At 35.2% G+C, this 72,089-nt stretch overlaps 1 protein-coding gene across 49 annotated transcripts; it reads right to left on the bottom strand.

Moving 5' to 3' along the window:
• Positions 1-19,295: 19,295 nt before the first annotated feature.
• On the bottom strand, positions 19,296-58,123 carry LOC18424275 (protein DETOXIFICATION 46, chloroplastic). 49 transcript variants are annotated; one of them, XR_016040661.1, is made up of 16 exons: positions 57,293-58,121; positions 57,027-57,121; positions 53,166-53,274; positions 51,001-51,056; positions 48,457-48,512; positions 43,056-43,194; positions 42,789-42,926; positions 42,633-42,701; positions 42,430-42,551; positions 42,088-42,179; positions 40,354-40,482; positions 38,555-38,632; positions 26,618-26,689; positions 21,126-21,188; positions 20,780-20,929; positions 19,296-19,640 (listed from the first exon to the last, which is right to left on the bottom strand). XR_016040661.1 is itself a non-coding variant. In XM_088846623.1 (15 exons), exons 1-14 carry the CDS (start codon positions 57,798-57,800, stop codon positions 20,828-20,830), a joined length of 1,725 nt encoding a protein of 574 aa, XP_088702749.1. In that variant the 5' UTR covers positions 57,801-58,121; the 3' UTR covers positions 19,296-19,640; positions 20,780-20,827. The 49 variants fall into 49 exon arrangements, 15 of the variants coding, with proteins under 15 accessions (XP_088702749.1, XP_088702750.1, XP_088702762.1 ...); XR_016040647.1 differs by having other exon boundaries at positions 42,430-42,540; XR_016040663.1 differs by lacking the exons at positions 20,780-20,929; positions 42,088-42,179 and adding an exon at positions 25,295-25,534.
• Positions 58,124-72,089: the final 13,966 nt, after the last annotated feature.

The raw sequence follows: 72,089 nt of genomic DNA, 5'->3' as shown, positions 1-72,089 counted from the left end.
AATCCGATATGCCAACACACTAGATACATGTATCGACACATAGGATACACGTATAGACACAGGAAAGCCATGTCAACACACATACATGGTTTTGCTATATGGACACATTGTAGATTGAACAAACAAGACACGTGTGTCTGTGATATATTGCACTTGTTTCCACATTGTAAGAGACATCTCCATGTTGGGAGACATGTGGGCACAAGAGTCCCCTATGATTTGGATACGCGTGTCTTTGATTTGGAGCCACATGTTTTATTGGGAAAAATATATATACCCCCTATCTATAGTTATAATCCCCAATAAATCCTCATGTCTATAGAGAGCCCTTGGATCCCCTCCAAGTTAAAAGAAAAGGACACATAGCCCCCAATGTACCTTTTTTATTGTTTACTATTTTTATTTTCTCCAATCACCTTGTCAACCAAACTATGCCGCATCTACCTAGAGTAGTACCAGTTAGAAATGGTGATTTGGTTCAAGTGGAAGATCCAAAAGGACATGGATGGAAATAGTGAGAAGAGCCATGGTGACTTATAATCTGATTGTGGGTATGGCCCTTGATAGAGCGAAATGGTGGAATAAAATTCATGCAGCCAACCCCAAATAGCTAAGATAAAGCTTAGATGATGATGACGATGACGTTGTCAACCAATCTTAAAAAAACTCCCTCTCTCTCTCACTCACACTTGTGAACATCTCTCTTTCTCTCATCTCGTGAACCTTCAAGTAAGTTAGACATAGCATCCCAAATTTCATTTGTATATTGGGATTAGTAGACCTAAGATAATGGGTACATGTTGTAATTTTGATATTAATAAGGATAAGCATTATTTTATTTTATTTTATTTTATTTTGTTTTTGGGGGTGGGGGGTGATGGTTTAAATGTCTCTTTCTTTTATCTTGGAGGAATTCTATGGGCTTTTCATATACTCCAGGGTTTATTTTGGGATTGTAATTATAAAAGGGGTAATATATATTCTTTCTTTTATTTTTTTAGTTAATTTTATTACTAAATGTCACATAAATTTTATAGGCAAATATATACAGACACATAGGCCTTATAAACTTGATGTTGTGCTGGAATTGGCAAAATATAGGTTCGTGATTCAGATTCTTCAAAACTGATCGAGACATGGATTCTTGGAACATAGGGTACACCTAACTATTTACTACATGTGGAATGCAATGAGTGTGTGCAGGCTTTATGTGCCTGTGGTTGGCGTGTGTGGTATAATATAAGATGATATGTTCAGGTAGTGTATCATAAATGTATTTTTCATGTTTACATCTACATCACGTACATGATATGTGAGTGGCCTGTTTGGATGAAAATTAATCTCATCAGGAGTAGAGTCTTATCTGAAATAAATATACCCTGCATAATAATGTTTTGTTAGCTGTTTGATATATACCTTGTATGACATATAATAGTATTTAATTATTTAACCTTTTTGTTGATTTTCAAGTATATTAAGTTATTTATGGCTAAAAACAAATCATTTTCAGCAAATTATTTTGAATAAAATAAAAACTGTTTTTCAAGAGGATAAAACTTATATGTAAAACTTCCTATACATTTTATCAGATAATTTTATGAAGGACATTGCAAAATAGTAGATAATTCATTACTAGGATTTATTTTATTAAATAGCGAATTATTAGTGATAACGAGTACATCCAAAGATGCCCATGGTGTTTTTATTTGTACAAACTTTAAAAAATGTTTACAATATAACACAATGTATAAAGTTTTGATTTATATGCTACTTTATTTTTTCCTCCCTAAGAAATCATGGTCTTGGATTTCTAAGCAAGGCAAATCTCTCTTGCTTTGGGTTTTCTGCACAACTTTGGCTATATTGGTGTTTATAATTGCCTCAAAGTCTTTGATTATCTATTAGTTTACACTTGCTTCCTCCCTGCTTTCATTTTGTACTCATTTTTCTTCCCATCATGATAATTGGTGCTTGTGTAATTTTCCATGTCTAGAAAACCAATTAATGGATGATTTATCAGAAGAAAAAGAAGACCAATTAATGGATGTATCTGTTTCCAAAGCCATCAATTTTTTGTGCCTCATTAACAAAATCACATCTCAATTGATATTTCTTGGGAATGACTCTTTATGAAATATGGATTTGTGGAATCATTTCTTAATTTAGAGATATTCTATTTAATCATTTAGATGCAGGTAAAGCTATGGAACCATGGCATAAAGCTCCATGCTGTCTGTGTTACATTAGGACAATTTGGGTTTTCTTGACTGTCCTGTATAGGTCACCTCATTCTGCAGTGAGGTGGTGCTTGGTTTTGTCTGCCCTTTGTAGTTTATTCTTAGTTATATCGTTTTTACATGGCTATGATTTAATGATGTTTTTATGGTTAATTTGGACTATTGGGGCATGTAGGAGAACCATTTTTCTTTGCTTCAGCATGAAACAGAAAAACTCCGAAGTGATATAGAAAAAATGGGCAGTGTGCTAAGGTCAAGATCTACACCCTTCTATTCAAATGTACTCATATAAAAATGCATTTGCTTGTTTGTATCGCCTTCGTTATTGTGATTAATGTTTTTCTGGACACAGATATGAAATTGACAAGATGGGCAGTGAGCTAAGGTCATGATCTACACCCTTCTATTTAATATAAAAATGCATTTGCTTGTTCGTATCGCCTTTGTTATTGTGATTAATGTTTTTTTTGAACCTGGAAAGGGGGTGAACTCTTTCTTTCCCCTTAATCTTGTTTCTTTTGGTGATGTCTTTGTAGGGCTCAGTTTGAACAGCCAAATACGACGTGATCAATTACTGCATCAGCACTGTGGTCTCCCTTTCAGCTGTTGGAACAGCCAAATAAGACGTGATCAATTACTGAATCGGCACTGTTGTCTCCCTTTTAGCTGTTGGGACATTCTTATGTGATGAATAACTTGATATTTCCACATTCTTATGTGATGAACAACTTATACTTTCCTAAAGATTCTTTATTTCTTTCTGTGAATATAAACCCCCCCTTATTTGAAAGGGTGAGCAGCAATGTGTTTCTATAAGTATACGTATTTGCAAATGCTTAACATCCTAAACATTTTCATATAAAAAAAAAACTTTGTTCTTATGTTAACTGTATATCGTGAAAGATATATTGGATCCTTGTCAAATGAAAGAAAAATTTGCAACTAATATTTGGGGGAAGTTTATTGAGAAGGCAACATCTATATTTTGCTGGAAAAATGACTGTGGCACTTTGTTGCCTATTATTTGGTGAAATTTCACCTATTAGGAGGTGCAAGTTGGTTCAAGTAGAGCGTATGCGTAAAAGATAACATAATTAAAAATATTACGGAAAGATATGGAAACTTATGGCCTGAGAGGCTATATTCCTTGATAGAGTAGAATGATGAATCAAAATTCATAAAACCAATCTTAAATAGTTGGGAAAAGACTATGATGATGATGGTGATGTTGGAAAAATGAAATCTATACTTGAAGTTTAGCTTACTAGTCGGTTAGATTTTTCAATCAAACTGATATACTTTCATAAATTTTATTTTCTTCTCTCTCAAGTAAGCTAATAATGGTATTGAACCATGCAGTGCGTGTGATGAAAGAATATCTCTCTACAAGAAACTGGTTTTTTGATGTACACAGTTTGGGACACATCTTTTATGTTTGTTTACAACACTATTAAAGCCTAAAAGCCAGGATATGAAATTTTAGGTCCAGTTTGGATTAGATCATTAAACATGACTTCTAGTAGCTTTCATAAATACTACTGCAGGATATGAAATTTTAAGTCCAGTTTGGATTAGATCATTAAACATGACTTCTAGTAGCTTTAATAAATACTAGTGCGGAACGCTTTAGTGATATTATGTTTGTTACATTCCTGTTTTTTAATTGCATTTGTGTGAGAAATGCCACAAACTGCTATAGAACCCTGCCGCCAACCACCGGAAAGTAAAAAAAAATAGAGACAGAAAATTACTCATATATTATTTACTGTAATTACTAAAATCTCCCTTAAATTTTAGATATTTTGGGCACATCTCTTTTCTAATCCAATTTTTTTTTTAATTCTATTTTGCAGATATCGTTTTTGTGGTCCAATTTTTTTTATTTCTATTTTGCTATCCCTTCGGATGTTGAAAATCTAAAGACACAAAGTTCTGTCCAAAGTCATAAGATAGTCCTAAGGCAATCCAATGTCTTATTAAGGTAACCTAGTGAATTCAGATATTGAAATAACATCCGAAGTTAAGGGCAAAATGAGAATAAAAAATTGGACTAGATAAGGGATATGTACATAATATTTAAAATTTGAGGGGGATTTTGATAATTACAATGATTAAATGGGATACATAGAATATTTTTTAAAACAAAAAGGGTTTTGGTCTGGTTTGTGATTAGTGGTAGACTAGACTACAAGGAGACTAGTTGGTCCGCCTGGCCTTAAGGAGCACAAGTACTTATGTTTCGTGCTGTTTAGAAAATGTGTACACCAGAATGGATTAGGCCTTGGTCCATGTATAATTTTCTAATTTTCTTTTCTATATATTAGATTGAGCTCAAATTCTCCTTCAATCTCACTCGCCTTTCACGCTGCTGGTCTTGGCTTCTCACAGCATTCCAAGTGTCGTATAAGATTTTTTAGGAATAACTGTACTTAATGTACTGTAATGTGATGCATAGGACCGTAAAGGTTATTTTTGTCAAAAAAAAAAAGGCAAAATTGAAGGAAAAGGTTATGGATGTGCTTCATGAAATTTTGTTTTTTTGTTTTTTCTAATTAGGCCAAAACTTAAGCATATTTCTGATAATTTCCTTATTTTTTATGCAAATTATGTCATTTTTCTTTAATCGGATAATATGCTAGTGTTTTTTATTATCTTTTCGTTAATCACATTTTTTTATGCAATATTGTTGTATGCTCAATTTTGGACTTGTTTTTATATCTTAGATTATTATAAGCTCTTTTTTCAGTGATATAAATGAATAGTTAACGGATATCAATAGTTACTTATTTTTTATTTGAATATTCGACTACATCCTTTTAAAGAAAGTTAAACGAAAAGTTTAATAGTCACGTATAAACATCCATTTTCCTTCCTTCTCTTTCTTTTTTTCTTTCTTCTTTTTCTTTTCTTTTCTTTTCTTTTCTTTTATTTATTTATTTTTTTGAGTAGTTCAGTGGTAGGTATCATTGAGATATAGCTTTGCTAAAGTAAACTGCTAACCACTTAAAAGCAAGCCTGGTTCCTATATTAGTTTTTACTTATACCAATATCCATTATCCTATAAAAGCGGTGTTAGAAGGTGCAACTTGGACCAAGTAATTGGTCTTGACCTGAGCCGATTATTCGGGCCAAATCGAAGTAACTTGGTCTAATTAGTGCCAAGTTATGTAGCAAACAAAAAAAGGACAAAAATTATAAAAGAAATAAAAAAAGGAAAATATATGTTTAAAGTAAGATTAAACAAACACTCATGAAGTTAAAAATAGTAAAAAAAAAAAAAAAAGATTTTCGAATTTTCAAAATAATCCAAAAAATGTAAAAATAAGTATTTATGGCCAAAACACTTTCTCATCTTCGCCAAAATGATAGAAAACATATAAAAAAAACATCTCAAATAAATTACTTATTTGTTTTCAGATTTTTTATTATTTTTTTGAATTTTTTTAATATGCCCGAGTTGGGTGTCCAACTCGGGGCATCTTGGGCTCAAAAATAGCCCGAGCCCAAGTAACTCAGCCGAGTAAATATAATCTACTCAGCCGATTTGTCAACTACTCGGCGATTTATAAAGAGGTTTTAGGGTGACAGAAGGGATACTAACAAAGGGGTGTGGGTGATCTCCAAGCCACGTCCCTTGTTCTCTGTCCTCTCCAATGGTGGGTTGCAAGTTTGCAACCCCATATCTTTCTCCCTCTAAAAGCGGGCTGAAACCCACTCATTTTCTCTTTCTAACAATGGGTTGCAACGTATTCTCTCTCTAGGATTTGAGGGGGACTACACTGCCTATGTATATTGATGTACAATGCAGTTTGTTCTGGGTACAGGCTGCTATTATGCTCTGCCTACAATTGCCGCCCGCAAGTTGTTTGAAAGCAAAAAGTTTATAGGGAGGCGAGGCTCTAATCAATCAAATTAGAGTGCACCTAAAAAATTTTCACTAAAAAAGGTTGTTTTGATGCCCAAGTATCTTCATTGATCATCTCCACATCAAGATGCATGGACATGAGAAAAAATGAATTTCAAGTTTTGGAAATAGTGCATCATGTAATGCATTTTTGAACCATCAACTTTCAAGATTTTCAAGTTTTCATAAATCTATTCGATCTACACTATTTTTGAAGCTTTAAATTCTATAATTAGAGAAAAAAATATATTTTAAGGCTATCACAAAGATTTTCAATATTGAAACCACATTTCTTGACACTATTTGAAGGTTTGAAGTTATTGTTGGATTTATGTCGCCTTTAAAGGCTTCATGAGAGCTTGCGTGAGCGTTTTATATAGTGCAATATAAACTCAGTGGGAGTGTGGTCCTCTTGTGGACCATACTAGGCAAATACGATTTGCCGATATTCGAACTAGGTTCGACGCGTTAGGCCAGCCGAGTTTGAAAAAACCCAAGGTACCTGGGAATTGGGATCTACCAATAAGGGTTTAGTGGGTTAGCCCTTGATAAGGTCGGAGTATGCCCAGATGAGAGCCAAGGGACTGTGGCTCTTGCGTGTGATGAATAGCCTTTAGAGATAGGGCTAAAACCTCATCGTTATATCAACACATGACATGTACATAGATAGCCGTTTTAATATTCGTCAATGAGGGTAAAGCGTGTACATGTGCGAGAGATTACCCCTATGCATCATAGAGTCACAGTAGCATCATGATCAGTAGGAGAGAACCTGAAATCCATAAACTGGGATTGGGTCCCCTAGTCTATTGACTGACTTTGGAGGTCCAATCATGAGCCCCTGCAATAGACTGTGGGTCATGAGAACTTTTGGGTCAGTTTGAGAAAACTAGATGAATCGTGGTCCGCAGTTGAAAGTGGAGTGCTCCCGTATATTGATAAATTCATAGATCTAACTGATCCGATTCCCATAAAAAATTAATTAGTTTTAGTTAATTTTATGATATATGATTTTTTAGAACATCTATTTGAATTTTTGTGAATCTTATGATACTTCATTTTTGTCATTTGGATTTATAAATTAATTTTTCAATGTTTTAAATAAAATATAAGATTTAAAATTCTAAATATGAAATAAAATATTTTCTAAAAACGTATGGGACCACCATAAAATATGAGGTCCAAAATTTAAAAACATGTGGATTAGGTGGGGTGGCCACCAAAAGGGTGGCACGCCTCACCTAATCACATATTCTTCTTGGGAAGAATGTTTATCCCTTGCTTGTTGACTTATCTTTTAGGGATAGCCAACTTCCATGATAATGTTGAATATTTGAAATAATTTAATAAATCTTTGAATTAAGATTGCTTGATCCAATAAATAAAGATTTGATATATTAAAATAGAAAATAAGATATATACTTTTTTTATTTAAAGATTTGATGGGAATAGATCTAGAAAATAGAAGATAAGGCTCTAACTCATATCTTTGAATCTTGATGGTGGATCAAACAGATGAATGACTTAAATCTCTCACCCCACAAGTCTCTTTACATCGATAGTCAAGATTTAACCCTACGAATTGAGGCAAACCTCAAGGCATTAGAAAATCTCTCCCTTCATAAAATGACATACTTATTCTCTCCTCTCTCTTTAAGAATCCTCTCTCTCTCTCTCTCTACCCAAATTTAGTTATCTCTCTTGATTGCCAAAGGGGAGGCACGCCCCAATTTTTTGGCACACCCCAAGTTTTATCTTTTATCTCTCTCACTCAATTTTGAGGCACGTCTCAAGTTTTATCTTCTATCTCTCTAAAGTTTTTCTAAGAGGGTACACCCAAATTATCTTTCTCTCGTTGTTTCTAGATGGCACACTTGTGGTGGTTTGATTTTTTGGTAGCAAAGGGAATGATCCCCGGGCTAATAGATCTATCCATCTCTCTTTGATCTATCTCTCATCTCTCAAAAGATCAAGCTAATGGAGCTTGAGCAAGACTAAGACGTTGAGGCTTTAGGAAGTTGGTTCTAGATCGAGATCCATATGTCATTGAGAGGGTTTTACCATATGTACGAGAATCAAGTAACCGATCATAGATCTTGAACACCATCGAAAGGAGGAGATTTAGTGTGGGTTGTACTAAGCCCGATTGAGGTAATTTCCGACACTCTCTTTTTGTTTCTTACCACATTTAATTATATTGTAGTTATATTCTCAAGCATAAGAATTGTGGATATTTTTTTTGTTAAAAAAAATTGGTTTAGTGACATTAAGGCTTTTAAAGATCTTAGATTTGTGAGTTTTATTTTTTTTGAATCAAGAGTTATTGTAATAAGACTACTTGTGAGTGATCTTTGCCAAAAGAAAAAAAAAGAAAGAAAATAAAATGGATGAAAAGAAGAAAAATAAAAAAAATATTCACCGGCAAGATCACCTTAGTCTTTATTTCATTGGTATCAGAACTATTGATACTTGATGCCATTAGTTATCTTTTCTCTTTATTGAGTCTAGATCAAGCTTGGGAATAAGATATAAGAAAGCAAATGACCTTTGTCATCACATAATACACCCACAGTTAAATATTATTGAAATTTTCAAACACCGAAAATGGCACTTTGTAGAATGGGTATTCTAGGCTATATTGGAGTAGTGATATGAAGAAGATAATGATGTATTTTTTTGTTACATACTTCAATGATATTATGTGCCTTTGAAAGTAGAATCTACCTACAAAATTTCAGTAGGAGATCCTAAGGGAATGTTGAAATGGATTAATCAATGAAGGGTGTTAGTTCTAACTCTACAAAATACAGGAACTGTCCATTGGGATCTGTGATTTTTCCTATCAATCATATGATTTTATTTCTAGCTGAAATTTGATTGTAACTAATCAAATTGAGTCTACTTTCAAACAAAAATAATTTCATCAAGCAATTCCTTGTGGTTTGAATGATATGAACTATTTATTGAAGGGTGTGCAAGTGCTGTTTTTTGCAATGAAAACTATTTCAATGACTTGGAAGTCATGATTTTATTTCCATCATTAAAAGAATGTTTTATGACCCACACCTGGTTTGTAGACTTTCATTTTGAGTCTATTTCTAGTAAAATCTATTTGAGAAATAAATATCTATGGGAAAGGAGGAATAAAAATTTTGGATTGAAGAGATATCATCCTGAATTTTCTACAATTTGGTATGTTCTTCATTGAGACATGAATAGTTATATTTATCAAGCCTACTTAATAGAATGATATGAGCCTTATGGAAATATATGTGTTACCATTATGTGTCTACTTTCAAACAAAATTGGTTTGAAAAGGAAACTTCATGATGGTAGAGAGAAAAAACAATTTTATTAGATATTATTCATCTTAGAATTCTGCAGTATGATTTATTTTGTGACATGAATGTCACTTATTTCTCTGAAGAAAAGTATTATTTGGTATTCACACTATGACGTTATGATTTGATTTTGAGTTCAGTTTTCAACACAAAGGATTTCAGGAAGAAATTATTTGAGGATTGAGAGAAACAATTTTTTATTGAGAGGTGTTCAACCGGATTTTCTGCTGAAAAAATTGCATTGTGACATAAATGTTACTAAAATAAAGACTCACTAAATGGTATGATTTAGGGATGGACTTGATCACTATTGTATATTTTTGAGTTTATTTTCGGTTCGATTCGGGAATCGGCACTGGCCGTGCCGGTTCTAACACAAAATCGAGAAACCGCACGATTCAAAAGCAGAACCGTCGATTCCCTCCCAGTTCTAGCGGTTCCCGATTCCCTTCTGGTTCTAGCGGTTCCCTCCACTCCCAGTTCTAACGGTTACCTCCCAGTTCTAGCGGTTCCCTCCTGGTTTTAAACGGTTCCCTCCGGGTTATAGCCTTCACACATGTGTACGCGTCACGCGTGCCACACACACCACTCACACACCTATGTACGAGTGACACGAGCCGTACACACTCCCACACGTGCCACATGCACATGCACGCACGTGTGTGCATCACGCGTGCCACACGCACCACTCCCACATGTGCCACACGTGCGACACGTCCATACACGTATATGTCACACTTGCGACACACACCACTCCCACATGTGACACACGTGCGACACACACATAGACGTATGCGTCACACGTGACCACTCCCACATGTGACACGTGCGACACGAACATACACATACACTTCACACATGCGACGCACACCACTCCCACAAGTGCCACGAGTGCGACATGCATGTGCACGTGTGCATGTGCATTGATGCCCTAGTGTTTTCACACTTGCATTAATCTTCCAATTACATAGTTATTTATATAACAAATTTGAATACTCATCCTTCGATGTGGGATGATTCCCAAACATCATTAAATGAAAACATAATGTAAATATATGCTATTAATAGGCAACTTTAAACGCATATGTTAAGGAGGCATGATGGTTATCACTAATGTTATTTCTTTTGACATCTCAAGTTCGAATCCCCTCTTGGGCCATGTAATAGTTATCCCTTCTTTGAGCTAATTTGTGTTCGCCCTTGGGCATATAATAAATTAAAGTGTTTTTTCCAAATTTGTACGTATTTTATTAATTTTTACATTGATAACCAAATCTTTTATTTTATTTATTAATTTTTACATTATAAATCATGTAATGTACTATTTGTATTGCAATTGTCAATAATACATTTTAAAATAGATAATATTATAAAATATTTTTAATTTGTTATTATTTACCTAAGAAAATAATTATAAAATATAAACTAATAATTATAATTTTAGTATATAATATTATAATTAGTTAGGTTGTAATAATTTTGGATTACAATTAGTTAGGTTGTAATAATTTGGGTTTTTTTAGCGGATTAGGGTTTTTGCCAAAACGAGATTTTAATGGCCATTCTTTATTGATTTAGTCTATTCTTTATTATAGTCCATGTATAATTATATATTTTATCCATGATAATGCTATGATTTTTTTTTATGTGATGCAAAGTTAATATTTAAGTTTATACAAAGAAAGAGCATCTCAATATTCACAAATTGATGAAAAACTGAAAGTTAATAATGTAGTACCCTCATTTCTTATTGGATTCCTAAAAAAAGATATTTATAATGAATTTTAATAATTTTTTCGGATTTTTTTGAAGCTTTAATCCTACCAATTGAGCCGATTCCCAATCCGGATTACCCATTCGCCGATCCGGATCGGTTTTTGAGGTGCCCGATCTGGGTCACCGATCCGCTTTTTAAATCATTGCTCAAAAGGATTTGGAGATAAACTCTTTATGAGTTGAGAGATATCATATTTTATCATGGAATGCTTATTTTGATTCTACAGTAAATTAAAAGATATGGCATGTTAAGGCATATCTTTGGATTCTTCATAATGAAGACCTTTTTAAGGTTCATTTAAAAAGTTTTATAATATGGTATGAGTATGGTTTATTATAATAAAAACTTTATAGAGAGGTAATACATAGTTGGCAAGATTGAAGAGTATTCGATATGGGAATAACAGAAAGAAAAAGAAACACAATAACAAAAAGAAAAGAAACACAATAACAGAAAGAAAAAGAAACACAATACCAAGAAAAAACATCTTGGTTTCTTTGAAATGAATAGATATATAGAGAGACTTGGTAGTAGCATAGAAACGCTAATGATTAGTGGGAGAATCGAAATTGTAATATTCGAAATAATGGGATGAAGAAGATTATTTCTTCACGGTGTAAGACAGAGAAAATCCAAGTGTCAAAAGGACGGACACTTCATGAGATGTGAAACCAATGACCAATATATTCATCATCAGTTGAGTGATCTTCTAAGATCACAAAAGCTTGTCAAACAAATAAAGCAATGAATCAAGAAAGCCTAGGTACCACACTACATGGTTTTAAGGTATGAAATCTATCCCACATTAAATGGCAAGATCATATTGGGAAAGAGGATTCGGTAACCCTTTAATTTTTAAGTTTCATATACTTATTTGATTTTTTGGTTATTTGTTTTATGAATATGTATGAAGTGTATGGACATTTGGTGATATGTGCTAACAAATTTGAAAGGGCTGATTTTGAATACCCTGTATTTTTGTGCCTCATTGTGCTTGAGTATGAATTACTTGAGGGAGTGATACACATGGAGATGTGGTTTGATCGAGGGCTTTGGGCCTAAGTATGCAACACGAGAGATGGGTGTGGCTCATTCAATTATGTAAGCATGAAATGAGTGTTCTGATTGACCTCGGTCTTAGAGACTATCCTCCCAGTAATGTCTATAATATGATGTGTTGCATATGATGTTGAACTCTTGATAAAGTCTCTATATTTGCCAAAAATGAAGTATTTTGTCAAGGCTTTAATAATCATTCTTTAGTCTGTTTAATTTTTTATAAAATTATAAGATGGTATTTATGATTTGTTTTTTTTGTAGCCATGAACTTGACTTGGTAGGAAATTAAAGGTAAATGCGATAAAATGATTTGTGAAGGCTAAACATGTATTTTAAAATTAAATTGGATGATTTGAGAAAAACCTAAGTTTATGAATATGGTTTTTAGAAAACTACATAGTCTTGTAAGGTCAACTAAGTCTTTATGAAAAATCATTTTAAAGCGTCATACTATTATCTAACTATTACTTGTGAATGTATATATATATATATATATATATATATATATATATATATATACAAAGTCAAATGGTTTTTTTTAAAAAAAAGAGAAAAACATTGTGTCATGAAGGTATTTATAAATATGGGGAAAAAATTGTCATGCACTGATTTTTAAATACCCATATGCCTTGACCCATGTTTCTAATTATTTAGAATCCTCGATTACATAAAACCTTGAACCATAAAAAATATTGTAGGAAGGCCATCTTGCAAGGTCTCCTTAACACGTGCTTTATGGATTAGACAACTTGATTTGTATGGGTTTACAACTAAGAGACTAGTGTGGTTGAAACCTTTGTGGTTCGAAAAATGGTTTTACAAAACCAAACGGGCATTGAGTTATTGTTTAATATGAGACTTGCTATACTATCTCATGACACATGCATGATAATGCTGAAATAATATTTTTAATATGTTATGTATGAGTGAGAACTATTAATAATCCCACGATTAGTTTTAGCTGCTTGGATATTCAGTTTTATAGGTATCCAATTATGAAGAAGATCCAAATAAATTCAATATTCCAGTGGGAATTCCAACTTATGTTTGATGAGCCAGTTGGAATGACTTACCATTGTTCACCCATGGAACCCGGACGCATGGTGCTAGTTGTATGGCTACAGAAAGGAGCAGCTTGATTGAAGAACTGCTTTAAGCCAATGAAGATATGACCCCATGCGATGAGGATACGTGATGCCTTTCTGCGACAACAGGTCCATGATTCGCGATACAACATAAAAGATGTACTACGATCACTTTCATAATGAGATCCAAGCATAAAAAAAACAAAAAAAGAGGCGCTGCCTCCATAAATCCTTTATGAAAATATTGATGATAAACTCCATGATTAATGTAATTAGAGAGAATAAGTGAAAAATGCTTGAGAGAGAGATTGTAATTGGGGGGATGAGAATGTGAGAAAGAGATATTGTAAGACCTCCAAAGGCCAAGTAGGAGATGTTGGGTTTATGTGGCTTTTAAAAGCCTTATGATAGCTTGTATGTGCATTTGATATAGTGAAACATAAACTCAGTGGGAGTGTGGTCCTTTTGTGGACCATACTAAACAAATGTGATTTGTCGATACTCGGACTAGGCTCGACGTGCTAGGTCAGCCGAATTTGAAAAACTCAAAGTACTTGGGCATAGGGATCTACCGATAAAGGTTCAGTGTGTTAGCCTTTGATGAGGTTGAAGTATGCCCAGATGAGACCCAAGGGACTGTGTGACCCTTGCGTGTGATGAATAACTTTTAGAGACAGGGCTAAAACCTCATCGTTATATCATCATATGACATGTACATAGATATCCGTTTTAGGATTCGCTAATGAGGGTGAAGCGTGTACATGTGTGAGAGATTACCACTATGGATCATAGAGTCATAATTTCATCATGGTCTGGAGGACCATGATTTTTTGTCTCTAAGAGAGAACTTGAAATCCATAAACTGGGATTGCGTCTTTTAGTCTATTGGCTGACTTTGGTGGTCCAATCATGAGCCCCTGCAATGGACTGTGGGTCATGGGAACTGCTTGGTCAGTTTGAGAAAGCTAGGTGGATCGTAGTCTGCAGTTGAAGGTGGAGTGCTCCCGTATATTAATAAATTCATAGATCTAACGGATCTGATTCCCATAAAAATTTAATTAGTTTTAATTAATTTTATGATATATGATTTTTTAGAATATTTATTTGAATTTTTGTGAATCTTATGATATTTTATTTTTGTCATTTGGATTTATAAATTAAGATAAATTAATTTTTCAATGTTTTAAATAAAATATAAGATTTAAAATTCTAAATTTAAAATAAAATATTTTCTAAAAACATATGGGACCTCTATAAAATATGGGGTCCAAAATTTAAAAAAATGTGAATTAGGTGGGGTGGCCACCAAAAGGGTGGCACGTCCCTCCCATTCAGATATATTGGGAAGAATGTTTATCCCTTGTTTGTTGACTTGCCTTTTGGGGATAGCCAACTTACATGATAATGTTGAATATTTGAAATATTTAATAAATCTTTGATCAAGATTGCTTGATGGAATAAATAAAGATTGGATATACTAAAATAGAAAATAAGATATATATATATATATTTTATTTAAAAATTTGATGGGAATAGATCTAGGAAATAGAGGATAAGGCTCTAACTCATCTCTTTGAATCTTGATGGTGGATCAAAAAGATGTATGACTCAAATCTCTCACTCCACAAGTCTCTTTAGATCGACGGTCAAAATTTAACCCTACGAATTGAGGCAAACCTTAAAGCATTAGAAAATCTATAAAAGGAAGTCTCTCCCTTCATAAAATGACGTATATATTCTCTCCTCTCTCTTTAAGAATTCTCTCTCTCTTCTCTCCCTACCCAAATTTAGTTCTCTCTCTTGATTACCAAAGGGGAGGCACGCCCCAAGTTTTATCTTCTATATCTCACACCCAATTTTGAGGCATGCCCCACGCTTTATCTTCTATCTCTCTTAAGTTTTTCTAAGAGGGTACGCCCAAATTATCTTTCGCTCGTTGTTTTTAGATGGCACGCCCAAGCTAAGGTTAGCTTGTGGTGGTTTAATTTTTGGTAGCAAAGGGGAGGATCTCCATGTTAATAGATCTCTCCCTCTCTCTTTGATCCATCTCTCATCTCTCAAAAGATCAAGCTAATGGGGCTTGAGCAAGACTAAGGCGTTGAGGCTTTACGTAGTTGGTTCTAGATCGAGATTCATATGTCATTGAGAGGATTTTTCCATATGTAGGAGAATCAAGTCACCGATCATAGATCCCGATCACCATCGGAAGAAGGAGACTCTGTGTGGGGTGTACTAAGCCCGATTGAGGTAATCTCCGATACTCTCTTTTTGTTTCTTATCATAATTAATTATGTATTATGTTTATATTCTTAAGCATAAGAATTGAGGATATTTTCTTTGTTTAAAGAAAATTAGTTTAATGGCATCAAAGGTTTTAAAGATCCTAGATTTGTTAGTTTTATTTCTTTGAAGCATGAGTTATTGTAATATGACTACTTATAAGTGATCGTTGCCAAAAGAAAAAAAGAAAAAGGAAGAAAATGGATGAAAAGAAGAAAAATAAAAAATATATTCGCCGGCAAGATCACCTTAGTCTTTCTTTCAAGTATGCTCTACATTGATTGTTTAGAGCCTCGGCATTATGCCAACCACACCCTATTTGAAGATCTAGATTACTTTATTGTACTTTTTTTTTTTTTTTTCAGGGAACAAATTACGAGTTTCACATCATCTGAAGCTACATGATTTTGTTTTAAAAATGGAAATGCATACAATGAGACCACTTATTTTTGGTAAATGGAAATGTAAATGTATACAGTCAGAGTACTTATTTTTGGTACATAAATGTCACAATCATCATTGATTTGTTAGATTTGAAATCAAGTGGTTGCAGATGAGTCATTGTTTGGGCACAAAGATCAAAATAAAATTTCTCGAAAGTTGTGACATATTTTGCATCTAATAACTAGGATTGATTCTAACATCCTTGTTCCAAAAATAAATGGTCTTGTAATATACAATTCCATTAAAATATATTAGGTTTAATGTTGCAACTCTTCCTTTGGCATAATTTGGTAAGTACTTACATTGTTCATGAGTACTTATACTAAGCTCCTTCGGGAGCATAGTTTACTTCTACTCTCTTTGCTAGATGACCTACTTAGTAGGAATTTTTTAATCTGAAATTTTGGAAACCAATTAAGAATCACTAGATGATTATTCTCAAAAGAACAAAAATTTAAAATTTGAGTTTTCTAACACTTGGATCCCTCTAAAAATTAGACGGTTTCTATTCAATCTTTTTTAGGTGCTTTTAGGGTGCAATTAGGATTTTTTTTTTATTGAGGTCAATCTATGCGTTAAAGAGGTTATATTCCCAAAATTTAGGGTCCTAAACTTAATTCTACGTGGGATTTTAGTCAAAAACAGTATGCTACCGAGAGAGTAGAATATCTTTTGACTTTGTTTACAACTAATTGCATATAAGCTAGAATATTGTTATCTTATAAGTGGTAAGAGAGCCACAAAAAAATAATCATCTAGTGATTCTAACATATAGATTTAACCTCAACAGACAAAAATCCCCAAGTGCACCCTCTGAGTACTTGAAGAAAAAAATTGTCTCTAGATTAAATAGAAACCGTTTAATTCTTAGAAGGTGAGATCCAAGTGTTAGAAAACTCAAATTTCAAAATTCTTTTTTAAAGAATAATCATCTAGTGATTCTAACTTGGGTACCAAACTTTCAAGTTGAAAAAATCCTCCAAAATAGGTGATCTAACGGAGGGATTAAAAGTAAATTATGTTCGTGTTCATAAGTAATAGGAAAGCATCACATCTAAGTCATGTGACAATAGAAGGGAGCATTTTGATCATGCCATATGCAATAGCTAAAAATGAATTTTATTTTCTATTTTTTATTTTAAAAATATATACAATGAGACCATTTATCTTTAATATAAGAAGGTATTGACTGTTAGATTTGAAATTAGGTAGTTAAGGATGTGTCATTGTTTGGGCACAAAGTTCAAAATAAAAATTTTCGAGTATTGTGATACACTTTTATCTATTGAATTTCACATTCATTGGCTAAAAATTATTGTGACCTCTTTGTATAAAAAACAAATAGTCTCATAGTATACAATCCCTTTTATTTTTTTAAAAAATTTTATTATCTAAAATTTGAGGCATATATTCATTTTTACAATGGGCCCAAAATGAAACTACTAATAAAAAATATTTTGAACAAAAAAATGGCCAAAATACCTTTGGGGTATTTTGGTCAATATTTTTATCCAAAATATTGTTTGATTATTTTATTGGGTACCCATGTATTGAGTTATTTAATACCCTTTTTACGTCGATGAGATTTATAAAAATAAAATTATACCCTTGGATAGGCCTGGTTTAATTTGAACAATCAAAAAGTGCTTTTGCACCCTGCAAGCATCCACATCATGTGTGACGCAACGCCATTCCATGAATAAACAACGCCATTCCACTCCAAACCCCATGCTACAAATCCTAAAGCCTAACCCAAGTAACAAATAAAAACTTAGCCTACTGAAAAAACAAATTAAAAAAAAAAAACTAAACATTTGAATGGTCTGATTTGTATTAGAGAGTATATATTCAAAAATATTATAAGAAAATTGTTTCACATGGGGTGGACCGCATTGCTACAATATGCGGTCCAAAAGTATTAAGCATTCATATTAAAGACGAACACAAATAACTGGTCCATTTAAAAGCAATTGATACTAACGGTCCAAATGTTTTCTTAATAGGATTATTATTTTTAATTTTCAAAATTTATTTATTTATTCGTATTCATGATCTCCATATTGGAGATTACATAACCTTAAAACTTAAGTACAAAAATCCATCTCAACAAAAAAATTTAAGAGGTGATTCATTTGAACATGAACTCATAGAAACCGTGTCCAAAATTAAATTAAGGTTCATATGCCTCAATGGGATCGAAAACGTCGACATATTCACGAATTTTTTTTTTTTTTTTTTTTTGGTAATTCAGTGGGGACGACAGTTCACAGTTTTAATTCAGTGGGGAAGACAGATCACAGTTTTAATTCAACGAGGAAGATATTTCATAGGTTTTTTTTTTTTGGGTAATTCAATGAGGAAGACATGTCCCCCGTCAAATAGTTTTTTTTTGATAATTCAGTGGGGAAGACATGCCCCTATCAAATAGGTTAGGAGTCAGTGGGGAAGACAATTCACAGTTTTAATTCAGTGGGGTTTTTTAGTGGGGAAGACTGGCCCCTATCAAATAGATTAGAAGTATGTGGGGAAGACGGTTCACAATTTTAATTCAATGGGAAAGACAATTTACCATTTTTTTTTTGTTAATACAGTGAGAAAGAAAATCACAACATGGTGACTTGAATGTGGGGTACTACCACCACGACCTCAAACCCATTAACTTCGTCCCACACAAGCAGCCCATATTACGAGGCCTTGATCTTCGAAAAGGGATGCTCACACTTTGCCACAGCCCTGCCCCGATGTCACTCCCTTCTGGCTCTAACTGCAACCTCCTCTCTCTCTCTCTCTCTAAAGGAGGTTCTTAACTCACTCTCTCTAACAGTGGGTTGTGACCACTCTCGCTAATAGAGGATGTGACTTGTGACCCATTCATTTTTCGGGAAAAGGTTTTATAAGGTCGCAACACCTTAAGGCACCTCTAAAAAATTATAAAAGAATGTTGTTTTGATGGTAGAAAACCTTCTAATTGATATCTCAATATCAAGAAGCATGGATGTGAAAAAAAAAAATTTATAAAGCACCAAAAATGATGTATCTGGTAATATGCTATCTAGACGATTCATTTTCAAGATTAAATTTACTCAATCTATACCATTTCTTGAGTTTTAAATTTTAGAATTGAATGTTAAATAGTTTTTTAGGTCATTAAAATTTTCGACACAAAAATTTGATGAACTTTGAAGGTGTGCCTTAATTGGATTATTTAAAGTTGACCCCTTATACAAACCACACCCTTATTTTTCTCAGACTAACAGTATGTTGCAAGGGGCATGCGCGCACACGCTCTCTCTACATCAATGCACAACACAGTTTTCTAGTCTTGATTGGGCGCTTGCGTTACATGCGGACTGATATTTCAATCTCGTGGATTTCTTCCTTGAAATGTTACTCGTGGGAAAAGTTTATATGCTACCTAGGCCTTGAGGAAAAACGTAGAACCGCACTGCAAAAACCGCTGAGATGGGTTATTCCTTCAATGGAAAACTCTCAAATAGCTTGACAACTATAGATCTGCAACAAAAAAAAAAAAAAATACAAATTTCAAACCTCAAAAATAGTACATTTTGTAATATATTATCTAGACTATTCATTTTCAAGTGTCCAAATATGTCATGATTTGCACCATTTTACTGCTTCAAAATTAATGAATAGGGATGGGAATGAATTTTTAAGACACAATTAGAGCTTTTAGAGCCAAAACTGCATTTTCCTACGAGGTATTGAAGATCCATCCCTACTTTTTCTGCCTAGACCTCATGCCTTTCCTACCTAATGTTCGTGCACCATATTATTGAAATTCTTAAATATTTGTACTGAAATAAAGGAAATTTCTAGATAAATGCCGTTACAAGATGTATATTTGGAAAAAAGGAGAGCATACTTCCACAAAGTATTCAAGAATTTCATTAAAAAACCTCAATCAATTAGGTGTGAAAACTATTCTGAATTGAATCAGTTACTTTCAAGGCTCGAGTAAGTTGAAGGGTGGTGGTTTCAGAGCCTATGTGAGATATGTTAGCAGCCATCAGGAGTTCTAAAAAGGGAATTTACCAAACCAACTTCCCCCCCCCCCCCCCCTCCCCCCCTTTTTAATCCGTTAATCATCGGAATCGAGGTTGGGATGTTGAGTCGAGGCATCCACCCCCCAACCACCAATGGCCTAACCTGACCAACCACCTTTGCATTGTCTTCACCTTCCAAGATATGCATGAGCATGCTCACATGCTTCATGTATGGGCATGTGTGCACAATTTGATGTTTTGAATTGCCTCCATTTCTTGGCTAGTTCTTGTGGCCACGAATCTGTGCAGGGAGGAATCGATAACGGCCACGGCCGATCTTGAAGCTTTGATGCTAACAGCACATATGCATGATCAATATGCATCATCAATAAGTCCTAACTACTTGTTGGAATCCACTCAAAAGGGAAGTTACGCTATATTCAACTATAAAATGGAAGTAATCAATGTATGCATTGCAGTTTACATTAGTTGAAAGGTTGGAAAAGCCAAAGAATGAGATATCGATCAAATCCAACTTTTGAGCTTTCAATCAGTCTTGATATCGGGCTTCTCAAATATGGTACAGTATACAAAGAAATGTTGGAGTGTTGAGGAGAGTCGATTGCATGGCTATAAGCAGGTCATTACCATCAAAAAAGCTATTTAGTGCAGCTTTCACTGGTAAAATGCAAATCTCTAGGTGGCCTTCAGATGGCTAAACAGCCTGTTACTTGACTCCTCATAATACAATATGCCCTGAGGCAAAGTAAGCCGCTGTAGTGCAAGTAAAAACCGGCTCTGAAAAATGTGGATTATTAGAAACGAGTCATGATCAAAATCACATCACATGCAGAAGCGATGTATAGCCTATACGCAATAGCGCACACATACACAAAGCACACACAAACAAACCTCTCTCTCTCTCTCTCTCATGTGAGTGCTGCTAACAAAGTACATTAGTAGAATACATAAGAAGTTTGAGGCTTAGTTATACCCATTGAAATGCTGCTAAAATCCACCAGCACCCAGGCAAGCCACAACCTCTACCAGTAGCAATCTGCACAAAGCAACCAAAAAAGTGGTAGGGTACACAAATTTTGAAAGACAACCTCCATGCATATGAACCCCAGACAAGAATTAATCTCTCTACTATAGTCACTTGCTTCTTATGAAAATAATGCAGGGGATGACATAATTAAAGACAAATGGACTAACGAGATGTCTTTTTGGAGGTAAGACAACAATTGACTCATTTCATTTCCTGAGAAAGTTTATTCCTCAATAGCAACTCAAAGACAGAGACAAGGAGTCAAGGACACATGGAACTTTCTTCTCTTTTGGGCTTTTCTTTTTCTTGTTCTTCCTTTCTTTTTCTTTTTTTTTTATTTCACTACGGAAGTTCCTTGAAAGTGTTATAAGTTGACAGGAAGGAAAGTTCATGAAGGGTGGCTCGTAAAGCCACTGAGAAGAGAAGCAAGTGCGTCAAGTGCTTATATGGGTATAAACCAAGGGTGTGACATACAAGACTTGCTCCGAGTGCACATTGGAGATGAGAAAAAGACTGTTTTTGAAGGATGTGTGGATACAGATGGCACCACTGAAAGAGCAGTTCCCGAGACTATTTGCCATTGCACAGGACCAAAATGTTGTAGTGGCTGATGTTATTCCAAATTTTGGTAACAGCACGGTGTGGTGCCATACTTTACTAGAGGGGTTTAAAGGAGTTGGAAATCGATGACTTACTGCACTGCTATCAGTTTTACAGGGGTTATTTACAGATTCAGCAGAGGGGATCCAATAATCCCGAACAGCAAAGGTGAGTTTACAGTCAAATTTTTTCAACGGGAGCCTGAATCAATTCCTGACCCGGTAACACGATGCCTTACCAGCTACCACAGCTTGGGCCTATACTTTTGACTTTTGAGATAAAGTCTAATCGCCTCGATGTGGGAGGTCCAGCTCTAACTCTATAAAAGGTTTTCTGAAGGCAGAAGACAGAGTATCATAAGGCTGAAAGAGAAGATTAAGGCCATGATTATCTCATGGGCCATGTCGATAAAGTTAATAGGGGCTAATGATTACATAACCAACATAAACGAGAAGTGCCTCGGTATGAGTTGTAAAATCATGTGGTCTATGTCTCAGGGCCCTATATGTAATTATTATATTTTATATGGTGGTGGAACAGGATGCTAATGGTATTTTAGTCATTCCTAGACTCTTTACTTGTACATAGGAGTTCAGACAATCGCTTTTTTACAGGTAGTTCAGCAGTAGGATTTGAACTTGGGATGCAGTATTGCTATCATCAACACAGCAACCAATCAAGCCAACTTGGGATGCAGTGTTGCTATCATCAACACAGCAACCAATCAAGCCCAAGCCCAAGCTCAAGCTCAAGCCCAAGCCCAAGCCCAAGCCCAAGCCCAAGCCCAAGCCCAAGCCCAAGCCCAAGCCCAAGCCCAAGCCCAAGCCCAAGCCCAAGCCCAAGCCCAAGCCCAACTCCAAGCCCAAGCCCAAGCCCAAGCCCAAGCCCAACTCCATTTTCCAACCTGTCTTGGGAATCAGTTTCACAGCTTCTATTATAGTCTAAAGTCTAGCTTTACCCTAGGCATTATAAGCCTTAATGCCATTTACTAAAGATCTATTAGTGATCAGTTAGAGCTGAAAATCATAGATCTAAATGGCCGGATCACTGGTCTCCGTCGGTGCAAGGGGTCATCAAGTTAAATTTTGACGGTTGCTCTCTTGGCAAACAGGGCCAGCAGGGATATGACTGTTTCAAGCAGTCAATCACGGGTATTGCTCACCTTTGCAGGTCCCACAAACTCTGTCACTGCTCAGGCCTGAGCACTGCTAGAATATCTAAAACTGTTCGATAACAGTTGGGATTCTCTATTCTAGTGGAGGGGGGATGCTAGAAATGCTAATCTTGGCCTCAATTCCGATTTTGGCTTCCTGACAACTTCAACCCCTTCCAACCAAATCCTAGCAATCACCAGTCCAATGCATGTCTCTTTTAAACACGTTTAGATAGAAGCTAACAGGAACACAGACGGTTTGGCAATCAGGGTGTGGTAAGTTCTCAGTTGGAAGTCCAACTTCAACCCCTTCCAACCAAATCCTAGCAATCACCAGTCCACTGCATGTCTCTTTTAAACACGTTTAGATAGAAGCTAACAGGAACACAGACGGTTTGGCAATCAGGGTGGGGTAAGTTCTCAGCTGGAAGTCCGAAGGCCTCACTTGGAGACCCAAAGCTGAGCCTTTCTTCTTCCAGGGATCTTGGCAAACGCATAAGGTGGGATGCAAAAGCTGGATGCAGTGGGCATGGCAAAAGCTGGATGCAGTGGGCATGGCAGATGGCCAACCATTGATTCCAGCATCTCTCTCTCTCTCTCTCTCTCTCTCTCTCTCACACACACACACACACACACACACACACACACATACAAACTGCCCCACCAAGTTATGTGTTCAGGGCACGTGTAAAAGCAGGGTATGTTAGGGACTGCAGATGGCTGTTTCATATACAACCAGAAGATCCAAATGAGTTCCCGACCGCCACTCTTCCCCCATCCTGTGCACTCCATTCTCTCTTATTCATACTCCCTCTCTCTTTCACTCCTCTTATACTAACTGACAGCTAAGGTTTGTTTCAGGGTAGCTTGCAAAGAGTTCTCATAGTTTTGTATAGGAATCACTGAATAGATAAAGGGAAAAGTTTACAAGAGCTGAGACACTAAACAATCAAATTGGAGCCTACCACAAAAATTTCACTAGAAGAGGTTGTTTTGATGCTTATCCTTAAATTGATCATCTCGACATCAAGATGTATGGATATGAGAAAAAAATGGATTTCATGTTTTGGAAATAGTGTATTTTGTAACGTATTTTTTGCCCGTTAATTTTCAAGATTTTCAAGTTTTTAATATATGTCGATCTACACTATTATTTAAGCTTTAAAATTTATAAATAAAGATGAAAATATATTTTAAGGCTGTCACAAACATTTCCAGTATTGAAACCACATTTCTCGACACTATTTGAAGGTAGGCTCTGATTTGATTGTTTAGAGCCCAGGCTCTATACAAACCACACCCATAGATAAATCCCTTATCTCTCTGTTTAGAACTCCCCCTACCCCAACTCTCGGTCCTTACTTTTCTCTTACATATCATTGTAAACAGCATGCGTCGCTGCCAAAACATTTGTACAAACAACATCATTTTGTAAGCAGTAACTCTCAATATTAATACAAAGCAGTCAGCTATTCTCCAAAAATAAAGGAAAAAAAAAAAAGAGATCTCTGTGTCCTGTCTATTTTGACAAGAAGTATCTGGCAATACAGATAAGCAGTTCTATAGTCACACAAAAGACCTCAAACACCTAAATGAAGTTACGTTTGTTTCACTTATGATGAATCAGTTTTTACCCAGTTTGATCTCTTTGACACCAAAATACCAAGGTTTTTGGGAAACCTCTAATTGGTAGAAATCTTCGCACAGTCCATGGAACATGTGTGACAGTGATGAAAGTGTGCACAAAGGGGTTGATCTCATTGATCTTCCTCACTGAAGCCCTAAAATTATATCTTGAGTTAAATGTGGTTTTGAAAATATAGATTTTCAGAATGCTTGGGCATGAAAAGTATCTTATTTTGTTTATTCACACATTTGGGTCATCAAGAGGGTAAAAGTCCAGACTTTGAACCCCAAAAGGTTTGCCTAGCCCAAATCCTTGTTTGATCCAATTATGGTTGCATCAGTAACATCTTGTTTGAGTCCAAAGGTTATTATTGTCAGTTTCCACAAGTTTTTTGTGTTCTGGATTGCTCTAGAATACAAATTTCATAGATCTTTGGGTAACTAACATATTTCAAGTTTTTGAACTTATTCTGAGGATCTATTTCTGTGGAGCCAACCCACCCTCAAGTTGAACAGTAATTTTACATGTGCCCAATGTAAATTTTATCATGTCGATGTTGATCATATATAAGTCTCTAAATCGTAACGGAATCCTAATGTGAAAACATTTTTCATGCCTTTTCAATAATGTGCTAACTTCTAAATCCTGACAGTTCACCTTTGAAAGTGAAAAGAAAAGACATGGTGTTCACTGGCATGCAATAGCAAAGGATGTAGACAATGTGTGAACATTTACCAGTCACAAGACGACGCCTATGCAATACTTAATGATTTGTGCTAGATATAGGTTGTTACTGACAGTCGCAGGTGAAGACCATATCTATACACTACTCCATGTACCCTTCATGGATGCCACATTGAGAGAAACAAGATTTGCAGCTCCAATCCAACTAAGTGCCATGATATAGCTCCTGCATAGCTCCCAAAGCGGTCAGGTCATAGGGAAAGGTGAGCACCGTTCCATGTTTTGGGACACCTGAAATAGATGTCATTAACATTCACACCCATAAAGCCACATAACAGGATAGCCACACTTAACAAAACCCAAACTCCTAAGACATTAAAATGCTGCACCATTTGCATCAATTGTTGATCACAGCTGTAAGGCTCTTCAAATGGCTGTATAATATCCTATATTCACAACACCTACAAGCATCTATATTTGCATGGTAATATAGAAGGCATCGATATCGACGAATAACAGTATTGGCAATGTTCCTTTCCAAATCAACTATGGTATACGTAAACCCAGTGTTTAAAAACACAGGCCAGGTGTGGGATCGAACTCTTGCGAGTTCCAAATCGGATCAAGTGTTTCTTAATAAAGAAATTAGGCATTTCTTTAAAAAATCAGAGACTCGGGCGAGTCCCAAATCTTGTCTTGAGAATTGCTAGCATACCAAACCAAGCCAACTTGGGAAAGTCCTGAGCAGAGTTTTTTATTGTTTTCTTTTTTCCCTAAAAAACACCAGATAAATCTAATATGCATTCCCTGATGAGACATTTCTGGAAAAGAGCAGATGGATGATAGACTGACATCCAATGTAATCTAAGGCACTTCCCATGGTGACCTAACATGTGAAGCCATACATTGCAAAATCACATTGGGAGATATGAAATGCTTAATGAGATTATACTAGTGATATAAAAAGACAGAATAAAAGCTATTTAAGAAGTGCTAATTTAAGAACATATAAAGATATTCAAGTATCACATTTTTTTCAGAATGTTAACCTTATATTCAAGTATCACATTATGAATTTATTTCAAAGGATTGACATTACTTCTAAGGGACAATAGCATGTAAAATATACAGATAATTGAAGTAGATCTCTCAGACATGAAAATATAGATCAACTAGAAACAAAAAAATCATTACAAAATAAAAATTGAACTACATTTATTAGTATCATATTGTCAAGGTTAATAGCTAAAGCACCTCACATGCTAAATGCACTTAAAGTCCCATTAGCCACCTCTCATTTGATTATTATTAGCTCCAATGAAACCAAAAGAATTTGCATTCAAATTTCAAAATGTTAAAAGACTAAATGCATACCCACAGTAGAATGCCACAACCAAAAAAGCAACCAGTCATTGATAAACTTAGGAATCTAAGGTCCCTTCCAGCCTACATTAACAAAAAACAACAAATGCAAAGTCCATCAATTATTGCTTTTATTTTTTATTTTTGATAATGTGCAAAGTCCATCAATTATTAACAAGCTAAGGATCTAAATTACCTCTTATAGATTGCACAGACAAAAACTTCAACTCTACAAGAAAAACAAATCAATTTCAATCCAATTCATACCCCTTTACAGCAATACCGAATGAGAACCCCTTGTTCATCATTCTCAAGTAGCCCAGATGGGCTACAAAATTGCTGCCCACAAAGAAGCCATAACGCTCTCAAGGCTAATTCATAGGTCAATTCAAGGTTTTGAGGTATACAATCTAAACTTTCTGCAGACCTGCATGCAAGAAGCAGATCCAGGTCTTCATTCTTAACAATATGTTGATTATTTTTCATTGGAACCTAGAAATTCAAAAATAATAACAACATTAATTGCTATGATAAATGCACATCATTCTATCAAAAATCTTCACATATGAGGTGTTTAGATGGAAGTTACGCGATTTATCAGAGACACATAACGAAGAGGAAAATATGGAACTTGTTAGATTTTTATATATTTGCAGAGAAAATCTACTGGTGGATGGCAACAAGGAAAATCACTAGTCGAGTGAGAGTTTCAATACTTTCAACATAACCACAATCAGAACCTAACCGCTTTCTATGAAGAAAAAGACAAGTCGCAAGTGTCTGTTAACTAAAGACCGACACCGACCACCAAAGCCTTGGAACCACATACTGCTTATTCATGGTCCTGACTTCAAGGCATATGTAAATGACTGGGTAAAGAAGTTCACCCTATATCCTGATACGCAGATCCTCGATCAGACACGAATACAGAATGCATTGCATCTCAGAGATCATTGCTGAGAAGGCTTTTTTAAATCTCTCCAATGGACAACACCATTGGCCATTGCTATTCAAAGGCAATTGGTAGACTAATCACAATACACAGCTTTTCCAACACAAAGTAGGTAGGCACTCATTTGCATTAGACGTAGATTGAACACCTCAAAACACACATCAAGTGTTGCAATTGTTACAATATCTAATGCAGATTGCTGGTGACGACTCAGAAACATCTTTTGCATAAAGATTCAAATGCAGCAATTTCTTTTTTCCAGTATTCTAATAAACACTTGAATGTTAATGATACTTTCTAGCAATCAAGTAGCATGCCCCTTACAATTAGAGATTGACATTAGAATAATTCAAAGCAAAAGAAGAGAGATAAGATCTAATTCTTGCAAAAAGTTGAGAGAAAATATGGTACACTTAGGGATTCCATGTCTACACTTAGGGATTCCATGTCTTACTCATGTGAAGTATATAAAATACAGTACAACACTAGTACCTTGGGTTATAAATAACTAGCTACAAGTATTTATAACTAGTTACAAGAGCACCGTTCCGTAACATAAAGCATTATAATAGATATATAATTATTAAGACTTCTGCTTTTTGGCTAACTAACATGATTTTCACAGTGGTCTGCCCCCTCATATTACTATTACTAATGAAAAGTGGTTGTAAAACCAAGTCCTTAAATGTCACAAAAAGTGTATGCAATTTGAACCCCTCCCTCCCTCCTTTCCTCCCTCTCTCACATATGAATGAAGAGGCTATGTTGCCTCTCTCTCCCTCATACATGAAGCAAGAGGCTATGTGGCCTTTCTATTGTTACACATTTCCTATCTCAGTCTTCTACAGTCCTAACCTCATCCCAACCACCAAGTAGTGGCATTTCCCCTCTCTTGTAGATGTTTCTTTCTTGGTCATTTCTTGTTGTTTGAGCTTTCCTTACCATATACAATTTCTAATATTCAATAATATTAGAGGATATTCCCTCACAAGAGTGTCAGATTCTATAATGTTAGTAAAAACCAGTGAACGAAAATTCGGCCACCTTGTCGCCTAGGCAGCCTGACGTACAAGCGCCTAGGCGGTGGGGTCTGAGCAGGCATGCCTAAGGCGGGAGCCTAGGCAGTCTAGGCGGCCAAAAAAAAAATTCAAATCCTCCAAAACAAAAAATAAGGCGTGGAATTGCCCTTCTCTCTCTCTATCTCTCTCTCTCGGGTCCATGTGTTCTCTCTACATATGAGAAGAAGATGAATAAGACGATGAACTCCAAGTATTCGATGTGCGACTTCTCTCTCTCTCACACACACACATACACAAACAAAGATACACATGGACCCATATGTTCCCTCTTTACATGTAAGAAGAAGAAAAAGAAGAAGATGACCTCCAAGTGTTCGATGTGAGGTCCCTCTTTCTCACAGACTCTCTCTCTCTCTCTCTCAACATATCTTCCAAGGGTTCGAGACCTCTCTCTCACAAATATAGATTAAAAAGAACAAAAGAGGATGATCTTTAAGAATTTCATGCGAGACCTCACACACACACACGAAACACATACACACACTCACAAAACACACACACACAAAACAGCATATGGCCCCTACCCCAACCCCCTCCCTTCGGGCTGCCTTTGTGTCCGAGCACCCACCTAGGCAACCACCTTGGCGCCTAGGCGGCCCAGACCCTAGGTCATCTAAGAGGCCGCCTCCGCCTTTTTGAACATTGGTAAAAACATAAAATATAAGAAGTGGCAAGAGCTCCCATGTTGACTTGCCAACTCTTAAAATGATGCTTCATGACTCTTGGTTAAAATCTCTATCACAAAGCCTTCTAGCATGTTAAGGGTATGCTAATGCACCGGAGTTTTTAAACTAATCTTGTCTTTTTCTTTTTTGGTAGGTAAGATTTCCTTATCTTTGTCCTTTAAAGATTCAAAGATCACTGCCCATCAAGGATCTTTGGATCTTTCAAGGACAAAGACACAATGCTGCCTTGGTATTTGAAAATCACAAATGCATATTAGAACTTGTCCACTTGAACTAAGGTCAAATACTCATATAAACAAAATCATCCTCAGTTCTTCTTGTCTTAATAACATTTTGTAATGGCACAAAAAAATTCATTCACATTCTTAAAATCCTAAACACTAATCCGATTGACTAGAAAACTTTTCAAGATAAGTGGAGTGGTACCAATATTGTGAGACCCAAACCGGACTGGCCAGTTGGACTGGTGAACCTGCCCCAATCCAGTCCAGCCAATGAGCCGGCAAGGGATTTGAACCGGTGAACCCGCCAGGCCAATAAGTAGATTGGTCAGTCCACAAGTTTAGAAGTGAAGCAGATGGTCCAACTTTGGGGGCAGAAATGACATTTCTGCCCCCATCTTTTGTGCTTTTTATAAGAAAAAAAGATGGTCTAAGAGGAGTTTTTTTTGGTTTATTAAATATATCATCATCATCAAAGCCCTTTCCAACTAATTGAGGTTGGCTACATAAATCCTAGTCCGTCATTCTGCTCTATTAAGGGTCATACCCTCAATGAGGCCATAACTCCCCATATCGTTTTTCACTACTTCCAACTACGTCCTTTTGGGCATGCTTTTTTCCCTTTTTGAGCCTTCTACTTGAACTAACTCGCACATCCTAACAGGTATTGCATTGGATCAACACCACACATGGCCAGCCTACCTTCTACTTTCTCTCATCGTATCGCCTATTGGTGCCACACTTAAATTTTCCCGAATGTATTCATTTTGAATTATATTTCTTCTTGTCTTGCCACTCATCCATCTCAACATCCTCCTCTCAGCTACACTTATTATGTGGGCATGTTGTTTTTTGACCACCCAACATTTTGGCCCATAAAGTTAAGTCGGTCTCACAATTATCCTCTAGAACTTGCCTTTCAGCTTCATTCGAATACGGCGATTGCATAAAACTCCAATTGCACATCTCCACTTTTCCGACCCAGCTCAATTCTATGTATGACGTCTTCCTCAATCTCTCTATTTTCCTGGATTATTGAGCCAAAATTTCAAAAGTGTGTTCTTTTTGGTATTTCTTGGCCAAACCTTAACTACTTCCTCGTCTCTACTCCTATCATTACTAAACTAGGATTCCATATACTCTGTCTTTGTTCGGCTAATTTTAAAACATTTAGATTCTAGAGCATTCCTCCAAAGTTCTTCGTATTGACAACATTTTGAGTCTCAAAAATCAAAACTATGATATCCGCGAACAACATGAACCATGGTACCTCATCTTGTAGGTGCCTAGTTAAGTCATCCATTATTAAGACAAAGAGGTATCGGTTCAATGCTGACCCTGATGCAGACATATTGTCACTGAAAACTCACTCGTCTCTCCACTAATTGTTTGTACACTAGTTAACACTCCCTCATATAAATCTCTCACAAGTCGATGTAGTGTTTGGAAACTTCTTTCTTTTCCAATACCCACCAAATCAAATCTCTAGGCTATTATAAGCTTCCTCTAGATCAATAAAGACCCTATAGAGGTATTTTTTCTTCGCACTGAATTTCTCAATAGGTTGCCTAAATAGGAAAATAGCCTCAGTTATTTACCTCCCCGGCATAAAACCGAATTGGTTTTCTGACACACTCATTTCATGCCTTAGTCGTTGCTTGATCACTCTCTTCCAGAGCTTCATAGTGTGGCTCATAACTTTGATCCCTCGATAGTTTACAAAATTTTGTATATATCATTTGTTCTTGTAAATAGGTACCACAATACTTTTCCTCCATTCGTCTAACATTTTTTTTGTTCTCAACACCTTGTTTTAAAGCTTGGTCAGCTAGTCAATGCCAATTTTCCTTATGTACTTCCAAGCCTCTATCGGGATACCATTTGGCCCTAGAGCCTTTCTTATCTTCATCCTCTTCCTACGAATGTATCTATGACCTCCGCCCCTATTTATGCCAACGGTTTTTTCTAACCTATGTTCCTAGTGTGTTCGGCAGTCAATCATTTTGTAAAATAAATTGTCCACCTTTCGTTGACCTCTTCATCCTTCACCAAGGCCATTTTATCATCACTCTTAACGCATTTAATATGGTCTAAATCCCTACACTTTTTCTCGCATATTTACTAATTTGAATATACTCTTTTCACCTTTTTTGTTCACAGTTTACTGTATAGATCATCATATGCCTTAAGTTTAGTCATATTCACTATTTGTTCAGCATTTTGCTTAGCCTGTTTATAATCTACTAAGTTTTTATCATTCCTAACATTGCCAAGTTTTACAACATGAGTGTTTTTCGCTAATAGCCTTTTGAACGTCATCACTTCACCACCAAGTTTCCGTATCAAAATTTCTTTTCCCTCTAGATTCTTCTAAAACTTATTTTGCCACTTACTTAATACAGTCAGTCATCTCATTCTACATAACATTGACCTCAGATTTAGAGTCTTATTTTATTTGTTTAACTAATTTATCACTAAATAAGTCTATTTTTTCTTTTTTTCTGGACATCTATTAATTTCATCTCTTCTCTTCCACGTCTTTATGTAAAGTAAAATTTAATACAAATTATGTTGTCGTCTCGAGTTTAGGTCCTTAGGAAATTAAGAATAAGAGTTTTTGAATTTTGTATTGTATTTTTTCATTTTTCGCTGCAATTTTGGGTTATTTTGAAGGGCTTTTACAATTTGTAAAAGCCCTTTTACAATTTGTAAAAGCCCCTCAAAATATTATCCAAAAATATAAAACAGGAAAAACCCTAATATTATTTTTTTTACGTAAATGGTTTTAACTTCTAATGTTGTAATTTGTGAGCTTTTATAATTAGAATTTGTAAAAGCCCTTAAAAGGTAAATCCTAAAATCCAAAAAAAAATAATAATAATAATAAAGAAATTTGTTCGGTCCAATATTGCAATTTCTCTTTTTTGTACTTTGTGCTTTTAAATTGCAAATTGCAACTTGCAAGAGCGTTTAGTTTATGTTTTCTAAAGTCATTAAAAATTAAACCCAAAAAAAACAAAGAAAAAAGAACAAATAGAAATATATTTGGGGCATGTTTTTGTTTTTCTACCTTTAGGTTTTAAATTTTTGGTCTAGAAAATGCAAAAGAGAAAAACTAGTAATCCAAAAAATAGAAAAAAGATAATAGAAATAAAAAAGAAAAAACAGAACAAAAAAAAAAAAAAAAGCAAAACAGAGAATTGGCACTTTGAATTATCTGAAAAAAATCAGAAAATGAATTTTATTCATTTCATGTTTGGCACTTTGAATTATCTAAAAAAAATCAGAAAATGAATTTTATTCATTTCATGTTTGGCACTTTGAATTATCTGAAAAAAATCAGAAAATAAATTTTATTCATTTCATGTTTGGCACTTTGAATTATCTGAAAAATATCAGAAAATGAAAAATATATTTGGAAAAATGCAAAAAGAAAAAAAATAAAAAATTATATTGTGTTATGATAGGTATAATTAAAAATTGAAAATGTGCATTTTTTTCATTGTTCTACTTCTAATTTCTTTTTCTATAAATATTTATGAAATTCCTAGAAGGCCCATATAGGAATTGCATCCTATCTTTAGTAAAACTACAAGCCACTTTCTAAAAGGGCCATTTTCTTTCAATTATTTTTTTATAATTTTTATGATATATATTTTTATTATGGGATTGTACACAATGAGACCATTTACCTTTTATACAAGGTGGTCACAATTCCTTACAACCATTTGATGTGAAATTTGATAGCTTCGATGTGTCACAAAGTTCAAGAAAATTTCTTTTGAAGTTTGAGCTTGGTCAATGGAATAATTGCAGCCATCCAACTTTACATGCAATGGTCAAGATTATTGTGACCACCATGTATAAAAGGTAAATGGTCTCATTTTATAGTTTCCCTTTCATTTTTTTTCTGAACTTTCCACATATTTTGGATTATGCTTCATGTTTGTGGTTTGGGTGTAGGATTTGTGCTTTGTGCTATGGTTTGTATTTATAGGAGATTGTTATTGGTATTTTTAGCTTTTCAGATTCAAATTTTGGTATTTGAATTGGGAAAAAAATTTCCTCGAGCGAGTCAAATAAAGGAAAAACAGATCCGGCTTGGTGCCCTGTAAGAAGAGAACAAAAGGATGACAAATAGGAAATATTTGCATATATTGCTTAAAACAGATAAAAGGCGCCGGGGGAGAGGGTTCGAGAAGTATATCAGATTAAGGAGCATTTGGCAGAAAAGCCTGGGAATGTGGCCAAATGGCCCAATGTTCCTGCTCATGTGATGAATGAGATGCAAAAAAGCATTGAACATCACATGACTGAGAAGCAAAAGAAGCAGGTAATATTGATGGTGAGATTAGGAACCCTTACCCAGCCCCATGGAGGAGTATTTTGATATTGAGAGGAAATAGGAGGCTGAGAACTAGAATGCGAATTGGGAAGGCGCGTGCCACCACAGGTTCTAATGCTACTGCGACTCGCAAGCAAAGGAGGCAAGGTCAAGGTGAGATAGGGCCTTGTTTCCCACTAAGGAGAACACTCGGCTCCCAACAAACCATCAAAAGTTTGGCTGGGAAGGACGCTATAGAGAGAGCAGATTTTTCTATAGTCTGGTGGATGTATCATTGTGCTATCCCTTTCAATACCCTAAACCCCGCCTATTTCCAGCATATGTTAGATGCAGTGGCATCCGTAGGTGTGGGGTACAAAGGCCCTTCCTATCATAATCATGGGACCAAATTATTAAAGAAGACTATGGAATAGATCAAAGGGTCCACAGCCAAATATTGTACAATATGGGAGACATGGATGTTCTATAATGACTGATGGGTGGAAAGATAAAAGAGCTAGGCAATTGATTAACTTTTTGGTGTACTGTCACAACGAAACAATTTTCTTGAGGTCTACATATGCCTCTGACATAATTAAGACTGGGTTGAGTTAGTTTAAGGATGTTGTTTAGGAAGTGGGGAGAAAGATTGTTGTTCAGTTTATTTCAGACAATGCTGCCAATTACTCCCTTGGGGGCAGTTGCTACAAGCTTATTATCCCTCTATCGTTTGGACAACTTGTGCAGCCCATTTTATAGACTTTAATACTTAGACGATATAAGGAAAATGAACTATGTTAAAGAAGTTGTAGAGAATGCAAAGGATATTACAAAATTAATCTGCAACCACTCCTTTGTCCTCTATCTTATGAGGGAGAATACAAATAATAGGGAGTTAGTGAGGTCAGCAATAACTAGATTCGCTACTAATTTCCTCATGTTGTAGAGCGTCAAATCAATCGGATGACCTGAGAGCCATAATTACATCAGCTACATGGAGGGATTCTATATGGGACAGGAGGATGAGCGAGAAGAAGATGGCAGATTTGATTTTAAGTAAACATTTTTGAACTAGTGTTAAAAATAATTTGAATTATAGAGCCCCTGGTAAAGGTTTTAAGGATTGTAGATAGTGATTCTAGGCCTGCCATGCAGTACACATATGAGACCCATGGATAAGGCCAAAGAAGCAATAGCAAAACCTTTTATGAAGATGAGGACCCAACGTGAGAATTTAGTGGGACATAATTGATGAAAGATGGGATGGGCAGTAACATCGCTCTATACATGCAGTTACATATTAACTCAACCCCCAATCCTTATTGTCCTTCTACAATACGGATACATTTTCAACTCATCTTGGAGTTTTGGGGGGCTTGAATACCATGGTGGAGAAGTTATATCCTGAAACACATATGCAAGTAAAGATTGGGAGAGAGTCGTGCCAATATCATAATGCATCAGGAGTATTTAGGTGACTTTAGCAATTGCCTTACGTACTAAAATCTTCCCAGGTTATCCATTTTATTAATTAACTACTAATTATAATGTAATTTATTTTTTCTTGTGCATCTCTTGTTCTCTAATCTATATTATTTAATTATCACTTTTGGCGGCTTGGTGGAAACAATTTGGTGGAGAAGTTTCCAACATTAGGAATTTTGCTATCCACATTCTATGCCAAACTTGAAATGCAAGTGGGTGTGAGAGGAATTAGAGTGTCCAACGCATCCACACTAATAAGTGAAATTGGTTGGAGCACAAAAGACTAAATCGCTTTGGTTTTTGTGCAATACAACTTGTAGAGAAGTAATAGACTCTTGCAATACAACTTTATTTTCACTATGTATCTATTAATTATAAAGTTCTACTGTTACTTTGGTTAATGTTTAAATCTTTGGAATGTTTTATTGTAGGACTGAGAGAAAACCAATGCCCTTAGACTCAATTGACTAGGAGAATATCGATATTGTAGAAGAGTGGGTAGTCGAGAAAGAACGGCCTACTCTTGAAGGTATTGAAGAGCATCTAGATAATTGGATGGAGATGGAACCGCCACAAAAAGGATAAATTTAAATTTAATAATTTTATGTTTGAAGGTTTTATACACTTTAAGAATGTAAGTTTGTATCTTAATAATATGTATATTTTCTCATAGGTGTAGATGATGATTTAGAGGTCAACACTAAGGAACCCAAGGATGGACAAGGAGATGGAAATGAAGATGATGAAGAAGACTACTAATTAGTTTTGACTAGTGGTTTAAAAAACAGATCGGTGCCCCGGATCGGACACCCCAAAAACCCATTCGGATTGGTGAATCGGCGATCCGGATCGGAAATCGTCTGAATCGGTCGGATTAAGCTTTAAAAAAATCTAAAAAAATTATTAAAATTCATTATAAATGTTGTTTTTTAAGAATCTAATAAGAAATCGGGGTACTACATTATTAATTTTCATTTTTTCCATCAATATGTGAATATTGAGTTTTTTTCTTTCTATGAACTTATTTTAACAAAAATACTTGTTGTATTTTTGACAAAAATAAGAAATGAGTTTTTTTGAGATAAATATGAACTTATTTTAACAAAAATAAGAAATGAGTTTTTTTGACAAAAATACTTGTTGTATTTTCTTTTATAAGAACTTTTTATTTTTTTAACAATAACGTTTTATTTTTTATTTTTTTGACAAAAACCTTTTATTTTTTTGACAAGAAAAAGAACTGATAAGAACCTTTCATTTTTTTAATAAATTTTTTTTTATTTTGTAGATAAGAAAAAAAATTGACAGAAAGCGAAATTGATAAAAACCTTTTATTTTTATTTTTTAGAAAAATCCTTTAACTTTTTTGATAAGAAAAAAATTTGACAAAAAATTTCATTCTTTTTATACGAAACTTTTTATTTTATTGATAAGAAAAAATTTGACTAAAAGTGAAATTGATAAATAACCTTTTATTTTTATTTTTTACAAAAAACCTTTAATTTTTTTGATAAGAAAATAATTTGACAAAAAAAGAGAGGAAAAAAAACAGTTCCTCAACGAGAGGAATCGAACCCGCGTCCGTCCACAAAATGAGCACTCGCAATAACCAGTATAGCACTTAAAACTTAGTGTTAATAAAACTGTTAACAAAATATATAATATATGGACATTTTAAGGTATTACCTTTTTCACATAGTCCCACATGGAAGAGAGAGAAGCAAATTTATGTAAATAAATAGTTCTTTGTACTCACCATTTATAGTGCGTGTGAAGCAACGAGATTACACGAAGCGTGTGGATCGTGAGCACACGTGTGTGAAGGAACTAGGGCCCCGCGAAGCATGCGGACCCGTGGGCTCCCGGTCTTTGACGAATTTTGCCTCAAAATTCCCCGAAATTTACAAAAATGCCCTTGACTATAGAAGAATGGGTGGGTCCTGACGTCATGACGCGAAATGCCCCTTGACTGTAGAAGAATGGGGACGCCATGATGCGAAGAACCGGGCAATTTACTATGCAAAATTGCGAGAACAAGGCGATTCCCGGCTTTACAGAAGAACTAACACGGGATGACCGATTCTCGATTCGAATCGGTCGATTCCGTGCCGACTCGGCGATTTTTAAAACACTGGTTTTGACACTTTTATTATATCACTTGGGTTTTGTAATATTCTACTTGTAACAAGGGTTTAAGGCCTATAGGATGCAAATTGTTGAGTTGTGGACAAGTGGTGGTGTATTTATTTTCTCCCTACAAGTGATTGTAGTTCATGACTAATTTTTTAATACTATATTATGAGTATTTTGTTTCGTCTTCTTTACAAATTTGAGTTATTGTATTATTAACGAGTATTTCTTTATTGCTTAAAGAGTTATATTTCATTGAAAATTTTTTAAATTTTTATTTACTTTTCAGATTTGCATTTTTTTCATATTTTTCCCAATTTTTCCTTATTTTACTATTTTTAGTAATTAGTTAATTTCCTAGACCGGTCTGACCTGTTGAATTGGTCTAGTTCAGCTGGTCCAACCAAACTGGTGCCTTCACTGATTCGGTCGCCAGTCTGGTACTGCTTTATTGCCTAAACTCAAAGCTATTTAGGCTTCATTTTTTTGACAAGGAAATAATATTGGTGTGGTTTTCGAACTATCAACATTTCCTGAATGTCCAGGTGTTATTGCATTAGGATATTGATTTCTGATGTCAAATTCGGACATCATTATACTTGAGAGAGGCACAACTGTACAATACAATAGTGATGACTATTTAAAAGATAGTCAGGAATTTCAGACTAATGACTATTCAAAGAGTCCAGAATCCCAATGGTAATAGTTGTTCATAGAATCATTCAAAGCATCAAATAATTATGGATTCATAAAATGTGTAAATATAAGCAGTTGATGACCATTTATGGTTTTGTGCACATTAAAGAATAGCTAGTCTGGTCTCTACAGTATCCAGGCATGATACTAGTGACTACATGTGCAAGTGTGGGCATATGTATGTGTGCATGCATCCATGTGTTCATGAGCTGGTGTACAGCAACAGCAAATAACTTATTTGAGTGCTTTGATTATGAAACCCCATTCCTTAGATTAAAACAAAAAGATAATTCAATAGTCAAGCAAAAACTGCTCACATAACTTGCATGACTAAACCTCAAACATCTAATCAGACCAAAGGCAGATTGTAGCATACCATTAAGGTTCCTTCAAGACTATGTGTTGGAGGAGTCACCATCAATGCAACAAAATACGGAAGCAATACCTTGTGCATCTGCATTTAAACGCATTTCAAGAAGGAAAAATGTAACTATCCAACTAATGAATAACATTAAATATAATAAAGGAGAATAGATGACATGTAAAAAAATTCAAAAGCTTTCTTTCTTTTTTGACAACTCAAAGCAGAAATGTATACATCATGTAGCACAATAGTAGGACACTAACCCGTTACAAATATGACAAAGAAAGAACAAGATGTCTTGAATATCAATACATGTTCACAAGGTAATCGCTTGGACAATATGCAAATGAAATTATTCTGGTATTATACTGATTATCTTATTATGATGCAAGAACTTCACAGATAACAGTAATTTCAAGAAGGCATATATATTCAGGCATCCATTTTGAGTGATCCAAAGTTTGAATTCTTTCAACATCAGGCACTCCTATATATATAATGTGAAGTTCTACATGCATCTTTGTAGCCCACATGAGAATATTTTTGTCAAATGTAGCATTTTCTCATATATGTATTTAAGGGATGTCATATAATAATGAAGATCAGTTTTTACCCAATATTCTGCTCCATGTCACTAACCACCAAATACTAATTACTAACTGCATGTCACATTCAAATACATATACACAAAATATAACATAGTACGAACAAGAACAACAGTATTAGCTATGTTCAAAAAATCGGCCACCTAGCTGCCAGAGCGACTGGGAGGCCTCACTGCCCCACCTTGGGGCTATATGTCCTTGGGCATGGCAGTAACCCTGGCAGGAGACACCCAACTGCTTGGGCGGGTGCCTAGGTCCTACCGCCCGGGGCCCTTTTTGCAAGGGTGGAAATTGCCCATGCCAAAAGGGCATTTTGGCAATTTCCCCCTAGGAAAGGGGGAAAATAGGTTATGGGGGGTTATTTTGGCCCCCCAAAACCCTAGTGAGAGAGATTTTCCTCCCAAAACATATTTTCTTAGTCTGAATCGAAATGTTTTCGCTTTGAAAATCAATTTCGAACTCGAAGTTTTCAATTCTGTGGTATTGAAAGGCATTTGACTTGGGTGTTTTTGGAGACCAAAGAGGTTGCAAAGAGAGGTTTTGGCATATGAAAGTAAGCGATTGAAGCCTACTTCGATTGGGTTTGGAAAGGTTAGTAGAGTTAAGGGTTTATGCTTAGGGTTCCATTTTTATGAGTATTGTATTATGTTATATTTTTTTAGTTAATTTTCTTGTATTTATATTTGAAGTTTGGCATGACAATTATGATGAAACTTCTTGATTGTTTTTTTTTTTTTGGAAGGGTTTGCTTGCTACTTTTGTGATCATAACATATTTTTGGATGTTTTTGGATGTCAAAATTTGGGCAATTTTACAGTTTTATACTTTTAAACATGTAGATTCCATAACTGAAAACCCCACACCCCCACTTTTTTCACTCCACCTTCTGCCCCGCACCCCCCCCCCCCCCCCCCCCCCCCCCCCCCCCCCCCAAAAAAAAAAAAACGAAAAAAAAGCAATCCCCTTCACAGTGGCCACCCTTTGCCCTAGGTGGCCATTTCCGTCTTCTTGAACATTGATTATTAGTTTGAAGTGCCTCACTGGAAAAAAAATAAAATCTTCAATAACAAGGGCAGCTTTTTTACCATCTTCATTAATCCTCACACTAAACATTAGTTGATACAAAAAAGATTTCAAAATGTGCCTTGAAGAATGTCAAGTTACTCATTTTCAATAAAATTGAAGGATTTGATACTAGAGACAAACCTCTCTAATGACATCATGATCATTTGTGAAAATATAAGGACATAACCAAGGGAATAAGGTTCCGATGCTCCCTAAGATAAGTCCGCTTAGACTTCCAATAATTATGAGCGACTTGAGTAATGTTCTAGCCTGGTCAAGAGCACAAAAAAGTTAGTATCAAGACCTGCACATATACACACATGCATATACAAGTATTTGCGTGCATGCGTAGGTGCAACAAATTTCAGGGAAACATAAACTACATGCCAAACTTATTTGTTATGTTTCAGGATCTCAAGAGCACAAAAAAGTTAGCACTGCACATTTACACACATGCATATACATGAGTTTCTGTGGGTGCATGGGTGTAACAAATTTCAGGGAAACATAAACTGCATGCCAAATTTATTTTTTACGTTTCAGGATATCAAGATGCATAGATGCCAAAGATTGCAGCCATAATTGATAGAGCAGATATGCTTGATTCAATTGTGCATCCAATCATCTCCAAATGCACTATTTTCAGGAAATTATCATGTTATTGTATTAATTACAATACATTGCCCAAAGCTCAAATCCAATGTGGAAGGCTCCTTGTGTATGTGTCCAAGTTTTTTGTGACACCTCTTTAGCAAAAAAACAAAAAAAAATCATCTTAAGGGTACAGTAATAGTACATCTCTACTGACAAAAGTAAAAGCATAGACAACCATTCTCCAAAGAAGAGGCAACATGAGTTGTGCAAACTGTCTACCTAAAATACACTGGTTAACATCACAGTCTGAAACGCAAAAGTAGAGTCTGGAGTTGGGACTTATCATGTCAAAAACAAGTTGATTAGCAGAATAGACAGGTCCCGTCATCTTATCTCTGTTGCAGTTAGGCCAGTGTCACAAGTTGGTCATAATAGCAGACCTCCCCTGCCTATGTATGTAGAGAAGTTCTTGGGTAGAGGACTCTTAAGGAAGGTTGTCCAATTTTTAGGTTCAAAGAGAACTTTTAAAACCCTATGTGTACCATAAGTTTGTCCCTTCCACGTCCTAGTTGCCCCCACTTATTTAACATGGAATATTATGTGTGGAACAAGTGTGTGCATGAAGACATAGAATTAACAAAACTGTCAATGTGTGTACATGAAAGAAAAAAACATGCATATGTGCATGCAGCCGCAGCGTGTGAATAAATTTAGTTTATGCTGAAAATCAGCATGCAGAATTTACTAAAAGGACATGGTTACCAAGAGGGCCAAGTCTACACAAGTAGAAATGCGGGCCCCTTAATAAATCTATTTTTGAGATGGATTTTTGGACTTAATTTTTAAGGACATGTAACCTCTAACATGGACATTATGAATATGAATAAATAAATAAATTTTAAAAACTAAAAATAATAATTCTATTAAGAAAACATTTGGACCATTAGTTTCAATTGTTTTTAGATGAACCACCTAGTTGTATCCATCTTTAAGATGGATGCTTTATAATTCTGGACCGCATATGCAGAAATACGGTCCTGCCCGCATGAAACAATTTTCCTTACCAAAACCCATTTTATGCAAACAAATGCCACGTGTCATCTTTTGGGGAATAAAGTACCAATAGTCCTTAATGCAAAAGAAAAAACCTTCCAAAACATAAACACCTATAATTGCAAACCTTTTACAGAAACTCCGACACAAATTTCAGACCAATGACAACTAACACCCTCAAAAGAAAATAATTTATAATAACATACATAATTACAAGCATGTCCTTACACTGAATCAAATGATGGTTATACCCTTCTGTATATACAACAACTAAACCCCGATGCCCCACCTCCCAAGTGTGCAATCAACAAGAAGCATTTCTGCAAATATCACCAAATTTTGGACAGCTTTTTCAGTTGCAACAACAACATTTTTCTCTTGTATTTCGCTTTATCATTTTTTCTTACATCATACACATGTATATGTTGTACTAAATATGGCATATTCCACATGAACTCACTGTGTCTGCATTATAGCAATTACAAAAGATCAAGCCAATAAAACTAAGTCAGAATAATCAATCGCTTGAATCAAGGATCAAGCAGGGTAATACAAGAAAATGATGCAGACCTTTGCCAGATTTCTATGTACTCCACATATCAACTCTGGCATGAAGGATTGTGCTGTTTGTGACAGCGGTTCCCCCCACACAGTACACATGCAATATACACCAACCATAACCTGTGGACAAACTTTAGTGAAAGGTAAGTTAATAAAGATCTCAATTAACAAACAGCTATGCCTACTAAAATGTGGAAGGATGAAACTAAAACCTGATGAGCCGCAATGATCACTGTCCCCATCGATGTAGCAAAATAAGTAAGAAGCGAATAGAATGCAACCTGACAATTATAACAGAAGTTAACCATAAAAGATAAAAAGTAAAGGCATGAATCCAATCAAAATAAGAGATATAACAAGTTAAAAACCTTTGATGTCATTGTCACAAAAACAGGAGCAGCAAGCTTAAATATGAGTAGAAGTTCAGTTGACGATGGAAAAGACATGGAGTAAGCATCAAAACCCATCTTATTCAATGAATCAATCATCATAAAACCTGCCACAATCTACAAACAAGAAATCACTGAGTGATAATAAAACAAGTAAATCGCATAGAGAAGGTTCTCAAAAATTAGAGAAGAAAAAAGCACAGCATAACTGTTTTGAAATGTCATTTACTGTTAAATTTACCATACTTGGGACACCATTGTTGCCCATGCAGCACCTGCAATACCATATCCCAACAAACTGCATAATACAACATCCCCAATTCCATTGACAAGACTAGCAATTGCCAAAACCTTCAGTGGTCCCCATGAATCTTTCAAGGCTAGGCTGAAGACAAAGTAACTTGTGAGAAGAATCTCATAAGAAACAACACGAAGCAAGCAGTACTTAAATTTGGGAAATGGATACTTTTAGCTCCGAAACATCTTTTGATGGCCTTTATAAAACATTATCTTGTCCTCAAATGTCTGATTACAAATGACAAATGAAAAGAACCTAAATATATTAGCAATTCTAGGATTAGATCATTGGGTAGCTTTAAGGCAGTGACATACAGGAACAAAAATTCCATATTATGGTGGCATGTAATCCATTCATAGTACCTTACATATATGAGATTACTATAAAAAGAAAGACTAGTCCTCAGCAAGATTCCAATTTAAGCAACAGAGATGGCAATGTAACCTAAAGAAACTTCATTCCAGCAATAAGGTGGTATTCCATCCACATCAAAAACTCAAACTCCATCCCAATTTGGACAAAATCGCTCAGGCAAATAGTCAACTTGGAAAACTCTGGCAAGTTTTTCATTCTTGAAAGGTAACATTTCCTTTCGTATCAGCAGCAGGACTTGAACTTAAGACCGCAATTCTAGACAGGGAATGCATAGTAGCATGAAACAGAGAATTCATTCTCATACTAAGTCCAGTATATTTATTTTATAAATTCAAAAACTCAGTTAGGCACTAGTTTTTCATTAAAAACTTATCAGTGTCCACTGCCAAGCTGATTTCGACAATTCCAATTAACTCGATAAGAGTTCCAATTCACTGAGATCCATTGCCAAAGTTTTATTTTCAAATGAAAACAAATTTAACAAGACAATAGTGTTGACCAAGGAAATAATAACAACAATGGTTTACCTTTACAATCAAAGCAGTTTGAATAACACCATCACCACCAACTATCATATATAAATCATATAGAGAATATGAAAAATTACTCCTGGGGGATTATTTAATTAAGTGAGAATTATCGACATTGCTCTCTCTATTTCTTTCTTTGGCCAACATAATTCAGAATATCTCATTGCTTGGACCCATAATTTATTTAATTTGCAAATGTAGTGTGCATAAGTACTTTTCAAATCCTAAATGTCTTTTAAAATTTACACAACCTTTCAAACACCCTTGAGGAGAAATGAACCACTTGGCTGATGCTTTGGTAAGGAAGGGAGTCAATAGATGGGAACGATGTGTTATCCAGCATGTTTGATTCATTCCCCAGAAACAACTTTGTTCTCCTCTGGTGTCCCTTTTGTTGATTACATGCACCAATTTTCCATAAATTCTTACACAATAACACAATTTCATGACACAAATTTTACAATCACTGAACGAAACAGTGGCCAATCAAAAAAAAAAACTGAATATAATTTCAGAAATCCTTCAAATTTCCATTGAAGAAAAGCAATATTCACAAACCCATATGCATGGATTTAATAGTACATTAAAATTAGACAATTATCGCCTTAATGGAAAGAAGTGATTAAATACATCAGTGTACATAAAGCTTGTGCAGGTGACAAACACAGACGGATAGATAATTAGAAGAGGGTCCCTGAAACAAAAATATACAAAAGCAAGCAAGTACAGCTTGGAACTCCATATTTTGTATGAGCTATGTGGCATGTTTGAATATCGAAGATGTGACTATGGAAGCCGCGTCCTCCAAGGAAGTAGAACTCGTGGCTTCCACGGTCCCCATGGAAACCACATCTTCGGCTTCTCAATATTGTTTTGGGTGCCGCAAGATCTCGTGGCTCCCAAAAAATGTGTAGTACTTCCCGTTAATCAAAAGGGGAAGTGCTACAGTATTGGGAAGTGACGATTTCCTAAAGCACCACTTCCAAAAAATTAATACCCCTCAGAATGCAAGTTGATATAAAGCAATTACTCATAGCTCCACATGAATTCATATGTCTAATTTTTTTGGTTTTGAAGTGAACACTTGAAAATCCTCATGAGGCTGGCCCGACATGCAGCTCTTGTACGTCTTCTGAGGATAGGTTTTTCCTAATGTATTTAATCCTCATAGACTAAGTTGTGCTATAAATTGCACACCAGGCTGGAATGAAATGAAGAGCCCAAGTAAGAATGTAAAATCTACAACAAGAAGAAAGTTATAAGCCTGTAGGTGAAGAAGAGAAAGGAATTGGGGAAGAAGGAAAGCACAATAAGTTCCCAAGTTATCAAAACTCAATAATTTCAGATATAAGCTGAGTCCTATGGTGGCTACAGGGCGAGGAAAATAGTTGGTTCCAACTAGGATCTGTAATTGAGAAAAACTGTCTTTTTTTCTTTTGATAGTTATAACAAATTTCATTACTTGAAATAAATTGAATATATAAAAGTGAAATATTCTTTAATGTACAAGTAATATATTGAGTCTGTCAACAATACACTCCACGAAGAGCAATTAAGAAAACCGATTATACTTCCTCCAGCTTTTACTCTAAGCAGACAGAGTTCTAAAAGACTGTCACCACTAAACTAGGTTTTGTATTTCCTTCTCTGGTCAACATGCCAGCCTCCTTGTCAATCACTCAACCAGAGTTCTGTAGGATTACTTTTAGAAATCTTGGAACCTCGCTATCTCTTCAAACATGTTGTACACCCTCCATGGACACTGATCGTCACTACCACTAGCCATAGACGACATCTTCTGAATCCCTTTAGATTATAATGGTTACCATTGAACCAAATCTCATATTCCAACCAACAGGGACCGCTCTTTTCTTCTGTTGTATCACAACAATGTAATGGCCCTGGGTAGCTCATAAAAAGTTGACCTCTGATCTCTCAAGATTCTTCCAATGCCTGATGATTCCTCCAATGCCTGCAGCCCAGGATTCCATTTACAGCTTTTATCAAAGTTCCGCTCGATTACTCCTGGCGGCGATTGCCATTCATAGCCTTATAATTTCTTGGTGCACTTATTGTCACCATTTTATCCAAACTGTCTTTAAAGCCCGCAATCGAATAGCCCAAAACTTTGATCTTGCCCATGGGAAAATGTTAATCTTCATTTCTTCCTTCATTTATCGATTCCTTTTTTTGGTCTTTAAAGTAACTATTGTTTCTCTGTAACCAGATAACCCATAATATAGCCAGTACACTATCCTCCAAAGAACAAGGCCAGACTTCTGCACTAGTGTTGTAAACCATTGCCCCAGCACTGTCTTGAAGGATGAGGGGCTCCACCCAGGTAAAAATTAAAATTAATAAGATTCAGAGCAAAGGACCACAATTCTCTAGCAACAAAGGCAATGCAGAAACAAGTGTTCCACAGTTTCAAAATCACCATTTCCATGCACCTCATATCCTGCCATTATTGCCACCACCCTTACTAGCCAACCAGATTCATTTGTCGTATACTCATTCTTAATAACTTGTTTCCACAGATGGCCTGATTGTGTTCCAAACTTCCACTGCCGTTCAATTAATAGGGCCTGGTTCTATTCTCTTAACCTCATCCCTAGAACCCCTTTACACTTCAGCTTGCATACATTATCCCACTTGGCCTAATGGAACTTGCTTCTATGTGGCCTTCCCCACAATCCCTCACCAAATTTTCAATCTTTCATCATCGAGGCTGGGATTTGAAAGCGGGCCCTCTAGAATATGGGTAAACTGCACAAGGTTTGAATTGATAAGGGTGACTCTCTGCCCATGACCAGGGCATCTTCATGGAGATGAGCTTCCTTTCCCAAAGCTTTCTATGATGCACCCCATCCCCCCCTCCCCACCCCGCCAACCCAAAACAAAACAACAAAAAACCCCACCAAAAAAGAACCCCAACCCAACCAAAAACAAAAAACTAAAAAAAATAATAATAAAAATAAAACGCACAAGGGCATACCCAGATATTTGTTTCGCAGTTTCTCTGTCCCAAACCTTATACATTTGCAAGTTCGCCTAGACATCATCAGCATGTACTGATATGTTAACCCTATCATGTCAGTTTTAGATGTATTAAGTCAAGGACTGGAAACTACTCCAAAACAACTGAGAAAGTGATGCTACTCGATAATCTGTGCTTTGCTTGCATAGCAAAAAAAAAAACAAAGTGTATCATCAGCATACAGTAGGTGTGTCCTGTCAAGATAACATTCTCATATGCCCCCAGTGACCATGCCACTGAAAGTTGCCCCTTTGATTGAGAAAAAAAAATGCAAACAGTGGGTCACCCTGCCTCAGGCCTTCTGAACTTTAAAAATTAAGGGTCCCATTAATTGAGATCAAGAAATGTGCTGTTGATAAACACCCTACAATCAAACCTCACCATTGAGCTCCAAACCCCATTAGCTTCATGGTTAGCTCAAGGACAACCCAATTGACCAGATAATATGCTTTCTCAAGGTCCAATTTACAGATGACCCAAGGTATTTCTTTTATGTAGCTTGAATTAATGCCTTCGTTGGCCAAGAAGGCAACATCTAAGATCTGTCTCTCCTTTACAAAAGCAGCCTGGAATACAAGATGACCTCTGTGGATACTTATCTGAGCCTCATCTCAGACACTCCAGCCAATGTTGTTAAGCACTGCCCAAAAAACTAATGGGTCTAAAATCAATAATGTCCATATTGCGATTTGACCTGGGTTGCGCCTAATATAGCAGCTAAGCAAGGTAGAGGGTTGGATTCAGCTACCTGCATTCTTGAAAACTTGAAATTAGAAAGAAAGAAAAGACGTGAACCCTTTGATTCCCTCCCCATTGGACAAAAGCCTTGGCTGCTTGATAGAGTTCAACAGTGCTTGTCGTAGGATAGAAATAATCAAAATCTTTCCAATTAGACAAATCTAAATGGAGTCGTGGAGATGTCACAAAGTTCTTTCATTATTACTTTCCAGGACATGATATAGAACTGGTACCAGGGAACTGAATGGGCTTTGCTCACAAAGTTCTCAGATATCTTCTACCTCCCCTAAATTGGATTGTTCTCAGAGAACTGATAACTTCATCTATTCCAAGAGAATTGGCCTCCCATAATGGCATACCCAGTGCTCCTCCCAGAAGATAATCTTCTATATACCTGAACTCCTCCAACTGCAAGCCATTCTAGCAGGCATGGACATGAAGTGACATGTTTGTCTATCCTTAAGCTTCTATACAACTTCATATGACATAGACATTGAAGGGCATATCCACAAATTACATATATACCAGGGGTTTAACTTAAGAAATTTATAAGAGAAAATGTAATTTATTCAATAAAGTCAAGACAAGAAGTAAATGGCAAAGTTACGCTTGTGTGTCTCAAAGAGAATATGAAATTACTTAAGCAAATTGGACAAATGGTACACATACCTCACACTTTGTGCTACCAACCCAACAAGGACTGCTGGCCAGGCTAAGCCTCGAATCTACAAAATAAAAACATCGATATAAAAGATTATATGCTCGACTATCACAACACAATCTAAAAAAGAAAAAAGAAACAAAACAAAAATAAAGAAGTCAATGAGAGTCTATGGATAATTTATAAGCCAATGACTAAAAGAGAAAATGAGCACCTACAGCTACCAAATTACACATTTTCCTTTTAATTGTACCTATGTCATGGAAAGGAGAAGTTTGAACTACATGTTTATATAGTAGAGGTAAGTTATTTAACAAAGCACATTGACCTAGCCATGCATCCATTTTCTATTTTATTCAATATTGTTATATTAAACTGTGAACTTCATAAGCAATTGTAGAAAATCCCCTAACCCAAGACCCATTAGTTTTTCTCTTTGCCCTTAAAACTGTTCACTTTACTTTAATATATATTTCTTTTACTAAGAAAGACAGGGTTCACTGGCTTCCCTTTGATTTACTTGTCGAACCTTGATATAAATTGCCATATCAATTTTTTTCTGAACTCACCAAATTGTGATTTAGTTGCTCTGTGCTTCTTACATCCAGCAATACTACCAATTAAGAAAAGAAAATTACCACTGGAACAAACAATAAACACAAGAAGGCCAAACTACCACTCAACTAAAACACCTGTAACATTCAATGTCACCTACCATGTCATCCTCAAACAAAATGTTCATAAACTCCTGAGTTTTCATGTGCTTATTTAATTCAAGAATTATTTATTTCCTCTAGCAATACAAGGCTATCATCAAAGAAAGATTGAAGCAAATATGAAGCTTAACTCATAACTCATACATACAGATTAAATTTACAAGAATATTATGAGAATCTCAATGAAAACACACAAAGAAAGAATGAAAAAAGTAATAATCTTGATAATTAATCTAAATGAGATAAACAGTTACAAAGTTCCTGTCCTTCATTTAGACATATTTTAGGGCCTGCTTGATAAAAAACAGAAGTCTGAATATTTGGAAATCTGAGAATCAGGTTAAAGACATCACCGGCTTTCCATTATTTGGGATTCTATATATGTTTCTGTTTGTTTTTTTTTTACTATCTAGCTATATTTCGCAATCTGTATATTTAAAGATTTAAAATTTTCAATTTTTTTACAACATAGAATTTGTTGAATCTATTACGTAAATAATGAACAAATTAATTTTTACCTCTCTCTCTCTCTCTCTCTCTCTCTCTCACACACACACACACACACACATACACACACACATACATACGAGTTTGGACTTTAGAAGCATAAGAAAGAAACAAGAGATAGAGAGCTATAGGAAGAGAAGACAGTCGTATCTCTCCAATTTTGGTGAAAGTTAACTAATTTACTCCAATGTTTTCGTAAAAGCCAGAATTTTCATGAATTTTTATCAAAACTCCATGAATTTCAACAATTGTCTGCTGAAATGTAGATCAAATACTGACCACATTTCTATTAACATGAGCAAGTTCTCATGGAAAAATCAATATCCACCAAAATTAGAAAGAGACCAAGAACAAACGTACAAATACTTTTTCCCTAACAACATAATCACTTTGTAGTTGCAGATTAATCACTCTCTCTTACCTAAACAGTACTGTCACTGTGTCATTTCATTGAAGACTCTCAACTTAGCTTCAACCCCAAAGGAGAATAAACTTAGAAAAGAGAAGAATCTCTCCTTTCTCTTTCCACATATACCAATTCACCAACTTCTCTCCTGAGTGTTTGTTCTATCAATGGCTAAAGGAGGTTTTAGGAACCAAAGATGAGATTCTCGTGAGAGAGAGTCTCCCAGAGAGCTGCTGTAGCAGCAGTTTTGGAAGCCATGGAAAGCCTAGTCACACAGTATTCATGTACAAAAGAGCTCATGGAGTTTGCCTATTTTCTGCCATGTCTGAAAATCCATCCCTCAAATTCGATAAGCTTTTTCAAATCCCTATCCCTCACTCACTATCCGCAACATAGCTGCAAATTCTCTTTGCCTAGACTATCTTCTCAGATCCGCATCCAACTTCACATCTATTGTCTCCTACACCCTGGTTGTTGCACCTTCTCTCTCTACAAAAGAGTCTCTTTCTCACTCCTCCCTTCATGTTCTCTTGATTTATTATAAAACCAACAAGGCTCGTTCTCTTTGTTGCAGAACTGATGTCATCCAATTACCTGAAACTACTTCAAAAACATATTATGGGGAATAAATGAATTTCAGTTAACATGTTAAAAATTAGGGTAACACCTTTTTTCTACATAAAAATTGATATAGCCCACAAAAGTCTGACAGCAGTTCAGCATCTCAAGTAAAAACAAAATAGAAATAAAAATATGAGTCACAACCATGAAAATATTGTCTACTATTGACTGATTCATTGACCAGCATCTGACCCTATAAAGATTTATGAGCAGAAGTCAATTAATTCATGATATCGTATTTGTAGCCACAAGATCAAGGCCATGAAGCAAAGGATAATATGTTACATGGTTAGCATAAGAACCTGAACATATGTGTTGGCAGCTGGTACTATGTGAATATTTTTCGACCCAGTAAAAGCTGTATCGAAATAAACAAAAAGTTGAATTAACAGGAATCTTGTTCACGGACATCAAATTACACAGCATGTAGAAAGAAATCATAGTGTATGCAAGTATTATAAACGACACAATCAAAATAACCCATAACTATAAAAAATAGCAACCTCATACAATATCTCCTCCCTAAATTTTATCTGACCTTCAGCATTTATCTAATCATCTGAACTAGCAAGCAGAACTATCATGCACAACCAAAGAACTTCTCCCTTTCCTTTGGTCATTCATATAAATCTTAAAATGCTAATCCACTCCACCCACGCTTATCTTAAGAGCATCTCAAAAACATATTGCAGCCCACCAATACATGTCACTAATACGGTAACCAAGATGATCAGTTCTGCTAATTATTTGGCTGAAACAAAGACGTTCCACTAAAATATGTAAAAAATTGGACTATAATACTACAAAAAAAAAAGAAAAAGAGGAGCAGATAAAGAGTCATTTCAGGGGGGGCCAAGAAAGAGAGCCACGAATCCAATTTCCTCGAATTCAGAAAAATACTTAAACAAACCCAACAGACACCCCATGAAAAGTCACCACCATATAAACCAACAATTTAGACATTCAAACTACTTATAAAACACAGTGACTTCAAGAATGGAGTTAGCAACCTTGAAGAGATTGCTCATCCTTCAAATTGTTTTGCATTCTACAGAGCATTCTACAGAATGATGCATTCATAAAATCCAACAGCTGAAGCCTCGAGAAATGTTTCTGCCACTAAAATGAAATAAATAAGTACTTTTTTTTTTGAGAAAAGGTGATGATATATTACTGTGTAGTATGGTTAAATTCCTCACGAGCAGTGAAGTGTTATGGCAGCCCACAGACCGCTCCTTTACAAAAATAAACAAACAAAAAAGAGGCGATAAGAGAGAAGAGAGATACAGAGAGAGATAGAGAGAGCTTAGATAGTTTGTTATGGCGGCCCACCAGAATGGTGCTCATTTACGAAAAATATACTCATGAAAAAGAAGAAGAGGAAGTATAGTAGAGCGAGAGATGAGGGGATAAGAAGCCTATCAAAAAAGAGGCGCAAAAACCAGTAAGTACTGTCCAGAAAAGTGCACCATCCAAGAAGTCAAAGCAAGAGTCTACTAAGTGCTGTCCCAAAAAAGTGTGCTACCCAAGAAGTCATGGCTGTATAAAAGCAGAGCTTTTTTTTTGGAAGGGGGGGCAGAGAGCAAAGTAGAAGAGAGAGAGAGGGGGAGAGGCGGGAAAATCAAGAAGAAAGAAATAATTATTCATAAAGCTGTAAAGAATGCATAGACAGACACATAAAGACAAGTAATTGGAAAAAGTCAAGATAGTATGCCTCCAAGGTAACTAACTAAATCTTGGTTCAGTTTAAAGGGTATTGACGAGCACACCATTTCATGTCATGTTGAAGCTCATGAATGGAAAAATTGGCAGGGCATGAATGTTCTACGAGCATAAGACATATGTTTCCAAAGTAGTTTTTTATAGATCTGCATCATAACCTGAGAGAACTCAGTTACATATAGAATGTAAGAACTGAAAAAAAGTTGACCATAAAAGCAGGCACTTCTGCAAATGATGTGATTACTAAATATAAAAGAATAACAGTTACAGTAAAAATAGGAAGAAGTGGTCAATAAAAAAATTAAAGTACTTTTCATATCTGTACAAGCCCGTAAAACATGCATAATGAACTGAAGACAGGACTTCGGTTCAGTTGGATAATCACAACCCAAAGCACACAACATAGAGCGAGAAGCTCTAAGGAAATCCAACCCAAAGCACACAACACAGTTAACAGCTTCAAAAAAAAAAAAAAAAATCCTCCAACTCCCAGGTCATTGTAACTTTCAGCTTGTAAGAATATCCCCATTCTTACTTTTTATCAAAAAGAACAAAATCAACAAAAAACATCAGTTGCCAGAGCGGGTATACAAGCCCAGCTCATTTATAGAGATTCGTTTCTAGAGATCACATCCAATATTCATGCCTTATTTTCAACAAGAACATTGCAGATCCCCCAAGTCAATACTAAGAGTCTACTAAACATTGGATGGAATTCATTCGAATATCAACAGGCATTCATTACCTGTTAGTAATTGTGTGCCAAAGAATTTTGTAAACAAAAGCATCCCCATGCCACAAGTGAAAGCTACAAACAGCAACATGGAAATGTGCTGCTGTGCTTCCTTTCTATCCTGCATAAACATGAATATGCTAGTCAAGCGTCAATTGAACAATCAGACTTAATATGATGCCCAAAAATATGAAATCTCTAATTCGACCATGAAGTCTTGCCCTTCATAATATATATGCTTTTATGGTATCACACAATTCAACCATACTGCTAAAAGGTAATGCAGCAAAAAGATATTCCACAATACAAAAAAAAACTCATATTTTAAGTAAAAGCTCACATTTCACCAAAAAAAAGTCATATGTTAAGAAAAACAATTATTGGGTAACAAGCAGATAACAACAGCCTTTTTTGGAAAGTCTATATAAAGGAATTTTTTAGTTTAATACTTAGATATCAAATCTGATAAATTATAGAAGGAAAAGTAGTTAAAAAGAAATGCATCTTAATCCATGTTGGAAAAACCGGGCGATCTAACAGGTAACTGCCCGGTTAGAGCGGAACCGGCAGGTTCCGGTTTCAGGCGGTTTTAGTGATTGGCCGGTATTTAAAAAAAAAATTCAAAAAAATGTATATAAAATCCCAAAAATAAGGAATTTGGTTTGTAATACATTTTTTAATATTCTTTACATTATAGTAAAGATTAGAAATTGTTTTAGTCATTAATACTCACTTTTATATTTTCCTATCTTTTTTGAAAAATTTTAAACATACCCCTAGGCACAAATCGATTCTTTAAAATTCATTTTTTTCATTAATTTTCAATTTTATTTAATGTGTTTCGTTTAAATCATTCCTCATGTGCATTTCATATTTTAGTAGATTTTTTTTGTATCTTTTTTATTTTTTTCAACAATTTTTTGACCGCTCAAGACTTGCCCGGTTAGAAACTTTGCATCGGCCAGTTTACCGATTAAACCGCTTCCTGCCCCATGTCCGGTTAACCGTTCCGGTTCGATTTTGCAAACACTGATCGTAATTCTATAAGTGAACTCTGAGACAGATTCTGTTTCAGGAATGGGCAAACACTTGGAACCATCGACACGAAAACCTTAAGGTTCACATACAGTCAATAAGCACATATGCACTACCAAGAAAACTATGTAGATTAATAGCTAAAAAGACTAAGAAACCAGACAAAAATGATTTCAACAATGAAGCAGGCCAAACACAAAAGTGAAAAGAATAGTAATTTCTGCAAGGTATCATTTTATCATATCATTCTCCGGTGCAAGAAGATGTGAAAACTAGAAATATATAACTGCACCAATTAAACCTTTAAAACCTGGATTAAAAGGAACAATACCAGGAAATTCATTGTCAAATAAGAAAAGTCTTTTAGGTTAAACAGCACCACCCTTCAATATGTGTGATTCCATTCTTCCAATTCCACAGCTTATTTGGTCTTGTTGTATTCTATTTATTACATCTTTACTCAAGAGTTGACGTAGTATGCGAATCTTGAGAGAGTAAGGACATTGCATTAGAAGTTCATGTTCCAGGTCAACTTAGGAGGCTGTAATTCTCATTTGGATCGGAGAAACAATGCGAAGCTCGATAAAAAAAATTATTTATATGTGTAGCTCTGTAGAAGTCCTGCTCGAGTAACATGTATGATCAAAAGCTTGATAACAGTCAGCAAGACATCTTGATTCTTTCTACGAAGAGTCAAATTTATGAATTACTCGGTATAATCCCACTCACGAGCAGGCTAACCAACCAAGTGGAATACATTTTAATCAGGTTTTCCATGTGATGGTATGTCAATTTTAACAGTTCAAAACTGCAAAACTTTAAAACTCTTACAACTACGGGACTAGTGCATTGTAAACTTTTGAAAAGCAAACAGACTCTCTGATAACCAATTTCAAATCAGTATAGATTTGAGATAACACTCTCCATTGATTCAAGAAACTGTGATTACAATTAATCAATTCAGTATAGATTTGAGATAACACTCTCCATTGATTCAAGAAACTGTGATGACAATTAATACACAAGTTTAGAGACCACATAGTTGACGTGTCATCATGAACAATTATTTCAACTATGAAAACCAATATGTCAAAAATGTAATCGAGGCAACATGAATTAAGGATGATACAGGAAAAGTTATTCTAATTTTTAATTTTTTTTAATTTCAAGTATATTTTAATTTTAGTTTTAGGATTTATTTTTAGGGTTTTACAGTTTTCTAGGGATTCTAAGGTTTTTTAATATTTTTTAGCGTATATTTACTGTTCACAGGTATTGTTAATGGGTATTGTTCATGCATTACTGTTCACAGAGGTATTTCTGTAAATTTATAATTGTTTAGGGGTAATTTAGAGTCTTAAATGTTTAATTGGATCTCAAGTTAATTCTAGGGTTTCATAGGCTTATAAGAGGTTGGATGTCACATTTTGGGAGGCTTATTGAAAAATTTTATTTCATGAAAGAAGAAAGATATTATTTTCTTGGCTTTATTTAAAGCTACATTGTTTTTCTATTATTGTTGATTTTACTTGTTTAAGTTTAAAAAAAAGGTGGATTTAATTTTCCGCATTTCCTTCCTGCATCAAAGGACCAACTGAAATGTTCTAATAACCACCCTAAAACTAACAGCCACCCACAAACTTAAGTTGCATGGACATGGATACTTATGTATGGGTCATATATTGGTACAGGGTGGCCGATTATTTACTGACACTCTATTTCATGGTGAGTAGACCAAACAAAACTCAATTATGCGTTGGCTGAATCCATACATGTTTTCAAAGTTCATCCGTGACTATGAAGACAAAAGAGAAGATTGAAATCTACATCAATGATGCACTCAATGGTCAGCAAACAAGAAGAGTCCAAAAAATATGTCAGTGTGTGTGTCAATTCGTGCCCGACAAGGGTGTGGCACCCAAACAGAAGAATCCATGTAATGATGTAGCATAGCCTCAAACTAAATTATTCTAACACTCACTCTAAAACTCAGATGAATTAGTGAAAGTTTGTCCATGAACTTTTCGTGTAGTGTCAAGGACATCTCAGAATTATATGGTTGAATTCGATAAAACATTAAATACTATTATCCATAGAGCGCTCGCCTGTGTGTGGAGAAAACATTATACATGCCAATGGGCAAAAACTGTAGCATTAGCCCTTTGGAGATAGAGGTCATTGTTGGACCCCAAATTTTGCAGACATGCTCATGTTGGGAATGAAATTTTGCATGCATGTTCACATCATCCCAGTGCTCAAAGTGATTAGAATAAAAATATGATTGCACAAAAAAAAGGTCCAGAATCCACCATTTTTGGTGAATGCAAACCGTCTATTAGATGGTTGGTGGTCTTGGCCTTCAAGAACGCAGTGTTTTTTTTTTTAATTATTCATTTATTGATCAATGTTATTTTGCAAAATTTATTCCCAAACAAATCCCTCTAGCTTGCACTATAGCACAAGCCCATTAGCTTGTATGCTAGGGCATTAATCCCTTCCACAAAGGAGAAGAAAATTGTAAAATGCTTTCAAGTGGTAACAAGGTTTTGAACTTCAGTATATTAATCCCTTCAAATTTTGATGAAACTTGGTCAGTGAGTTCAATATCTGTTTATTATAGCCCAAAATAGGGTACCAAGTACTTGGTTGTTCACCCTCTTCTTTCAATTCACTCAACCAACGTTTCGCAAACGAGGTATCTTGATTACAATGTTAATTACGAGTTATATAAACCTTGTGACATATCAGAAAAATAAATAAAATTAATCTCTTGTAAATGAGGAAAGGGAAATGCAGAATTAAAAGGAAAACAATAATATGAATAATATATAAGCTTACCTTTGTGGCAATGGCAGTAGCAACCAAGTTGGATGTCGCGATAGAAAGGAACATGAACACATAACCCAGGTAGTCACAAACCACAGTAGCTGGCCCTGCAAACACATTCAATAAAGAAAAATTACAAAGGTGAAAGAACAGAGAAAAACTAAGCAGAAGTGAGAGAAAGATGAATTACACATTGGTGGGAGAAACAAGTTTCAGAAAAAAAAAAAAAAAAAAAGGTTAATACAAATCATATGAAGAGACGGGGGTACAACAAAAACCTAAGGCAGCGAGCTCCAAAGAGCTACTCTGGCCAATAACTGCAGTATCTATAAGACTCATCAGAGGACCACAAACCCATAAGCCAGTTGCAGGCCCTGCAAACATGACAATGTCCTTCATCTGTTTCCATATACTCTGAGAACCACCATTACCAAGCCCTAGAATTTCATCACCAGCCTTATCAGAACCAATTTCTCCATTATCAGAGTAATTGTTCAAATCCATTTCTCCATTATCAAAAGGTAAATTCGAACCAAACTCTCCATTATCAAAAGGCTTTATCTCATCGTAAGAACCAGAAAACGAAGAAGATAGAGGGGGGCCTCTTCCGCGAAATTTGGAGCTAAAGGAGGGTGAGAGGTAGGTAATGGTAGGGACTGGTTTGATGAGAGAGAAAGGGTGGGAAGAGAGGCGGAAAGGGCGATGAGAGAGAAGGGAGTGTCCGTGGAGAATTCGTAGAGGAGGAGAGGCAGCAGAGAGATAAAGAAATGCTGGTGCGGCCAGCATTTTTGCTTTGCAAACACCAGTTTTTAGAGAGAGAGCGTGTGTTTTTGAGAGAGAGGCCTATTTGCTTTGTTGGAGCGTTTCGAAATGTCCTGTTTCTCTCTTGAGTAACGGCGTTCTGCACTTTTTGGGAATATACAGGAATACTTTGAGAGAGACGGCGGCTTGTACAATTCAACTCAATTTCAAATGCTGCCTCGGGCAGGGTCCAGTCTAGAAAGGGTTGTGTTCTTGTTCCGTCGTGGAGAAAACGGAAACATTGAGACGTGTTTAAACGGGGAGAGAGCCCAAGCAGTGAAAACCATTCAAGCCACAAGACCATTCACGCCACGTCTCAAAATTATGGCCTTAAACGGAAGTGGCTCGCACGTGGTTTCCTCGTTTTGGCCTGTTGTTTATGTAGCGTTGGGGCATTAGCCTTGTGTGATTGTATTACGGTCGGAGATTTTATTTTGAGAAACAATTTCTTGTGAAATTATTATCCAATTGAAATATCAGATAAAATAATTTTAATTCAAAAAAAAAAAAAATGATATACCTATATTTATAGAACATATATAGAACTCAGTTTGGATTCTCACCTCAAAAACGAAAAGAAACTTTACAAAAATTTCTAAAAACAAAAAATAACTTTTTTAAAGACTTAGATGCTACCCATTGGATTTAGAAAATACTTAAACCTAATTTCTCATAAAACTCTTTGAAATTATGGTCTAAAAGTCCAACATATTGTAACCTAAAACTCTCTTATAAAAAACAGGATCATCAGAGTAAAACCTATCGTCTATCTCAAAAAGGATATAGACAAAATTGCTATTCAGTTAAAAAAACAGCTAGAAAAAGATTTGATTGAACCAACAACAAATCCTCATTCTATTCCTCCATTTATAATAAGAAACCACAATGAAGAAAAAAGAGATAAAGCCCGGATGATAATCGACTATCAAAGGCTTAACCAAAACATTGTGTTTGATGGATATTTTATATCTAGAAAATATGTATTAATACATCAAACCAAATGAGTAAAATATTTTAGTAAATTTGATTACAAATCGGAATTCTGGCAAATCATGCTAACAAAAGAATCCAGACCAGTAACTACTTTCAGTGCTCCATATAGCTATTACCAATGGAAAGTAATGTCATTCGAACTCTTGATTTACATCCGGACCTTAAAAAAAAATTTAAATATGAAATGCTTCATTTATTAATAAAAATTAGGGAAATTATCGTTAATATACGTCTATTTAAGTAAAATCGAGAAAAAAAAACAAAAAAAAAAACAAAAAACAAAAAACAAAAAAAAAACAAAAAAAAAAAAAAACCCAACTTTTCAAAACCTCACCTACACCTTTTCTCACAAATTTCGGTTTTTTTTTTACCAAAATGTCCTTCACGGTAGTCTTTTTACCGTAATACATTTTAAGTTTTATGGTAATTAAAACGCTGTAAAAAATTCAAAGGAAAAGTCTTTACCGTATTCTTATTACTTTCCCAGTCAATTCCAAATGCTTATTGGTTGAAAAATTTCAAACCGAAACTAATATCAGGGTTACCTCTCTCCTCCCACGCTCTGTGAACCAGAGTAAAAGCTTATCAGGGCTACCCCTCTCATCTCGCACTCTATGAACTAGAGGAAAAGCATATCATGGCTACCCCTCTCCTCCCGCACTCTGTGAACCAGAGGAAAAGCTTATCAAGGTTATCCCTCTCCTCCCATACTCTGTGAACCAGAGGAAAAGCTAAGTTCAAGAGAGAACTCGCGTAAAGGGATTGGTAAGGTTGGGAACGTTCAGTAGATATCTTCAGTTGTGGCTATTGAATTGGATTTTTTTTTTCTCTTTTCATGATTTATACAAGTTTTTAACGCATTTATTTTCTATAATAAAAGTGGGGTTTTTCTCTTTTTTTTCTTGGTTAACTGTTTTTCATGAAAGAGTTGTGTATGCATGCAAATTTCCATGAAAAATTACCAAATTTCGTCGAAAAAAATGAGGAAAGATTTTCATGTTCAGTCAATTGGGTGGTCGGAAAAAGTTGCAGATCTTGCCATAAACAAGGGTCTGTTAATGTTGATCAGGCACCAAGAATTGAGATTTTTGATTGAAGAGTTAGAGAGAGAGAATTGGGTTTCAATCACAATTGAATGAACAACTGAGATGGCTCAATCACAATGTTATGCCTCTACACTATTTTATTTTATTTTTACAAAATATTTTGACACCAAATTTTGGTTATTGTATTTTTATCAAAAATATTGTTTAAATATTATTTTTAGGTGTGGCTCACTAAATATCATTAGAGCATATTTATGTCAAAAGATTTTATACTCTTAATAGAGTGTATTGTATATGTACTCCATTGGGCAGAACACATTCTAAGAAAAGAAGGAAAAAGTTTATACAAGGTTGAAACCTTAAAATGTAGAACTACGGATGCACCTCAAAAATCCATCGGAAAAGGTTATTTTAATGTTGAAAAACCTTGTGATTAATCATCTCGACATCGAGATATATGACTATGAAAAATAAAAAGATTTTGAGTCTAAAAAATAGTGCATCTTACAACATATTATCTACATTGTCCATTTTCTAGATTTTCATATATGTTATAGATCTATTTGATTTTAACCATTTTTTAAATTTAAAATTTTATAATTAGATATAAAAATATATTTTGAGATAATCCTAAGAATATTTTATATCAAAATTAAACAATCCACCTTAGTTGGATTGTTTAAGGTTGCAACCTTATAGAAACCACACCCATGAAGAATGTTCTTGACATCCCACACTTATGGGATGTAAGATCTAGAACCCAACGATCAACCTCAAAAAAAAAAAAAAAAATCTAAGTCTTACTCTTTATGTGCCTTAGAATTCAAAATCCAATTTCTTTTGTCCTTTTGTCTTTGAATATATAATAATCTAGTAATACTTAGATAAATCCAAAAATAAAAGATAAAAAAAACTCCCAAGCAGCTATTTTGCACAGGGAGTTGTAGAGTATGCTCCGACGGAAGTATATTATACACGTTTGTAGAAAGAAACCGTTTATTTTTAGTACAAAGAGGCCAAAATCACTCTTGTTTGTCAGATTTTAAATCACATAGTTGCAAATATGTTATTGACTAAACGGAAAGTAAAAAATCTCGAACTTTGTGACACACCCTAAACCATCTAATTTGACATTAAATAGCTAAGAATGATTGTGATTTTCTTGTGCCAATAACAAATAGTCTCATAGTATACAATTCTATTAAAAAAATGGTGCTGTTTATGTTAGGAAAAAGTTTATATAAAAGGTTGTAACCTTATATTGTAGAAGTGAGGTGCACCTTAAAAATCCAGTAGAAAAGAGTGTTCCGAAGTTAGGAAATCTTCCAATTGGTCATCTCAATCCCAAGATATATGGATTTAAAGAAAAAGTAATTTCAAGTTCTAAAAACAGTGCATCTTGTAACAAGTTATCTAACAATTTATTTCCAAGATTTTTAAATGTTTATAGATCTGATTGATTTACACTATTTTTGGGATCTTAAATTTCATAATTAGAGTTGAACATGGATTTTTAATAATCCTGACACTAGAACTACATATTTTGGCCAAATTTAGAGGTACACCTGGTACAAACCTTGTACTTTATGCAAAGCCTTATAAACTTTTTAAAATAAAGAAAATTATATAAGGTTGCGACTTTAACTATTAAAGTAAGGTGTATTTCAAAAATCCTCATCTTGATCTCGAGATGTGTGGATATGAAGAAAAATAAAATTTCAAATATTAAAAATAACACATTTTTATAACAAGTTATCTCAATCTTCTATTTTTAAGATTCTTAAGTGTTTACCGATCTTCTCAAGTTGCACCATTTTTTAAATTTGAAATTGATAAAGGATATAACCTTAAGCTTTATGGCTCTTTCTCGTGTTAAAAAACCATCTTGGCTATTTGAATTCCAGTCTCATACTGTCATACATGGTTTAATAGAATAGATACTCTCATGTTATTTTTCAAAAAAAAGAAATAGACATAATGCACGAAAGCTTGCCTAAAGATTTAGGGAAACATAATTACTATGGCACTTCAACAAACCAGAGCATACATATTGGCCATAAAACTGTAGTCGCTTCTTACAGGAAGATCAAACTCCTCAAATTTTCCACACAACCTTAAAATGAGAATGGCATCAGTGTCCACAATGAGCACGACAAGTCCTCTCACAATCGAAGATGCAGGTTCCATGGCAATGTATGGGGCACTCTATTCTCCTTCCCCCACACCTTCCTTTACCAATACAATGAGCATATTCCCCTACCTTGTATAGTCCATACCCTTTGCTTCTCTCCCTCTTATGTCCAAGTTGACCCCTAGGGTAGCTCTTTGGTGAGCCACAACTCCAACCCCATCCACCACCACCACCTCCTCCTCCTCCTCCTCCTCCACCACCTCCTCCTCCTCCTTCTCCTCCTCCTCCACCACCTCCTCCTCCTCCCCCCCATCCCCATCCATATCCACCACCACTGCCTCCTCCTCCTCCACCTCCACTACCACCCCCTCCTCCTCCTCCCCCTCCCCCTCCCCCTCCTCCACCACCACTTCCTCCCCCACCTCCACCTCCATTTCCTCCTCCTCCTCCACCACCACCACTTCCTCCTCCTCTTCCACTACCATGTCCTCCCCCTCTTCCACCTCCTCTCCCTCCTCCACCACTACTTCCTTCCCCTCCTCCACCACCACTTCCTCGCCCACCTCCCCCTCCATTTCCTCCTCCTCCTCCTCCTCCACCACCACTTCTTCCTCCTCCTCTTCCACTACCAAGTCCTCCCCCTCTTCCACCTCCTCCCCCTCCACCACCTCCTCCTCCTCCTCCACCACCACCTCCTCTTCCACTACCACTGCCTCTGCCGCCTCCTCCTCCTCCTCCACCACCCCCACCACCCCCACCCCCACCACCACCCCCACCACCACCACCACCACCACCCATACCGCTATTTCCACGACCACCATCAATACTTAGTGTCTCCAATGAAGAGACACTCTCCTCCTGTTTTCCTGCTTCCTCCTTGTTAACCGTGCTCTCTGTGTTATTTCTCACTCTAAGAGGCTTGTTGAATTGAAAGCCTTCATAATCCGAGCCATGCATGGCGTGTTCGACGTCCAAAGTGGAGTCTGAGTGAGCACTTCTTTCATCAAAGACGTGCATTGCTGCTTTGGAGGTGGCATTTGTCGAGCCATGGCTCACACTACTCAATGTCAACTGCAGAATTATGCTAAGCAACGCAATGAACCACCTCTCCATTGTGTTGGACGCTTTGTTTTGGTGGGAGTCCCCCTATTTAAAGGGAAAGAGAGAGAGAGCATGGAAGGTAAGTTTAGAGAGAGAGCATGGAAGGTAGGTTTAGAGAGAGAGAGCATGGAAGCTAAGTTTGTGGGGGCCCTGTCTATGAGTTAGTGTGAGCCAAAGCTGCCAAGAGCTGTGGTACATTGCCTTGCTATGCACTCCATGGCCACCCGCATTGGGAATTGCAACTAACTTTCTCCATTCCCACGTCAATCATGCCCCATGTTCAATCTCACCCTATGATTGATAACTTCATGAATAAAGAGTTCTATATGGGAATGTATTTATATTAGGGTCCTAAAAATTGCTGATTTGGATCAACAAGCATTATTTAATGGAAAAAATTTATATAAGATTGTAATCTTAAAATCTAGAATTAAAGATCCATCACAAAAATCTATAGGAAAATGTTGTTTTAATGTTGAAAATCCCTTTAATTGATCAACATTGAGATATATGAATATGAAAAAGAAAAAAAAAGATTTTGAGTCCTAAAAATAATGCATCTTGCAATACATTATCTAGACCATCTATTTTCAAGATTTTCATATGTTTATAAATCTTTTTTATTTTAATTATTTTTAAGTTTAAAATTTTATAATTAGATATAAAAATAGATTATGAGATAATCCTAAAAGAAAATTTACTCTAGTCTTATTCCCACTTGATAAAATGGCCTTCTTTTCTCTAAAATTCATTGTTCATCTTTTATAATATGTTACTTTCTTCATATTATATTACTTAAAATATTTAACATCAGTCTCTTAATGGATTGCCTTTCATTTACTCTCCTAAAGTTTCCCAAATCATCCCTTCAGTATTACTAATGCCATGCACGTAAGAACCCCTCCATGAGTCTCATCACTTACTAAAAATTGAGAAACCAGTGTTTATTTAGGGAAAGAATCTCCTCGGCTGCGGCTTAATAAAACTGCATCTTAGATTCCCCCAAAAAAATGCAGTTATATTGTTATAAAACTTACAAATTAATTATCGCCATCTCGACAATCATTGATTTTAAAAAGTAAATTTTAAGTTTAAAAGTAATTAATACCTTGCAACCAGCGTTTTAAAAAACGCCGAGTCGAACCGGACTCGCCCGGTTCGACTCGGAAATCGTGAAAAAGGACCGGATCGCCCAAAAAATAGGAAATCGTCCGGTTTTAGAGAGAACCGGACGATTCTGTACAGTGAATCGCCGATTCACTGTACGGAATCGGCGAGTCCGAACAGTGAATCGGCGATTCCGTACGGTTTTTTTTTTTTTTTTTTTTTTTTTTTTTTTTTTTTTTTTTTTTTTTTTTTTTTTTTTTTTTTTTTTTTTGTAATCCATGATAGATTTTTTTGTAATACTTGATCGATTTTTTTGTAATCCATGATCGAATTGTTTTTGTTTTTTTGTAATCCATGATCGAATTTTTTGGTTTTTTGTAACCCATAATAGAATTTTTTGTAATCCATGATCGAAATGTTTGTTTTCTTTTCTTGTAATCCATGATCGATTTTTTTGTTTTTTTTTTTTTTTTTGTAACCCATGATAGAATTTTTTGTAATCCATGATCGAATGTTTTGTAATACATGATCGAAATGTTTGTTTTTTTTTTGTAATCCATGATCGAAATGTTTGTTTTTTTTTTTGTAATCCATGATTGAATTTTTTGTTTTTTGCTTTTTTTGTAACCCATGATAGAGTTTTTTGTAATTCATGATTGAATTTTTTGTAATCCATGATCGAACTATTTTTTTCTTTTTTTGTAATCCATGATTGAATTTTTTGTTTTTTTTTGTTTGTTTTTTTTTGTAATCCATGATTGAATTTTATGTAATCCATGATCGAATTTTATGTACTCCATGATCGAATTTTATGTAATCCATGATTGAATTTTTTGAAAATTTGTGATTTTTTTTGTTTAATCCATGATCGAATTTTTTTTTGTAATCCATGATAGAATTTTTTGAAAATTTGTGATTTTTTTTTTAATCCATGATCGATTTTTTTGAAAATTTGTTTTTTTTTTTTTTAATCCATATTATTCAAAGAGAAAACGAGAGAGATGATGATTCTGAGGCCACCCTATCCCAGCCATATTATTCACATATCGAGTCCCAACAGCAACAGTGTAGGGATGAGCATGAAATACTGTAAATTAAATGCTGAATGGCGGTTCATGCAGGGAAAGAACATATCAATATTCGCATATTCATTCAAAAACATGAAAATTCTTAATGGAATACCCTCATTTTTTATTGAATTCCTAAAAAACAATATTTATAATGAATTTTAATAATTTTTTCGAAATTTTTTTAAGCTTTATTCTGACCGATTCACCCGATTCCCGATCGGGATCGCCGATTCGCCGATCCGGATCGGTTTTTTGGAAGCCCGATCCGGGTCACCGATCCGTTTTTTAAACCATTGCTTGCAACGAGCATTTTAAAAAACGCCGAGTCGAACCAGACTCGCCCGGTTCGACTCGGAAATCGTGAAAAAAGAACCGGATCGCCCAAAAATCGGAAATCGTCCGGTTCTAGAGAGAACCGGATGATTCTGTAAAGTGAATCGCCGATTCACTGTACGGAATCGGCGAGTCCGAACAGTGAATCGGTGATTCCGTACGGGTTTTTTTTTTTTTTTTTTTTTTTTTTTTTTTTTTTTTTTTTTTTTTTTTTTTTTTTTTTTTTTTTTTTTTTTGTAATCCATGATAGATTTTTTTGTAATACTTGATCGATTTTTTTGTAATTCATGATCGAATTGGTTTTGTTTTTTTGTAATCCATGATCGAATTTTTTGGTTTTTTGTAACCCATAATAGAATTTTTTGTAATCCATGATCGAAATGTTTGTTTTCTTTTCTTGTAATCCATGATCGATTTTTTTTTTTTTTTGTAACCCATGATAGAATTTTTTGTAATCCATGATCGAATCTTTTGTAATACATGATCAAAATGTTTGTTTTTTTTTTGTAATCCATGATCGAAATGTTTGTTTGTTTTTTTTTAATCCATGATTGAATTTTTTGTTTTTTGCTTTTTTTGTAACCCATGATAGAGTTTTTTGTAATCCATGATTGAATTTTTTCTAATCCATGATCGAACTATTTTTTTCTTTTTTTGTAATCCACGATTGAATTTTTTGTTTTTTTTGTTTGTTTTTTTTTGTAATCCATGATCGAATTTTATGTAATCCATGATCGAATTTTATGTAATCCATGATTGATTTTTTTGAAAATTTGTGATTTTTTTTGTTTAATCCATGATCGAATTTTTTTTTGTAATCCATGATAGAATTTTTTGAAAATTTGTGATTTTTTTTTTAATCCATGATCGATTTTTTTGAAAATTTGTTTTTTTTTTTTTTAATCCATATTATTCAAAGAGAAAACGAGAGAGATGATGATTCTGAGGCCACCCTATCCCAGCCATATTATTCACATATCGAGTCCCAACAGCAACAGTGTAGGGATGAGCACGAAATACTGTAAATTAAATGCTGAATGGCGGTTCATGCAGGGAAAGAACATATCAATATTCGCATATTCATTCAAAAACATGAAAATTCTTAATGGAGTACCCTCATTTTTTATTGAATTCCTAAAAACCAATATTTATAATAAATTTTAATAATTTTTTCGAATTTTTTTTAAGCTTTACTCTGACCGATTCACCCGATTCCCGATCCGAATCCCCGATTCGCCGATCCGAATCGGTTTTTTGGAAGCTCAATCCGGGTACCGATCCGTTTTTTAAACCATTGCTTGCAACACATAAGCCTAAACCTATTCGCCATACCTCTATATCACTTTTGGAGCATTAAATTCCATTTTTTAAAAAAAAAACTTGCAAAATGTCCCAATGATTTCTACCCGAGAAAGTACATTAGGTTTTGAGGTGCAGCTTTACCAATATTCATAAAGCCGCTGCGTTAGGAAAACGACACCCCTCAGTTTAGCATATGTAGCTTCTATAAGGCCTAAAACTTGTGAAAAAAAAAAGCAAAAAGTTAAGCCTTGCTTTAAACCTTTGTCTAGCAAATACTTTGGGCATAAATAATCTTTATGATGGCTTTAAAATCAATTTTCACCATTGATTATGAAATTTGTTGTTAAAAAAATAGTAAAAATCATGTAAATCGGTAAACATTTATTTTTAAATCAAAATAGATAGTCTAGATAATTTGTTACAATATATATTATTTTTAAAGCTTGAAATCTTAATTGTTTTTTCAACGAACGAGACTGAGATGATTGATTCGAAGCTTGTCCAATCCTAAAGCTGTAATTTTCGAAAAGTTTTGGGGTCGAGGCTTTACTTATTTTTAAAGCTATGCAGCCCTATCAAAACATTTTCTTAACCCAAGCCGCTTAACGGATTTTTCATTCGAAAAAAAAAGAAAGCGCATAGTAGATGGATCATTGTTCCTCATTATTACGAGCACGCGGCTCTTGGTAATCCCCAGCTATACAAACTCTTGTAGGCGAGGGACCAATACTATGCGGTTTGAAGATGGGACCAATACCATGCCGTTTCAAGATGGGGCCGTGATAATGTTGTTTGCTGTTTGGTAAATGGCAATTTAGGAAATGGAGGAGAGAGAATCATAATTGCGACCAAAAAGAGAGGTGAGAGAAACCATGCTCTTAGAAACCCTGTTTGGCGTTTCGTCCACGGGCAGCAAAAGGGTTTGTAGGTTTTTTTTTTTTTCTTTTCTTTTCTGTGGGCCTAATATTTTAGAGAGAGAGAGAGAGAGAGAGGGGTTGTTGAAGAGAGAGATTGAAGTGCGATCCACTGGGTTTCCCCTCACCCACCCACTTGCTGTATACACTTGTTGCTTCGAGAGCTGTCCCTCCCATGACTCACGAATAGAGATTTAGAGAGAGAGTGAGTGAGAGATGATGTTCCGGACCAAAGAACATCGCCAGTCAATAAGAAGATACGATTACCTCCGTATTATATTTTAATATGGTAATTACTGACTGGTTCAAATTTATGAAAATTTATGTTTGAAGGTTTTTTTTTTTGTTTTGGCTGTTGAGTCTATTGAAAACATTGGTCCACATTTTTATTTTATTCTTTTATTTTTCGAAGTTCCTCATAAAGCATTTGAAGTATACTGTCCTGAAACATCATACCGAAATTCTCAAAAAGAAAGCCTCCGATATTCCTTAAGACTCATGAGCGCTCTCTCACTAAAGGCAGCCCGATATTTCTATTACCCAAGTACTATCTAGGTGGTCTGCTGGGCCACAAAAGTTTTTCTTTTTTGAACTTTTTTTATGGGATCACTCTCTTCATCCGACGGTGTACTTTTTGTGGTATTGACCGATCCAATGCTTCGACATCAGATTGGATCCAATATCGGGCCAAGGGGTAAAAATGGAAAAGAATAAAAAAGGACGGAAAAAAAGCACCATTCAATGTTGTAATTATCTAAATTTTGACCAATTGGTATTTAAATATAGTATGGACGTAAATTTTTCAAGATTTAGCCGTGAAGGATGCAACTATGCATAAATGACGATTGTGATTATAAGAGATGGCCAGCAAACTGTTGAGGTGTAAAGGGATGGATTGTGATGGTAGCATCTCCATATTTAACAATCACGTTTTGGTTTTCAATCCTGCTGACATAACCTAGTGTGATACTTTCAAAAAAGATAACTCTTTAATTTATCAGAAAAAACCCTTTCAGTCAATAAATTTGAGAAGCATAAGCTTTTAAATAAAAATACGGTATATGAGTTTAGAATCCTAAAATGAACCTTAAATTCATTAGAAATATAGAAAGGGTGCGGTTTGTACATAGCTCAAGCTCTTTAAACAATCAAATTAGAGCCTACCTTCAAATAGTATCGAAAAATATAGTTTTATTATTGGAAATCTTTGTAATAGCCTTAAAATATATTTTCATCTTTATTTATAAATTTTAGAGCTTCAAAAATAGTGTAGATCGACATATCTATGATAATTTGAAATTTTCAAAAATTGACGGTCCAAAAATGTGTTACAAAATACACTATTTTGCAGTACTTGAAATCTATTTTTTTTTTATGTCCATACATCTTGATGTCGAGATGATCAATTTGAGGATATTTGAGCATCAAAACAACTCCGCCAGTGAAATTTTTGAGATATGCTCTAATTTGATTGTTTAGAGCCTCGGCTCAATGTAAACTTTTCCCATATATAAAAGCCTATAAGATACGGTACATGGACCCTATGATAAGACCCCTAGCTTCAAATACCTCGAGTTCCCTATATAACCATGAACTTTATTCATGCATCAACTTATGCATCCAAACATGGCATGAAATCACAAAGATTAACTCAATAACCTGCCATCAACCACGCTAATTATCTCAGGAACCACCATGCTAACCTCCCCCCCTTGGAAGCTCTCTCCAAAATGGATCACTTTATCCATTCAAAAGTTATACCAAACCATAGTTCTCACATTTTAACCTCCATTTCGCCGGAACTCAGGCACGTTTGACGACGGGTCTCGAAAACACCGGTGCGTCTAGAAATCATATATTTTGGAAACCTGGGGTTATTGAGAGCTGGCAAGTCCCTTATTTCATAACTTTTCTGGATTCCTGGTGAGTTCAATATCCCTTATTTGTTTAAACCAATAAATTCGGAAATTAGCCAGTTTTAACCATTGATTGAATAATTAAGTAATGAGAGGTTAATATTTATTCAGTAAATTAAAATCATATATACCTAGTAGGACGGACAAGATGAATTATTCTGATCACCATAAAATATTGAAATTTTACATTATCTTACATTTGAATTTTTCTCATTTTCTTTATTGAAAAATATCGTTCCTTCTAGCTCGAGGTGAAGTTTCTATTTGCTTTTGAACAAAACTTGGGTTAACATAAAAGGCAAGCTTTCTATATTTCTTCTACAGCATAGAAGTTCTCTCCTCCCCCTTATCCAACCGTCCATTATGAATGGAGGACTAAGATTGCCCCAATCACAATGTCACGTTTCTACACTATTTTATTTTTAATTTTTTAATAAACTATTTTGACACCAAATTTTGAACGTTCATTCTTCTATTAAACTCTCACTAACGAAAAATATAAAAAAATTATTTTCAATAAAATAAAATGACCAAAATACCCCTGAAATATTCAAGGGGTATTTTGGTCATTCTATTTTATCAAAAAAGTATTTTTAATATTTTTTATAGGTACGTCCCAATGAGAAGATGTCACATACTATATTTTATATTCATACAATTTGTATAAAAAAACTAAAATAAAATACTTTGAGACGTCGGCTCTAAGATCAAGAGCTGAGTGGCTCTCTTGATCAAAATTAGACGGCTGGATGGTAGGGGGAGAATAGAACTTCTATGCTGTAGGAGAAACATAGAAACCTTTCCCTAATATAAAAAGGGACTCAAAGTAAATTAGGATACAAAATCAAAGCCTTACACATTATAAAGTGCTTTTAGAAATAAACGAAAGCATGATATAACAAATTAAAAAATGAGACCCCTATACTTTTTTGTTAGAGCAATTTATTTACGGCTCCTAAAAGAATATAGAAAATACGAAATGCTCCTTTTGTAGCTGAAAATTACCAAGCAAGTCGGTTAACATGTGATTTTTTTTCAAAATTGCCCCTCGGTCTAAAGATGGCATCTTTGGTTATTTATTTATTTACTAGGGCAGTGCTCTAAGTTTAGAGGCAGCGGCCCAAGGTTTTAGGGGCAGTGTCCATGCGGTCCGAGGTTCGAATCCTCAAAATGATCCTTTTTTTTTTTTTAAAGAAAAAATAATGGTTTGAGGTTGAGAACTTCAGAACATGCCCTGGATTGAGCCAAGCTTAGGTTTAAGGCGGTCCGAGGTTCCTATCCTCATACCGCTCCTTATTTTCTAAAAAAACAGTACTTCAAAAATGGGAACCTCGGACCGTTCCTTGGAATCAACATTGCTCAAATCTAAGGGGGGCGGTCCAAGGTATCTATCATCAAATCTCTATGTGATCACATTATAACTAGAGAGGGTTTTTCTATTTGTTTTTCTTTCTCTCAACCTTCTCTCTCTGTCTCTCTAAACTGTCAACAGACCCAAGCATTAACAGGAGGATTTTCGGCCATATGGTACCGTGATTCCGGTAAGATTCTGACAATCAGGAGTTTTTTTTTTTTTTTGAAAAACTTGGATGCTTAGATTTGAAGATAGGGTTTTTCAAATAGAAAGCTGCATTGTTATATTTTAGGGTACCATTGAAATGAGATGATTAGGGTTTCTAGAATCTCTAATATCACCTCAAAAATAATAAAAAATCATTAAAAATATTATAAAAAATCAATCAAATCATGAATTTTTTTGACATATTAGGGTTTTTCTTTTTTAAAAAAAAACTAATGAAAATCAATAGTTTATGTGTTATTTTCCATTTATACATGAAATTTATTTTTTAATTTAGTTATTTAATGTAAAAACCACTGATTACATTTGTATCCATTTTGTTTGTAATTTTTAAATAGAATTCAAATAACTCATATGTAAACACCCTGATCTCGATTGAAAAAATCGTGGGAGACTGAAATATATCGGGCAAACAATTTTTAAACCAAACCAATCACACCCAATGACCACAACCCACAACCATACACCCCAAATCACTTACCAAAGCTCGAAGCATTCAAAGATACCCTTGAAGATTGAGCAAGGCAAATCAGAACCAAGAACCACCAACCAGAAAGGAAACATAGGGCTATGGCACCATTGGTAATGGTATTGGTGCCATTCCGAATTCTGGCACAAGTATAGTTGGCCAAACTTCCAAATTTGGCAAAACGACCACATGCGGCCTACGGTCCCGAAAAAGAACCAAGTAGTTTTTCAATGGCACCGACGCCATTGGCAACAACGACGTTCTCTAACAGGTCAAACGGGGAGACAACATAGATGTACATACATGTCATGTG

Source organism: Amborella trichopoda, chromosome 9, assembly GCF_054954075.1.
Source record: "Amborella trichopoda isolate Santa Cruz 75 chromosome 9, AtrichopodaSantaCruz75HAP2 v2.0, whole genome shotgun sequence".
Classification (NCBI taxonomy): Eukaryota; Viridiplantae; Streptophyta; class Magnoliopsida; order Amborellales; family Amborellaceae; genus Amborella; species Amborella trichopoda.
The sequence above is the reverse complement of the archived record's forward strand: the minus strand, read 5'-3'. Positions and strand labels throughout refer to the sequence as shown.

Coding starts and splice junctions, on each gene's coding strand:
- LOC18424275 (XM_088846623.1), bottom strand. CDS start 57,800: ATGCTGGCCGCACCAGCATTTCTTTATCTCTCTGCTGCCTCTCCTCCT. Junction 53,275..57,026: donor CTACTGCCATTGCCACAAAG/GTAAGCTTATAT, acceptor ATGTTTATGCAG/GATAGAAAGGAAGCACAGCA. Junction 42,541..42,632: donor TGATCATTGCGGCTCATCAG/GTTTTAGTTTCA, acceptor GTTTGTCCACAG/GTTATGGTTGGTGTATATTG.